Raw genomic sequence first — 72,089 nt, forward strand, 5'->3', positions numbered from 1 at the left:
GCTAGAAAATCAATTTGTTCCTCGAGTTCTTTTAAGATGATTTAGCCTAATGGAATTCTCCGAAATGTATCAGTCCCCATTACAATGTTCCAAAATAAATTAGTTTGGCGAGAAACTCTAAAGTAAACCGATCCAGTAGCACGCTTTAAAATAAATGAATTTAGCTAGGAGCTTTCAAATAAATTAGTCCAATGAGACGCTTTAAAATGAAATAGTCCAATGAGACGCTTCAAACCAAATTAGTCCAACGTGACGCTATAAAATAAATTAATCCAGTGGGATGCTCCAAAACAAATTGGTGCACGTTCCTAAATAAATTTAACCAGCAAGTAGTTCGCAAGCAAATTAGTCCATCGAGGTATTCCAAGACAAATTAATCTAATCGAGCACTCTAGAATTTATCGGTCTAGTACGAAGTAAATTAGTTTAACAGGATGCTGAATAATAAATCAGTCCGGTGACATGCACCGAAATAAATAAATTTAGTTGGAAACTTTTGAATAAATTACTCCAGCTTTAAAAGAAATTAGTCCAGATAGGTAGCCAAAAATTCAATTCAGACTTTTCAAAATGATCGCGTCTACCAAGACCATTCAAATAAAATTCTCTGCGACGGAAACCACCCCCAAGGCAGTCCTGCATCCAACGACAAAAGATTCGTGAAAAATGTTAGAAAAATTCGTGAAAAATTTCGAAAAAATTTTGAAAAATCACCAAAAAATTGTGAGAACCTCGCGATGCTTGTGTTTGGTCGTTGGTGGCAGGATTCATCGGGTCGAAAGAGGCCAGCGTGTTTTGATCCTGTGCGCGTGGGCGTAGGTAGGGGGTTGAGCTGTCGGTGCTGCGTGTCAGGGTGGGGTTGGCCCTGTTTGTCCCCCCACCTGTGTCGTGCTCTGTCTCTCCCCGTCACCGGTCGTTCTGCCCTCACCACGGAGGCTCTCCCCGAGCCGTTGGTCGACCGCGGGCCGAGGTAGGGAACGCCGTTCCTCCAGTCGTCGTCGGCGTTTCTGATAGCGGGACCACGCGACTCTTGCCGTCTTATCGCCACAGCTTTTTATCAATGGAGAGCTCGCGTCGCCGTCTTTCACGTTCACGCACGCACGCCTCGCGATTACGCTCCACGACGCACGCGCGATATCGTGAGGAGAAACGGAACAGAGGCGAGACCGAACTCCCGTGGGAATACGAGCTGCTATCGGCCAGCATCGGCAACGGTCCGCTCGCGATCCCGAACAGGAGGATCAATCGGCCGCGGTTCTGTTCGGTCGACAGTGTCCCCGCTCGTGCAGCCTCTATGGAATAGAGCGGTGTCTCTCGTACACGGCGGCAACCCGCCCGGCTCGATAAATCGATATCGAACCGAGACCTCGAATTCGGAGACCAGGACGATGCGCCGGGACCAGGACTGAGATCCCTTTGTTCCCTCCAGGTGCGGTCGCCAGGCATTTCGCGAACGACCAGCCGCGTCGCGCGGTGCGAAGCCAGTTCGAACCGACCGGGGACGGCTCTCGATGGAGTTGGCCGGACCGACAAGAAAAGTCGGCTCGGGAGCAGGAATCTGAGATCCCGCTCGGTCCCGCTCGCCCGAAAAGGGCCCCGGAGGACGTTGACACACACGGTTGGGTCAGCTGTCTCGGTCACGGTGTTGCGACCGTAGAAACCGTGACGACACCCTGTGCCGTCGGCTCGATTCGATGAATAATTGATAGAGAGCGGCTCGTCTATGCGCAGAGAACGATACCGAGGGCGAGAATTCGGCGGTGCGCGGAGCAGGTATTTTCGCGGAATGATCGCGGAACGGAACCAAAGAGTCTGCCGGGAATAAAATAAACTCCGATCCGATTATCGGTCCTTGAATCCGGCCGACGAAAATAGTCCGCGGGAATCCCGAAACACGCGCGCGTCAGCGCGATCATCCCGAGGCCAGCGTGTGGCCAAGACCCATGCTCTTCCCGGACAAAGGAGAACATTAGCCCTTTGTTCGACGGAAACGAGAGGAGAGGTGGCTCAGATGCGAGGGATCTACGGGACTACGCCGCCACAGGGGAACGGGGGAGCACGTTCGCAGTAGAATAGGACGGCCACGATTCGACCGAAGGAAACACCATCAGGTACCAGAAATATTCTTGTCGCGCTATGGAAACGCTGTTTGCGGAAGCCATGCGTCGTTCCGTAAAAAGACTGTTGCACAGTGGGCAAACAAAAGCCGTCCGGAGAACGGCACGTTTGGAGACGTTTCCTCTCTCTACCTCTTTCTCTCTCTCTCACTCTCTCTCTCTCTCTCTCTCTCTTTCTCGCTCGCTTCGTTTTCGGTCGTTCTCTTTAAATACTCCGAACAGACGAGCCTTGTTGATCGACGCGACGCGATCGTCGCGCTGCAAGGTCGAGCCTCGAACATATGGTCCCGAGAAATCTTTATTGTACAGAACGCGATCGTTTAACGCTAGATTTACGACAGCAGTTTTATATTAGTCCGTCAAAGTACGATAATACGTTTAGGAACAAAAGGCATTTATTCTGATCTTGGAACTCGTGGAACTTGTTGTAATATTCGCAGCAGGCAGAATAAATTCCTCATAAATGTATCTTCACGATCTGAACAATGGAAAATTAGGAACTTAATTACCGGTTCCGTAAACCTAGTGTCAACAATCTTAATAAAAAAATTGAAGATAAAGAGTAATTTTAGTCGTGAAATTATCGATAAGTCTAGACAAACCTCGCAATGGTTGATTTGGTATTATTTTGGTAGCGATTGTCTCGTCCGCCTAGGAATTTGATAATAAAGATTGAAAATAGAGATTAAATCGACGAAATGAGATCTTTTTGGTCTGGAAGCGATATCAAGTTGTCTGCAGAGGGTCGACGTTCGATTGTAAATTCCGTAGGGGTTGGTTCGACGATATTTTCATTTCGATGGGCGATGGGTTCGTAACCGGGTCGATCGGAGTAGATTTTTCAGCAGCGAGAGGTGTTCTTGGAAGCGCTGCCAGCATAAAGAACGTCGAACGTGTGTGGAAGCAAGAAAGCGGGGATAAGGATAGGCCATGTGGCGTTGTTAGCTCAGGGTCGTCTTCGTCATCCAAGACGCCCCGCGCGTTTATTCATCGCGTTGGCAGCGTCGTCACACTCTTATCAATTTCAACGACAAACGGGTTCAAGGTCCTCCATGCCCGAAACATTTTCCGACATTGATTTCGATTTATGCAGCTCGAGACAGTTGTCTGAAACGTAACGTTTTGATTCAGAGCTCGAAAGTATTTCTGATCGAATTTTAACACGCTGGAATATTTCAAACACTGAAATATTTAAAATACTGGAATAATTCAAACACTGGAATATTTCAAACACTCCAGATTTGCAAGTAACCGGAAGCAGGTGAAACGACTGATTTTCTTCGCAGTATAATTTTGGAGTTTACAGGAAGAACCGGTTACTTTCTAACTCGAATTGCAGCGCGCATCGCAGGTTGATTGCACAGGATGCACTCCCAGCTCATCATCGGCTGTTTCATTATAAACCGGTGGGATTATCCTTCTCTCCGCGTTGTTCGAAGCCGCGCTCGTTTCAAATAAATCGTTTCTTTCGCTGCCGCGGCAACGGCGTTCTTCCTTAATGCCTCAAACACCGGCAGAAGTTGAAATTAGGAGTCTCGAGGGCGGGACTGGGACGGCTGTCAGTCCGTATTGGACGTTGCCTTCTTAATGAGAACACCGTTTCCTCCGGTGCCAGCAGAATGGCAGAACTTCCAGAAGAACAAGACAGTCCAACGAGCTTGAAACGTCCGATGTAATTTCGCGAGATTATACACAGGGATCCCCACAAAGTGGCACGAACTGTTTCCCCGGAATCCATTAAAGGCCGAGAGTAAATTCTTCTTTAATGTTACCGAGATTCCCCCGGCTGTCTCTATCGCCGTATAAGATTATACGCGTGGAAACGGACGCGGTATGCCTCGCAGGAATAAAGGAAACCTTGTACGGTATCGTGCCGAACGTTTTGCATTCGGAAACCCGCGACGATGGCGGAAAGAAAATCCAGATGTCTCAGGACATTCGTTATACCTCGCTGCTGGAAGCTGCATTATTCATTCTGCCTAGGCTCTGGCTAGAGATGCAGGCGGGCTTCGTAAAAAACTGTCTTCGATTCGGTGCGCTTATCTTCGACGATGGTCCGTCGATCTGTTAGGATCGAAACTTCAGAGTTTAATCGGTCTGGATATGCTAGGCACGTTTCGAACCCAAACCGGCTTCAGTCACGTTGAAAATTTGTACAAATCCCGAAGAAATCCTCCTCGGATCTTTTTCTCTCTCTTGGTTAACCCTTTGCACTCGGCTGTCGCAGATACGGTGACTTATTCGTTTATTAATAAATATTTATATATCATTTATTTCATTATCTAATTACTTCATTTTGTATTCCTTTTGGCATGTCAAGTAATAGCGTAGTTATAGAAGAGTAATAACGCTTCTATTTATTTTGCTATTATTTGGAATAACAGAGAGAAATAAAAGAACTCTAGTTCTTTAACGTATTTTATATCGACGTTCCAAGTAATAAAATTTAAAATAAATTATTCTAGTCATTATGTAACAGGCTAGTCCTTCTGTCATCTAAAAAGAAATCAACTTGGAATGATCGAAAGGAATAAAAATAACTCTACTTTTCTAACCTATTTATTTCATCTAATTATTCCAAGTAATAGCAAAATTTAAAAAAATATTATACTCATATATAATAAACTAGCTCTTTTTTTCCCTAGAAAGAATTCGAGTCATTTAGCCAATTATAAAATAGCTTATACCGTTTTTAAAGAGATTCACACACACATTTGCCCCAGCTGCTACACACATTCGTCCCATCGGAAAAATCTACCGAGTGCAGAGGGTTCGACATTTCTCCTCGGCGAACAATCGGGATAATTTTTCCGCTTCTGCCGACCCGGTCGCCGTAGCATGGAGACCGTTCGGTCCGAGTCTTTCAACTTCCTCGCGGATAAGAATTTCCCCGAAGCCGGGTTGCAGTCGGTGAGTCCCGGGCAGAGATCCCATCGGCGACTCTCGTTCGCACAAAGGCGGGCCCCGAGGTCGATGCATCGCGCGAAGACAACCGATAACAGATAACGTCCCGGGAACCCGCTCGCTTTCCCTCCGACTCCGCAGCGCGCCTCCTTTTTTTTTTTCGCTGCGCTCGCTGAGGTCAAAGGGCGTCGCAGACGAGCGGAGGCGTAGCTCCGCCGTGCCACGCGTCTCCCGCCGATAATAAAGCCGATGAAATCGCGTCGATCCCGCTCAGTTTATCCGCTCCGCTCCGCGGCGTCTTCAAGAATCCGTCACTCCGACGTTGATAGAGTTCGATCGCTTTCGATATCCCGTCGCTCGATACCGCCTGCCACACGCACACGCACACGCACACATACCACCGCTTCCGATCCGTGATCGAGCGAGGAAAGGCGCGAAGGAACGTGCACGATAGATCCCCACGGTGGAGGAGGAGAAGAGCTGCTGTCGGCAGTGTCGTTCCGTGTTCGCGGTTCTCGAAAAATGAGTCCGTGACGGTCGTTCGTCGACGATCTTGAACGAGTGCTCGATAGTTCGGCAAAGTGGAGGAGAGGTCTGCCAGCGGCGTTCTTCGAGGAGTGTGCCATTTACGGAGGGTGGACGTCGAGAGGACACCTCCGCAGGACCTTATCATCCGCGGCAACGACGGCTCAATATTTGCCTCTGCTCTCAGAATTGTTGCTAAATTGAACTCGAGAACGTTGATATATCGTCCAAGGCTCCGCGAGCTTCGAAGACTCCGAGAGGGATTTCCGCGGGATCAAAGACCCGAAACGGTGCGATATTTTCGTTAGAACGAAAGGTGGAGAGACTAATCATTCGCGAGGCAGCGATCCGGGATAAAAAGAGCTGCGCGCACTCTCTTCTTTCTTTCTATCTGTCTCGCTGGGCTCGAACGATTGATTGGCCGAGATAATAGATCCTTGGCTCGGTAGGATTAGTCGGGTAGTCGCAGACTCGTGATCCACTTGAAGGATCAACTCGAGCGGGTTAATCCGACGGGAAGTTGTTTCCAATAGGTGCCGGAGAAGGGCACGAAGAGAGAGAGACAGAGAGAGACTCGCGGTCGCAATTCGAGGTAAAGACGGATATATAGATCGCGGCGAAACGAGAGAATAGGAGGAAGGATCGCGAAGCGCGGCGAGACGGTGGAGGAGACGAGAGGACAGGAGAGGAGAGGAGAGGCTTTCGGGGAGAGACTCCGCGGAGTCGTTCGAACGCGCGGGCCCACTGATGCTATAGTAGTATTGTTCGAGGAGCAGCGGGAGCTGTGCGATTTTAACGAAAGTGTCGTGCAGGAACGCGTTATGGTGGCATGCGGCAGCTGACAGAGACCGCGGAAACACGACGAATTCGTTTGTAACAGAAGGAGGAGACCGTGAAAGGAGCTTCTCGACGATCCTTCTTCACCATGATACGAATATTCACCGACACCTTCAGGAACCTGATAAGTGAGTGTCACGGTTGATTCACGTCTCGCGCCCGAATTTCACGCGATCATTAGCGCTCACGCCGATCTTAGCCGCGCTGTCCCGAAAGCTCGTCGCCGTTTGAAACTGTTGTGCGGGCGATTTGCAACCCGGATTGCTGGTTAAATTATCACGTTCATTTAAAAAAATAATTGATTACAATGTTGCACGAAGAACTTTTGGGACAGCTCTGGCAAAAAGTGTTCGATGAGAATTTTTCTTTGTTATTTCACACTTGGATCCTCGCTTGAGAAAGTATAATCAAACAATAATTTAAACAATATAGCAGGTATAAATATAAAGATGCGTTACACCGTTTATATTGCACTCTGTTACGTAAAACAATGCGGCTAAATCTCTTGGCCACGCTTTTGAAAAGATACAGGAACGCATCAGAACGCTTGCGGAAGCAATGACATTTTCTTGCTGAAAGACAAGTAAATTGTTTCCGCAACTGTTCGATCGTAATAGCATTCTGTACGCGGAAAAGCTCGCACAGCTATAGCAGATGATTATTTCTGCAACAATTACGCGCGTCGTTGACAATGTTCCGCGTCAAATATCCGTGACTGAAAAGAAGAATACCGCGAGTCACATGTTTTAACATCAGAATTATTCAGTGATATCGTCGCTGAAATTTCTGATCGACGACGCTTCGTTGCAGCGTCTCGAATCGCATAATTTCGTTCAGTCTATGAAATTTAAATCCAACTAGATTCAACAAGCGGGTTAAATGAAATCTTTGGAAAATTGTGACTGTCGCGCCGTTTTTCGTTACAGACCACAGATATACCTGCGAGCATTTTCGTGCGACGCTGGTCTCGATCGAACACTTTCTGCCGGTGGCAATTGCTTCTCGTTTGCCGAGAGTAATGAGACGCTTTCGATGTCGTTTCTTGCTCGAAAGGAACGCTCCGAACACCGCCAATTGCAGTTTACCTCATCAGTTATTCAGATCGCTTGACGTCTCTTCTATTTACAAAGCGCATGGCAGAAATAGCATGGCAAATTCAAGCTATTCGCGGTTAAATAATTCGGTTGCGTTGCCGCATCTGTTTGTCGAGGGAGTTAAATACGTCGCGAAAGTCCTCTGAATGTTAATCAATGTTTTCTTCGATTCATTTAGCTCGTAATCGCTCTGCCATAGTTAACACGTGACTGTTTTAAAGGCTGCGAGCAGGTTTATTTATTTATCATTTACGATTGCAACAGGCTTAAAGGGAGCCCTCCGTGCCTTCAAAGGGAGTCTCCTTTATCCCTCCGTTGCGACTACTTTCACGCTAAATTTGATTTCTCCGATACAATACCTGATGTTATAAAAAGCTTTCTGTCATAAATATTTAGATATACTTTTTCATTCAAGCATACGTTATTATAGAAAACGTACAAAGTTCAAGTGAATGTGATTAATTAAATTTATTTGCGCGGTACGTCTGTAGACTTTAGATTTCTTTCATGTGCTTCTCTGCATGCGCAATTAACAATTGGATGATTCCTTTAAATGAAAATGCGGATCTTTTATTGCACGGTTTCACAGATGCATACAAGATGTTTCGTTTAACCAAGTGATGCTACTAAAAAATACTGTTCACTGTTTTAAATCAAATCATACATTGTCATAGTACGATTGTACTCGGTTAGGCAAAACGTGGGTGCATCAATCTGTGTCAAACGCACAGCAAACAGATATGTTTTTTCGCTCGTGGAAAATGAAGAACAAGAGACAGCTGTAATCAGCGTAATTGTAAAAAATTCGACACGCTCGAGTTAACAATTTCAGTCGGTTTTTAGAGGACGAGAGTTTATATATCAAAAGCCTCGAAACATTGCTGATACAATTAATATTTCTGTATTTCGCAATCAAGTCTGACATGTCGTCGGATACGCTTCCACGTACGCGGCAATGGTATTCCGTGGAAACCGAGAATGACAGCAGTCGACAAAGAGTTCCCTTCGACGGCACGAACGTGCTAGCGCTTCCGACGTGATCCGTGCAGCGGTCATATTAATCGAATTATTTATACTTGCCGCGGAACGTGCAATCAGCGTCGTTGCACAGGATCACGTGTACGAGCGATGCGAATCCGAGCCCGGACGAAAATGTTCTAGCGGCTGGTTACGTCACCGGCGCACGTGCACCGTTCGCGTTATCCGCGAAAATTTGATCGGGAACGCTCCGGTTCACGACGACGATCCTGAATTTCGCGTGTCGCTTCAATCGAACAACCGAAAGCGGCGATCGACTCGAGACTTCCATCGATCGGACTCGTATTCAGCTGACACGGCACGCGTGCACTCAGCAATGGAATTCCCTTCGAACGTTTCTAACAATTGCTACGGTGAACAATTGACAAAAATGGCCAGGTTTAGGTCGAGAACGTGGAACTTTCAGCTGGAATGAGATGGACGATTTTTTGTTCGAATTAAATTGAATTAAAAGGTTTTGTTAAATTTAATATTTTTTATATAAATATTTTTCTATGATATTTTGGTTTATGTTAAAGTTAAGTTTTTCGATAAAATTTTGGTTTATCCATTGTGGCTTGTCATTATTTCTGAGCGATTTTAAATTATATATTCTTAGAATTTAGATAGCGTAGGGTTTTGTATAAATAAATTTTAATATTTTAACTCAATACTTATGAGGTGGTTAAGTATTTAATATTTTTAATTGAAATATTTAGCCGTGAGATTATTTTATAATTATTGAAATCATGAGGCTGCTTATATTAGAAATGGTTTAATATATTTCTTTATTCAGGCAAACTCTATTATAGAGAAAAATTAAAATGAATTCTAAAACTCGATATTATTATTCTTCTATATTACTTAGTTTTAATTGAATAAAATTAAATATGTCGATGAATATAAAATTAATTATGCCTGGTAGCTTTCCAAAAGCACACTAACTGGTCACCTACCCTATTTTGCCGAGGATGGAAAACTACCCTGGGAAATTCGTCGAGGAAAAGGGATACTTGTTCAGCCGAGACTTTGATAAGTTATCCAGAAAATAGCTCGGTAAATCATCGTCTGGGAAGGAGCTCCCTGAAAAATTCGTTGGATAGTTAGAGACTTCGACTTCGCCGAACTAAGTTTCACCGTAGCAGTTTCGGAACTTCGTTGGATTAATAGTTCACCGAGATAAATCGACGAGAAGATGACGCCCCGAACAAATAACTCTCTTCTGTTCAATTGGATGCGCTATTACACGGTTGGACTTCCATTCGAGAATCGAATTCGAGAATATAACGTCGACTTCGGAAATCATTTCCGAACGGTCTTCGCGAAGTTTCGCTCGAGCGATGAACTCGATCTCGTCGATTACAGATCGAGTTTACGTTCGACGATCTCTCTCCGGGCAAATCTTGCTCCGATGAATAGTTGTTCGAGCGAACGAATCAAGTTTACGTTAGATCTTTTGTTATTTTCTGCCTTTGGTTAATTTTAGTTCATTTATCGAGCATAATGCTATAGTTAAATCGTTTTGCAGAGTGATATAAATAACTTGTAAAGCAATTGCGAAATTTTTAATTGATAGCATTTTGAAAATGCGGTGTTTAAATTTCAATTATTCGCTGAATAAAAGTTTGTTCATTTGTGGTACATGGCAATAAATTTTAATTTTCGTAAAATATTGTTCGATGCTAGTTCGGTAAACTGGGGATGCTTTGATATAAAAAAAATTGGTTATTCGGTTCGATGTTTTAAAATTGATGCTATAGTGAAAAGTGTCCGACTATATCTAAAGCGACCCGAAAGTCACCTTCCCAGCCGATAAAATTGTCACTTGTGCGACGTACAGTAAACATGGAGAGGAGAGGTTTATCTCGAACCTATCCCAAAAAATCGATCGCTCGTCCGTAAAATATCCTCGCCTCGCTCACATTTTCCACAGAGACACGTGCCTTTTTTTCCCATGGTCTCTCGATTTCCAGCGATCGCGATGCAACGCGTCATCGACCTTGCAATTTCCAGCGCCGAGAAGTCTTTCTCTCTGCGCGCGGTATACGTGACTGATGCAACGCGGTCGAAGTTCTGCGCGATCCTGCTCCTGATTCCCTTACGATGTTGTAATATCGGCCCTGATCAACAGAGCCGCCCGCTAAAATTAGGCTCTGCGTTTTGTCCGAGTGATGCAATTTTCGGCGTCATTTTCGCCGCTCATAAATCTATTCTTATGAATGGAATCCTCCTCGCGGCTCGCGTCAATTTACACCTTCGATCGCGACGTTCTTTTTGCGTCTCTCGAAACGATGGTCGATCGAATATTCCTGTCCGGATGAATTACCATTCGTAATTATAATTGTAGCTCGGGTTTGCTTGAAGCGCAAAATTTCAATAATCCGCTATGCATCACGAGTTAACGAGATCTACATAACATATTTTTTCAGTTCTCGATCCGAAAGATAAAAACGTTACAAAACGAGTCTCTTATATTTCCTTATCACTCTAACGCTGAACGTATCGGGCAATAATAGTAACTAGCGTGTATTGCTTCACAAAAGTGAGATCGAATTTATCTAGATTTTATACAGTTTTCTTTGTAAAGTTTGCTTCAGTAATGCAATTTATTCAAGTATTTTCCATGCAAGAGTCTCTTTGCAGAATCACAAAATAAGGAAAAGCTTATTTCGATGGTAATAAAATAAAACAAAAGTATTTTAGTTACTGTGCAGTAAAGCAGACCTTTTAATATGTAAAGCAGATTCGAATCATTCAGTCTAAATTTGAAAAAAATGATTCTTCCTTTTACCGAGTTATAAAGCCCCTATAGGGATTATCAGCAACATGCATATTACATGAATGGCATTGAAAAAAGATTCTATCAGCGTAGAATCGTTTCCAAAGATAACTGAAATGTTTGCCGCAGCGGATCGACGCGAATCCGCAAATAGAGTCATATCTGTGGACAATGTCGTTCTTTGCACAACAAATAGAGTCATTGAGTGGCCGCGAACAAGACATCAGCGATTACTATTGCAGTCCGTGGCAACGGTAATCGCCAAGGCTGTTCGCGAGCACAATGCAATTACGAGATCGGCGATTTTCGCACCGTGCTCGGATCGGCGCGATAACACCGGCCGGAAGCGGAGCCCGGGAGTCGCCCGAAACAGGCTCGCTAAGGACTCGAAGGCGAACCGTGCGACAGATACCGGCAATTAGTTCTTGTTTTCTCGTGCTAGAAAGTGCGAAACTAGGTTGAGGAGCCCGCGCGCCGAGCTTCGCCGTTGAGTCGTCGCTTTCACTTCTGCCGCACGAAAATTCATCGATTTTTGAAATTTAAATGTCCGCGTCCCGGCTGTTGCAAGCACGAACGAACGGTCGAAGTCGCAGCTTGAATATTCAACGCTGGAACTATGACGGATCATGCGTCACGAGGACGCGACCACGTCCCGGGAATAAAAGCTCTCGACGTACCTCGCTGCATTTATCTTTCTGCTAGATTTCGCAAATAACGTGATTCCGGAGCGCTCGATTCTGTTTCCGCGAGAATGCGGTCTGAATGATTCTGGCTGGTTAGGGAGAAGGAGTTGCGTCGGGCTAAAAGAGCTGTTGGAGAGATAAAATTCTGGACACTGCATTTTTTCCGCCGATTCGAATTTTGTGGACGTTATTCTAAACCTTTTAGTAATGAGAAAATGTTCTTTTTGTAAAGAAAAGTGGGATTGAAGAACCTTAACCAATTCTCTGTGACATGGTGTACACAAACTGTAGTAAAAATTTCAGTAGCTTCGAGTTTATTCAGTTTAACATAGACTACAGTCGTTTATAGGCCTGACAGGATTTATTTATTATCGAATGAAAATTGATCGAGATGAAAATGTATCCAAATAAATTTAAATAATAAAATAGTTGATTTAAATAATAAAAAAGTTGTCTACTATGGAACACAGTTCTGTTGTCGAAATAATTTACATATAATTCAACTCAGCGTAGAAAAATGCACATTTCATTAATTCCATTGGAAAAATATTGTATTATTAAAAACGAAAGTAAAAAAATAATAACCTTGGTATTCAGCATAGCAACGCTGTTACGATAAGAAGCGCCGATAAGTACCGTGAAAATTAGCGGTAGTTTTTCCGAAAATCAATGAACCGCATAACAATTCCCCTGAGTCATCTAATTGCAGTATGCACAAGTACCTTTCACAGTCGTGTAATTCACGTCCGCGATGAGAGTTACATATTCGAGGATTTGCTGCGCATGTTTTATAAATATTCAGAAGCTATCGACGCATTTTTTATGGAAATAAAAGCCGCCGGTTTGAATAACAAATTTTCGGATTCAGTCGCGTTGTCGGCGACCCCGGAAACCGTGAATTAGAAAGTATCAGAAATATTCGATGGAATCCTGAGTTTCGGTGAAGAATTAGCGATCCCCGGGCCGCGCTGCGCCCCTCGAAACAATTTTGCGTCGCACTCGAGGAGCCGTTCGGCCCTGCAAGTGGCATCTCGACCGTGCGATCGCTCAAGGATTAAAGTGAATTAGAGGGTTACCGACAATTGCGGCTGATTGAACGATGACCAAAGGCCAAAGTGACGCTCGTTCGTGGCGCACACCTTCCGTGCTGCAGACCGGCGACCCTCGCGATAAGAAAATCATTATCTGCGACCGGGTACCATACCAATTATACTGTACTATACATACCCAATTGTTTGTTGTTTTCGAAATTCCCGAATCGGATCCGGCGAGGGAAGAGTTCGCTGGGTCAGGACCGTTCGAAAAACAAGAACGTTCGGCGCAATCCGGCCGCGGCCGTCCCGCGATAAGATTTCATTCAGCCGCGAGAGATCTCGTGTTTTCATTCTGGTCTCACCCGAAATAAGTACCGATAGCGGAGCTGGCAATCTCGAGCGCGCGCCGTCTCGAAATTGCAGCTCCGCTGCTTTCCCACGTTCTTCGAAAACAATGCTCGCGCAACGCCACGCCGTGGAAAACGTTTATCGCGATGATCTCGCAACAGATCGGATCGTTTCACTTGCTGCACAATCGCGCGTTTTATCGGAGCGCAACTCATTTTCTGGCTACCTATCTGCGGCGAGTCCAAAGATCAGCGTGCCGATTGCTCGATAAGTAATATCGATCCGTAATATCTTTATAGAATCGTGTGGTTTTTTCGCGAAAATTATAAAATGCTTCGAATTTTTAAACTGTTCTAAATTACGACTGTCCAACTGTATTATTTTTTAACTGTTACTATCGCTGCTATTGCGTTGAATTTTTCTGGAGAAATTAGAAAGCATTTAACCCGTTGATGCTTGATATATAAACGAAATAAGCTGCGCGTAAGAAATAGAATAAAATAACGGAACGTTATAAGAACGAAGCAAGGCAAAATTATTTATGGAAGTTATCAAAATAAATTATAGGAAGCTTATTCAAACGGTTGTAGAAATTATACAAATATTGGAATAGCGAGCAGAAGCTAATTCTGTAGAGACAATGGCGTTACGAAGCGAGTTGCTCGAAAATCAGCTCGCGACCTTCTTCCGTAGTCTTGGAAGGGTTAACGCGCCGAGCGGTGTGCTCGTTCATGCAAAAAAGGTTGCGGGGCTTCGGTTCCATTGAATGATTTTTCGCGAGCGCGAGCAAGAAGAGCTTTCCTTTTTCCATCCGAGTTGTCCGGGACCGCGAACGGTGGAACGTGAACGGCGCGTGGAGCCGTCGTGAATCGCGCAACGATACAGTTGTAGAACGGAGCAGCGATGCCCGGTGACCCGTGATAGATCAGCATGCCTCATCAAAATCTTCCCACATCCAACCAGCGATAACGGATCGTTCGATTCTCACGCAATCGTGTTTCATTCTTTCTTAGCCTCGCTCTCCCCCGGTATCGGTCATCGAATTGCCGCTGTTATTCAGTTGATAACGGAGGATTTCGCAAGGGTACGCGCTGCTCATGCCTAATGCTCCGATGCGCGAGCGACCATGAGACCGAACGAGAACCGAACGCGCTCCATTGTTTTATCGTAGAGAAGTCTTTAGAGTTGCGAACCAAATCCTTTCTTCTTTTTCTTGCGAAATAGCGAATACTCGTACGACTGTTTTGCTTCTTGAAACGACCCCGATTATCAATGTGTTTCCACCAGCGTATGCTAATTTGTTTCTATAATTTATTCTAGTCTGCGTTTAAATGTTTCTATTCAGTAGTGACGTGCTACAAAGTTTTACAGAGTTTATATAACGAGCAAAATTTTATTGGAAGAATTCATTCGATATATTGGTCGCATTCTATTTTATTGGAAAAATTCATTCGATATATCGTTCGGATTTAATTTTATTTGAAGAATATATTCGATATATTGTTCCTGTTAAATTTTATTTAAGGAATGTGTTCGATATATTGTTCGTATTCAATTATACTTGAAGAATGTGTTCGATATATTGCTCGTATTCAATTTCATTTGAAGAATGTATTCGAAATATTGTTCGAATACAATTTCATTCGATATATTATCTGAATAAAATCTTGGTCAAAGAATTTATTCAATATATTGTTCAAATAAACTTTAATTCGAAGAACTTATTCGATATATTATACTGATTCGAAGAACTTATCCAATATATTATAAGAATAAAATTTGATTCGAATTGTTCGAATAAACTCTTGCTCAAATAATGCTTAACTATGTCGTATCGTGACTATATACAGTCTAATTGTACAGTCTATGTATAATTAACATATAAAACGGTGAAGGAGGTCCGAAATGTTCTGGCAGCAGCGTGCGTCGAAGCGACAAACGAAAATAATAAATTGGCGATGAAATGAACAGACAGGCATTAACCAGTACGCAATGTACAACAACGGGTACCCGCGGTGTCCGCGTATCAACAACGATCTGTCAAGATGTCAGCAATCGCTGTTCAGCAGCTCGGTCCAAAATACGTTCGAAGCCCGTCGAGCGGTGCGAATAAACAGTTTAAACGCGACAGGAGTGCAGCGTGCCATTTACAGATACTTCGATTTGCGTAAATCGCGATCAATCCATTAACAACCCGATAATACGGCGTTTCAATTAGCTGCTGATAAATGCGACGCGGATGTGGGGGGATCGATAGAGGTGCGACGGGAAAATATCGCTCCAAACCGGGTCAATTGCTGTTCGATAGCTCGGAAAAGTTCGATTATCGACAAATTGGCCGGGATAAGGACGGATCGATATCTGCGAAATTAAGGGTAATGGAATCACGGTCGTCGCTGTCGGAGATATTCAAAGAACGAATCATTCGCGTCGCTGTAAACCGTCTATTACAATTATCCGAGTCAGAGAAACCAATTATTGTAAATATTTTTAAATAGTAAATTACAAAGTTCCTTTCGTCGAAATAAATTAAACTATTATATTTATCGGAGTCGGCGAAACCAATTATTGTATCCTCAAAAGTTATCGCTGCTAAACAGTATTTTAACAATTTAAATAACATTGTTTAAGCACTTTTAAACAATAAATTACAAAGTTCCTTTCGTCGAAATAAATTTTCCTAAAAACATAAAATTTCCTTTGAACAACACAAGTCTTTTACATGTTCAATTTTAACGAATCAATTAAATCTAAATAAAAGAACACGATACGTCTTATTCCATAAATATAAAGTTAATTGTGCTCGACCATAAATAAACAGCAATTGGTTCGCCCCACAGTCACCAAGTCCATTACCCTTATTTACAAACAAATGCCGCGTCAGAATTCTCCAACAATCTCGACCGCCTTCTGCAGAAGTAGGATCCCTTCTCTGTTTTACGAGACCAGGGAACAGCGAGCGCTCGTATTTTACTCGTTTTTCCAACGGTACGCATTTAAACTGCGCCGCGAGGAAACGGTAAATACAGCGGCGAGTTTTTTGCAACGGAGCCGCGCACGGTGACCGTTGCACCGCGTTCACCCCTTTCGAAAACACCGGCGCGCGAGCGACGTGCTCGCGGGTGGCTGCGATTCGAAAATCTGTTATCCTTCCCATTTAATTGTTTCTTTTCTTATGTTGGTACCGTTCGCCGAGTCATCGCGGTCGACTTCGCACTTGTACCCTTGCTCCGCCACTTTTCCCGTGCAATTCCACGGAGTGGTTGAATCATGAAACGTACTGATGCGATAACTAATCTAACCGCGCCTTCTTAAGTTTTCTTGGACGAATAAAGGTCGATTAATATTATCTCGCGTAATTAATTACCGCTAGATTCTATGCCTTTACGACAAAAACGCGTTGTTGCAGTACGAAGTATTAGAAAAATCGAAAGAATTATTTTTAATTTACTCGAATAATTTAAAAATAATATCTTGGTATTTTCCAATTCTTCCAATTTTAGTTTGCTATTTAGTTTCTATTTCTAACAATTAATAGCTTTACGGCACAACTCGCTTATAAGCTTAAAATCAAAATTCTTTCACAATTTAAACTCTTTACAATTGTTATTATTAATATTATTATAGATTCTTTGATCCTCCATTTTTACCCTAAATTTTTAACCATACGCTTGAGATATTATTTCCCTATTAACTCCGACGAGACACGACGCTTTCCTCGATTCGTTCCGATTACAGAGGAGTCTCGACAACGAGCCGCGTAGGCCGTCCGAATCCGGTTCGTCCCGTCCATATCTCCTAAAATATTATCTACCGTATTTATGGATCCGATTCCGCCATTATTTCGAACGCAATGCGTCACCGGCCGGCAGAAATTATCATCGCCGCGTGACGGTTTAACGCGCCCAAGTTAGCGATAGCAGCGTAATAAATTTCGGGTTTGCGACGTGTCGCGGGCTCGTAAACTGGTTTGTTTCCGTTTCTGCCTCGGATTCGATAAGAAACGCGCGTCTTCGTGGAAACATCGCGAAGATGGTAACAACAGTCGGCGTCGTTGAATCTCGCTTCGCGGCTCGTTAATTGCCGGCGAGCGTGGACAATCTCGCGCGGTGAGTAAGAACAGTGTTCCTTGAAGTTACTTAATAAATTAGAAATTACTTAATTGATAAAAGAAACTTAGAGGTAATAGAAGAGCAATTATTGTTTACCGTTTAACAACGAGTGATTCTGTGGTCTGAGAAACTTATCTCGCGATTGTGTTACTTGGACAAGTGAGGATTAAAATTGAAAAACTAGTAAAAGTGTCGGTTTTAAATATTTCCGCTTTCCAATCGCTCAAATACCCTTTATTGCATCAGAGGATTCGGCACACATACTTTAAGTAGACCGATAAACACATTAGCGTCGCGGTTTTCGTACGGTTTCGTCTGAACTGCGAGCATTGGCGTCCTCCCAAGCCATTCTTCCGATAGAAAAACTACCGTCGACGTTCCAGATCGCGGATCATTGTTATCAGGACAATGTACCATAAGTTATTCTCAACATTTCACGTCATGCAAAGAAACGAGTAACAGGCGTCGTTGCTCTTGAAGATTTTTAACTCTCTTATTATGCAATCGCGTTAAATAGCCTTTCACGACTCGGAGTTTTTTATTCTTACGAATCCATTAAGAACAAGTTCGATACGCTCGAGGGCGGACACGTAAGCAACGTTCTTATCGCTCGACGATCGGTATTAATAAACTCGGTGACTATCTGCATAAATGATGCGACTACATCGACGGAGTCGTTACCATCGTACGCTGTGTAGAGATCCTAGCATAATTCGCTAAGATCCATTTAAATATAAAATTTATATAAATTTACTTAAATATGTTTTAGATATCGCTGCTTGTATTTAAAATGATTTGTCAATTTCAATTTAGCCAGAGTATTTGAAACGCATTTAACCCTTCGCACTCGAAGCCATTTTAACTGTAAATCTGAAACAATTTTTCCGGTGTACAGTATTTCCATTTTAAGCGACCAATTGCATTTTATATATTCCAAATTAACTCTTGTGATTCGTATCAATAGTTCCATGTTCAACAATTTTTCTAAAATCGATTGTTGATATAAAGATTATTTTAGAAGGTGACAGAATAATTTTAGTGATATCTCAGAGTTGAATACAAGCCATCGTAAAAAACGACTTCTAAGGTCGCCCGAGAAACCCACAGCCGAACGGATCGTAGATTAAATAAATATATTAAATAACGGGCGGCAAGTGAATGTGTTAATTAAAGTGAATGACGTGTTTGCTCGGTCCGAGCTGGCAGGGAGTCAGACGCGCAATTTAAGGGCTCGGCGACTGTGGGAAAGCGGGACAAAGGTAGCATTCAGGGCAATTCAAACATTGAAATGATTCGTGCCTCGGGCAGCCGAGCTTGGGGCTGCTCTCGCCCGTCAGCTCGGGAACAGTCTCCGGTTCGAAACCGTTCGAACTGCTCGTAGATTTCGAAGCTGAAACGGCTCGAGGAGGGCCGTCGTCGGTCGCGTGCTAGCTTCCGGGGAATACGAAACGGCAACCGACGACGGGGATCGTAAACGTATTTTACGAGCGAATTGGTACGGAGATTATCGGAGGGAGCGGCCCTAAAAACAGAAGCCGTTCCGCGGATACGGATCGTTTATTTTATGTGGGACGAGCTCCGGGAACAGTCGTTCGCTGACAAAATCGCGCGACTCGTGTTAGAAATTCGGATAGAACGACGAACGTTTCTTCGTCGCTCGATGAATTTGAAATTCTCGCGGGAGAAACCAAGAGTGGGAAGCTATATCTCGAACGCGAAAACGCTGGGTTATCGTTAACCGTGTTTAGAGATCAAGCGCTGCGATTGATTTATTAATTCGCTGCCGTTCTTTTTTCTCTCTGCACGATTCAATGACGCAATCTTCCCCTGGCTACGCGTAACCACGCACGATGCAATTGTGTGTTCGCGTATAATTCAGTGACTACAAGCCGCGTGTTAGATATTAAAAATTAGTCGTTCATTCTGTGTATAGTTAGAAGACTTTATCGTGGAAATGGGCGAACGCGCGAAAAAAAAATTCAGTTCCGAGTAATTGCAGCACGTCGGTGGAGAGATAAACTGCAACCCGTTTCCCGGCTGTTATTGCAGCTAGGAAGAAATTTGAAAAATACAGGTCCTTTTTCGCCCCGACGGGTTTATGAGTTTTTTGCGGACACCCCGGTGCCGTTCCGAAGTGAGAGACGTTTTTACGCGCTCCGGTGGAACATTACGGCGCGGAACTTTGCGAATATTATTCACGCTCCGCTAATTGTCGGTTTCGCCCGTTTTTCGGTACTTATGCAGTTCCCGGCGTTTCAGGTTTTTACCGTGGATCATTTCGCGTATGACGCTGCCGGCGCGCTCGGTTATTTTAACGTTCCCGGTGATATGCACTCTCCGCGCGCGCGCGCGCGCGCACAGCGCCCTGGGGTACATATTCTGTCGCGAAACTGGGACGCTCCCGTTTTTGTTTTTTTATTTCGCTGCTTGAATAGAGATATTGTCCACGATGCAAATACGTAATTACACGTGTTATATGGGACCTATTGTTTTAGTACACGCGGAGAACTGATAGAAATATCGCTCTTCTAATTCAATACTGCGCAATCACCAAATAGTATTACGTGGATAGTGCAATACCGACATATCTTTGTATATTTTCAGATTTATATAGATTTTGTTTCAGTATATTTCTTTATATTTATTTTATTCTTTCGATATATACTAGTACAAAATTTAAAGGAAATATCTCATCATTTTCGAAAACCAAATTATTGTTGGAAAAATAAAACTTTGAATTTAAAAATAAAAACTTGAATTAAAGTTTCTTTAAACTATAAACTAAACTAAAGTATTGAATGCGTTTCACTCTGAAATATAAAAACACTTCAATAATCACAAGAATTAGATAAATTGCGAGTTCGCAGATCTGCGATCCAGAAAAAAATTTCTTTTACTCTTTTCATTAGCTTAGATCTTGCGTACTCATTTTTGTCGCAAACTCGCGAAATCCCCAGTCCGGTGATTACGAAATCAGTATAAATTTCTACCAATACAGCACGAAATCTTTATCGCAATGATTCGCGTTATCAGCAATCTTTTTTCGTATTCGCCGCCCAGATACGAGCTGTCAATAACACTGTATCGCCGAGAACACTAGCATTTTTATACGAATTACCGATGCCTTGACCTTCGAAATGCATTTCAGCGATAGATAAAGCTTTCACTTATTTCATTCGATATTTCACAAAGTTGATAATTAAAATTTGCAAACAGGAAACGGGATCACGAGACCAGTACTTTATCGTATGCTACGTTAAGAATAACTGCATCGGTCATGCAGTGTTCTTTCCACACTTTCATTCGACCACTTGCCATTTCATTTAACAATCGTAGAAACAAAAACAGATATATAACAAATCTAAATCTTCCAAAGATTTCAAATATAATTGTAACCAAACGCGCGAAATAACTCCTCCAAATCCTTTCTTATTATAAAAGAAATCTGACAATTTCGTTGTAGCTTTTGCAACGTTTGAATCAAAGGGTTGTTCGTGTTTAAAATAAAGAATAAGTGAGCTTGCACGATTAGATCGTATCGAGGAGTAAGCGAAACGTTATCCAGCAGCCAATCGATCCGGCGCGTAAATTGTGTTTATCGGTTCGTTTGCTAACCAGTTTTGTTTCTCGATTTTCCAGCCACGTCGGCGGTGATTCTAAAGACAGAACACGATCACCACCAGCTGGCATCCCTGTCCGGAGACAATATCCTCGGCTCGGGGGTTAGAATCGGGCGAGGCGAGGACGCAGCCGCAACCGGCACCAGGGAGATTATGGATTCGTCGCAATCAGCCATGATGAAGCAATCGGACTACGTCGTAGGTCAGTGAACCTAGCTCTCTGAAAATTTTGTTGTTTATCGAATCGCCGGTCGAACACTTGTTCCTCGATGAGCAATATATTGTTTCCGAGTTTCCTGCCCCACTACAAAGAAGTGTTTTTCTCTGTGCGACGAGATTTTCTTGAATTTTCGTGGCCGTGTTGTTGTTTCGTGCATCCCTCTTCGACGTCGCGTCGCCGTCAACCCTTGTGCCGCAAAACAAACCCACGAGGGCAAATATCCATCGAGTTTAGTTTTTTTAAAAAGATCCCCTATTCAGAAAACTTTTAACACGGAGAAATTGCAGGTGGTAAGAGATCGCTATTGTTGTCGGTTAACACGCCGGTTATTGTATCGCAGGAAGAATTATTTGTCTAAATTCAACAATGAATCTATCGAGATATATAATTAACGTCAGAATTCTGAACTCGACGGTTTTAATTTGTCTGTTGAATAAATTGATTCGATTTAATCTAATCTTTGCGGTTGCTTAGCCGGCGAACGAAACGTGATTTACAAGATATTATCCAGGCAAGAAGCAATGACCACTTTTTAAAGAAAAGTCTCGCTTTATGTATACTTAACTTACGTAATGAATACAACCTTGACATTAACAGATGCCGTGACGCTTTTTTAAAATTTTCACCAAGGACATTGTCACAGGTTGTACAATGCATATAATTTATAAACATTACGGAAAAAAGTCTATCAGTTATTTGAGAAAAAACCGTTGACCCTAGGTAATTAATGCGTGCCGTGTAAATGACACGGACGCGAGAGAGGATCGCTACATAATAATTGCATATATTCTCGAGGAGGTGAATAACAAAAAATGTTTCCGAGCAATGGCCAATTTTCGCCGGTCACCTTGTTGCGACCGTGATAACAGGTGCAATACTTTGACGTTCGAGCATAGAAAAATGTCTGCCAGCATAATTATTATGTAACAATTACAGTCGTCGTTCTTACGTAATGTAATCGCAATTATTATTTTTAATAACGCAATTTGCGTATTGATTTATAAGCTACTCTCAAACGTCATCCACCAATTTAATTTCCGCATTGCTTTTTTCCAAATCTCAATTCAGAATTATAAAATATAAATTACCTTTTTTTTTATATCTGAGTGAATCATTCGTAAAAGCGTTACACAACGTTATTACGTAAAACAACGTAAGAGCATTGAGTTGATGATAAATAAATGATAAAACGATAAAAATGGTAAGACGTGATAAAACGTTGACATTGACACTTTTCCTTGGAATTTTATTGGCCGACTTGCGCGCCCCTTAAATGCTGATTCAACGTAAAACTTTCTATTTGCAATTTTTTAAAATGAAAATCTGCCAATTTAAATATCGATGACATCCTAGCGATATCTTCGAGTTTGTTGCACAATTATCCGCAATTATTCTCACTTGCTGCTCGAACGAATACGAAGAAAGTTAGGGACCGTCGCGATTACGATGCTGCACTTGCCTCTTGATATAACGGAAGAATCATCGATGTTATTACAGTCCATTGGCCTTGCTTTGTTGTATTTAACGCGGCGAGCACCGAGATTGCACATATTAACGGGAGCTCGCGCAAACTTCCCGGTTCCTTATCACTTATCACCCTCTCATTGTTTACATTGTTGCATTGTTTGCTCCCCGGTCAGTCGCACTTGAAGATCATTAACATTACACCTTATCACCGAGGGAAAAATTCAAGCGACACAGAGAAAGATGTTTCTTTCTTTATCGGCCTAAAAATATCGCCCGAACGTTTCACGTTTTCACAATTGAGAATCGCTATTGTATTTTCATTGTTGATTTCTCCGCGAATTGATCTGCAATTACTAATTTCATACGGGCTGAAGGTCACTCTCAATTTACATTTATTAACATCCATGAAAGCTACAAATGGGTCAAGTTCAAGCTCGGCTGCATCGATTCTCCCTGTCCTTGAAACAGATATTCGCTTTATTCTCGCATTTCTTTTCAATGGCTATATTGAAACGCGTTTGAGGTCACGAGGTTCTCCGCGAATTACTAATTCCGGCTGCAACCTCTGAACTTCTGTCCTGAATTGTAACAGTCGACTCCACTGACGATTGACATAAATATTTTTCGGACAATTAGGTAATATTTTTGTGGGAGAAAACGAATTGCCAACTTGTATTGTAGAACACGTGTAGAACGAATCGGTGACCTATTTCATATTTGCCGGATGTTCTCGAAGTTCAAGCAGCCCGGTGACGGTGCAATAGTCATGCACAGAGAGAAACACGATTTCTCTATTAATTACAATTGATATACCCTCGATTGAGGGGAACTCGGCACGGAAATGATCGCGTTAACGGCAAACTTCGACCGATTAGTCAGCGTCCGTTCAAAGTACACTGTGCCACGCTCGAAGGCGTGCACCAAGATGGCCGTGCGCTAACTAACATAAGTGAGGCCGCTGAAAAAGCTGCACATGGTGCGAGATTCTCGCTAATCGTATCTATCTGCTTTTAACCTTACAGATGTCGTACTGCCGACCGTCCTAATTGCACTGCTCTTCGTTGGCAACGCCATTATTGTCTACATCATCTTCCAGTACAGAAAAAGGTGGGTGAAGTGTCTCGCCCCAATTGGGCCAATTAAAACCAACTTCTCGCATCTGACTTTATTGCTTACTCCTCGAAAATGTACAACAAAGTTTATTTGTTAAGTCTGTCTTCCGTTCGAGTATTATTCAGTATTCTTTAACACTTTTAATAAAATTGTTAATATAAAACTATATAAAAATTCGGAATTAAGACGACTATTAATTGTACAACGTTGCTTTGCAGAACGTTTTGTACGATTGGTCTATAAAACAGTAAAATCGACGAATTGATTCGCGGCTAAGAATTTGTATAATTTGATTGACCGTGAACATTTGATTTTCAGGAAAGTTCCACCGCTAGAGCAAGGCGAGCAGATTGCCCTGCAGAATTCGCCGGAGGTGCCGCAGGTGTGATCCCGTCGTGTGATCGACAATTCAAGGTGCCAGCAGAAACGTCAGCGAGGAGGCCTACGTTGCATTTTTCTACGAGGATGATCTCCAAGAATCGACCCCGCGACGGACTTCGGCCGTTCTCTTGCGACTCAGGACCGTTTTAAGTGGCAGGAAAATGTTCGTCGTATAGTCAGGGGGGGATCTTTAAAATTCGTGTCTGTCGTCGCACTCAAAACGTTCTTCGTAGAAACAAGCATGCTCGTCGCGAACGAGAAACAATTATCGCGCGATTTCATTCGGAACCTCTCACAAAGACTATACCCGAATGCGCTCGTAAACGCAGAAATTCGCTGTCAATGTTAGAATTCAGGCGCCTATCTAGTGCTGCCACAATATGATGTACACACACGCTCACAAATACACAACACACACGTCCACGTACCAACACATACACTCGAACACGCAAAACACATTCATTTACGGTTATGTATTATAACGTAAGGAAATAATATATTCTATATTTCGTCCAAATTGTGACTAAGTTAAGAATAAACTGATGTTTTCTTAACCCTTCTGTCATTCATTGTCTTTCATTTCTTGTGCTTCCTCTCATCCAATATTCGTATTTAATCGTCAGTCCACAATCACTCTTTCTCTCATTCAAATAGGAGACTGCGATCCAATAAAAATTGATTTGTTTTATTCAATTATTCTGTATCTATTTCTTGGACACTCTCTCGCGTAAATTATTATAAACGCTAGGACTAGTTTAAAAGTACTTTTGCAACGGTTCCCCTAAAAGCTCCTCCAATGTCCGCACAGCATTTTGTGCACACTTCTCCGTAGCTTCGTCTTCATCCTCCAGCAACTCCGCCAGGAATGGTATAGTCTCCGGTAATAGCGGCATAAAGTCCTCGCCTAGTTTCCTTACGATCTCCACCTGAGTTAAGACAGTTTACGATCCAATTCAGTTAACGCACAGTTCACCCGCGCATTAACATTTTATTATCCGATTAAAATAATCACGGTCCTAAAAGCTATCTTCTCGTCTTCGTTTCACTCAGCCTGCCGTCGAGTCTCGTACAGTAACAAAAGGTTTACTGCGGCGTTCTACTTTAAAATCCCGGCATAAAAAATTATCGGCAGACACACGGAATTGCAAATTAATAGAAAAGTATCCGATAGACAGAGATCCCGATTTTACAATTTTTCAACAAATATTAAATTAAAAAATAAATATTGAAACTTTCAGCGTATAATTTCACCGAATTGCAAATTCCTTTAAAATTATTCGCCGGCCAGAAATCCAAATTATACGATTTTCCAGCAATAATTTCCCGCAGGCTATGATAAATTTGAAATTCTCCTGTCCCGGATAGAAATTCGAGTTTTACAAATTTTTAATAAAATAAATTCCAAGTTGTACCGATCCATAATATATAGAATTTCATAATATTGAATGTTTGACTCACCAAGGCGTTCAATGCGGCGCTCCTGACATAGGGTTTCGCGTGTCGAGTCTTCAGCAATGTTTGGTAGACCAGCTGCTTGTGCAAGGAATCATCGGCGATAGCATTGGCGAACGCTGCGATACAGGGGATCACCAATTCGCTGGCCCTCGTCTCGTATTTCTCTCTGCCTCCCATGGTGTTCTCCAGCTGATCCACGATAGGCTGCGTCAAGATCTCTACCCTCTCCTGGTTCACAAAATTCTGGGCGTCGTAGCTGAAGACTCGGTAAAGCGTCAACAAAATCGCCTCGACGAGCTCGATTTTACTGGTCTCGTCCGGTAATGTCATCTCTTGAGGTTCATCTGTGATGGCTGGATTGTTGCTGCTGAGCAACGTCGCTGCGTGCTTGAGGAAGTGGCCGGCGAACAGCACGAACAGCGATTTTAGGCACTCTGCTATGTTCGCTGATAGTCTGCAAATGAGTAATAGTAGATATTACGAATCCTTGATAAAAAATTAATTCTAAAAACTATAAGATGAAGTATGATCCTACTCAAAATATATGTAATCTCATTCAAAATTGTATCGTGATGCTTGAAGCATCTATACAGAAAATTATGTCATTCATCAGAATATTCATCCCCAGAATTCAATCATATTTTCTACTGCTAATTAATTTGAAGATTTCTAAATCATCTAAAAGGTGTACTGCCCATTAAGAAAATCAAGTTAGCTGCGACACCTTGACCATGTACGGCTGCCCTTGACTGTCTCCGCGACACGTTAAGCGTATGAAAAGCGATATAAAGTTACGGTAAACGATATAGCGTACAAACCTGTAGAACGTGATGCTTCGCTGCTTGTGTTGCGGATTCCTGGCAGCCCAGTCGTACAGTTTGTAATAGAGAGGTCTGAACATGGCCTCGCTCAGTTTCAACACCAAGGTGACCAATGCCTTGCTGGCGCTTTCCTCGATCATCACAACATCTTTCAACGTGAGCTCGTCGTCTGTTTCCATGTCGTCTGTAGAGCTAGGCAAATCCTCTCGAAGCTGCAAGACTTTTAAGAAGAAGGTACCTAGGTCTGGGATGGCTGCGCTGAGTTCACCTGGTTGGACGCTGTTGAAGGACTCTGCTAGGACAGTCATAAGTGCCGGTACACATTCGTAAGACCTTTTACCGAGCAATGTATCGTACGTCCTGTTCACTGCTGGTAGCAGTACCCTTAGCGGTATGCAGCTGGACAGTTTCTGAGTGGTTGCTCTCAGCCTTGAAACCACCACACCGATCTTTGGATGCTCAGTGTCGGTGTACGACGAGTTCAATCTTGCTAATTCGAACAGCAATTGGTCCAGATAGAGGGACAAGAAATTGCCGACGGATTCGACAATCTTCTGCAACGCGCTGACTATGCTGACCAGTATAACGTCAGGCACGTCTTGGTGGCAGTAATTCTCTAACAGTTGTAAAATGGCTGGGACGAACTTGTTTAGGCTGTGAATGGCATGAATTCGCATGGAGCTGCAGAGTTCGGCGACACAGAGCGCCGCACTGCCTAGCACTGGTCCCTCTCTCGTCTTCAACAGCTCGGTGGCCGTCTCGAGGATCGGCTTAAAGACCGCGGCATTATCTGAAGCTAGCAGCTTAGCCAGCAATTTCAGCGTTATCAGAACAGTTTGCTGGACGATCTCCTGTTCCTGGGTCTCAGGCTTCGCTTTGGTCTGAATGATCTTCAGAAGCGGTTCCGTCAAAGTCATCAGATCAGCGTAGTCCTCTTCGCCGAACTTGCGTTGTTGCAGACGGGCGTTCAGAAGCTCCAACGCCTTCCGGTTCACCGTCAGCAGCTCGTGGTCCATCAGACGTCTCACGCTGAACAAGAAAGTTTCGTTCGGTAGCAAATTGTTCACCAGATCCAACACGTCGTACAAATGATGCAGGAGCACCTTCCAGTACTTCGCTATGAGCTTGCCCTGATGTTTGTCAGCGTTCTTCGAAGTGCTCTGAATCAACAGAATCAACTCTACCATCAGCTGATCGTAGTACATCTTGATACTGTCTGCTTCGGTGTAATTCAGCTCTGCGATCCGGTTGATGAAGTCAGTGGATGATAACAAGTTGCTCAGGAACTGGACCAGGGTGTATTTATAATGTCTCAGGCTTTTCGAGGTGGTATTCGCCACGTCGAAGATGTGCCTGTACGGGAAAGACAGGGCTGCCTTGCGATCCTCCACCCCGTCTATATCGATCGGTAGTTCCTTCATGAATTCTGCGAGTTTCACGCAGACCTGGATGAGCCTGGCAGGTGGAAACTCCTGGGACACCTGCAAGGCGAACTCGAGCCTTTGGCTGGCTTTCTTCTGGTTGGTAATGCGCATTGTCTTGGCGACAACGTGGCTCTCGAAGGTGAGGAGATAGTACAGATGGAAGTGATTGTCCAGCAGCTGTAACAGTTTCACGAACAAAGGTGTCCGCCTGTGCTCGGGAATGTCCGGCAGGGACACGATGAACGTCCTCAGAACCTCGCAGGCATGCGTTTCGTTCTCTGCAGCGTTTATTATGGGTAACACAGTTTCGATGGTCTTGGAGATGATCTGTATCGAGTAGGCATCGTCCTGTCGAACGACTGAGCTGCCCATGAAGGTAAATATGGGCATGATGGTGTACAGAGCGCATCGAACGTCGACGATCTTCAACAACTCTACTAGGACCAACAGGGCGTGATGGTGGGTCTGAGGATTCCTCGATGTCCTGATACACTGGGTGATCAGATCGACCTGAAGATGAGCGTCCCTGATGGGCAGATCTTTCACAGCCAACCTGTGGATCGTAGATAGTAAGAGCTGATTGGTGTACTCTATGGGACTCTGTTCCTCGAAGCTGAGACACGTCCGCAATAAATCAAAGAGAATTGGGTACAGCAATTCTTCTTGCTCGATGTTGTCCGCCCTCTGCACGAACTCCAACAACGTGACTCCATGCTTCCATTCCTTCTTGTTGATAATGGTTGGGTTGGGTATATTATGCACGTAACTCAATCGTTTCTTCCGCTTTGCTTTAGGGTCGTTTATCTGCTCATCCTTGAGGTTCTTCATCTTCAGCAACTCATTCACGATCAACTGCGCGTTCACCTGTATCCTTCTGATTGCTCTATTAGCCGTGGAGATGACGTTGCTCATGTCACAATCGGAGAGCACATCTACCAGCTTCGTCAGCATCTTGCTCTGAAGGTCGGACGACACCTTGCCGACACTCTCGAAGAACGGCTTCTGTATTTGTTTCAAAAGGATGACGCTCAACGAATGCTGTACCCCGGTCTCTGTGAACACTTCGATTCTGTTCTCCGTTATGCTGGTCTCGAATAGCTGCCACACTTGCTTTACAGTCAGAGCCTTTGCTGTTGCACTATTGAATCTCTGCAGGATGTTCTTCAATGCGTTCCCGGCGAATTTGTTGTTGCATTCTGCAGCCAAGGTCTCCATCAGCTGGAGTCCTAGGGGCGCCAGTTGCTCGAGAATCGTTGGACCGTTCACGTGGACTAAAATGTCTAGCAGTTGCGATGTAACGTGAATCGGGGTTTCGGGGTCCATGATTACTTGGAAGAGCGATTTTTGTGCTTGCTGGAGCTTCTTCCTCAAGTCAGATTTCAACTGTGAGCACACGTCTGGGTCGGGGGAGAGGAGAACGTACAGAGATAGAGATAATTGGTCAGGGTCGATAGATATCTCCGGGCTGCGTTTGTTCAATTCTTCAAGCAACGCAAAGAACGGTTCGATCGAAAAGGTAACAAAGGTTTGTATAAGCCTCGTCAAGAGGTCTACCGCAGCTCCTCGACATTCGTTGTTCTCCCTGGCGAGCGATACCAGCAAGTTAGTCACGAAGATCTTGTCTTGGAACACCCATTCTATCGACTTACACTGGTTCAGGAGCACCAAAGATATCCTCAGACAGTGATAGGATGTTTGCACCTTCACCGGTTTTATGTACAGCTGGGACAGGAAACGGAGCAGGTCTTTAGCTGTAGCAAAATGTCTTTGGAAAAATATTTGCAAGCACCTATAGTAGTGCTTGCACCAGCGTTTATTAGTTATCCCTTCAAAGAACATCTCCAAAAGTCTTACAATCAAGTTGCTCCGGTGTGGATTATTTTCCAAATCGAACTTGGAATTCAGCTTCAAGTCCAATCGCCTGTGGACCATTTCAAGAACGTATGTACCTACTTGCAGCGGTAGGACTCCCTGCGAGGTCAATTCGATCGCACATTGAATGTTGTCTCCAGTTATATTGTTGCAGTTCTGAATCATCTTGATTTGAGGAAATCTCTTGATTATGTCTGAGGCCATCTCGATTATTTCTGATGCGATTTCGTCCTCCAGAGAGCCAACAGGCACTCTGCACACGGATCCTAGGAGGATCAGCTTGAAGAACATGGAACCTGCATCCCCATGGGGCATCTGCTGCTTCATGGCACTCAGTATGCTTTCAGCACAAGGCAACAGCTCCCAGTTTAATATATTGTGGAAAGCTGCTGATGATATTGCCTCTGCATTAGGTATTCTATCACCTAAGTCTTTCTGAATGCACTGCATGTAGGCATTCTTTTTAGCGAAGTTTGATTGTAGTACTTCCATCGCGATTGACACACCTATATCATCGTTTGGAAACAGATACGGCAAAGCGGTGATAAAGATGCTAGTGTCGTCTCCTATATCGGAGAGTTCTAGGAGGATTTTAAGCGCCGGCTTCGCTAATACTTTTCTATGATTGCTGTGACACGTTGAAAGCAATACTTTTACCTCGTCGACCAACATGTCCACGGGAATGAAACTCGTTAAACGTTCAGTGGGTATGGTCAGCAAGGCCTGTACCACGATAACCTCGCTGTCGTTGAACCTAGTTAGCAGCGTGTTCGTCAGCATTTGCCGGACACTCTCTGGGAAGTTTATATTCTTTCTTGCTAAGGACTCTAACGCCATGACCCTCTGCTCCGGGCTGATGTGGACTAGTCTGTCTAATATTCCCATGGAATCCTGTGTATCTTTGGCTCCAAAGTGCCATGATGTGAGGAACTGCAATGCTAACTTGGAGTCTTTGTCGTTGTCGCCGCGTTTCATAAGACGCTTTAAGTAATCGTCGAATCTTTCTGGATAAGTCTTCTCCAGACATTGGCACAGTTTCATTAAGAAATTCTTGGCTCCAGTTGACGCGCTGTCTGTCAGAAATTCTTTTTCCAAAACATTCCATAATATACTATCCACGCCGTTGTTGTCCAGTTTCACCCTTATCAGGATATCGTTCACCATGCTCTGAACTTTCAATGTTGCCGATGGATTCTCCATGATCATGCTACAACTAGTTTGCACTAGAGGTACAATAAACTTCAGTGTATTTGTATTAGACGACTGAAGCTTTATTGCCAATGGAACGAACCAAGAGAGCTCTGATAATCTAATAGCAAGGCTCTTTGACACTGTAGTCAGTGGGTGAACAGGTGTATTGTACATAAAAAATAACAAGGTCAAAGCTTCTTCCTTCAAATGCGTTTTCTTGAATATTTTCAGAAGCAACTTTTCGATAGTCTCATTGTTTAATTTCATTTTGCTCATTAACATGGATATAATCATGTAAGTGCTAGCTGCAAAATCGCTTATAGAAGTTTCTAAGCCTTTCAAAATGGTTGGTAACATGTGACCCATCTGAACCTCGGATATCGTGGACAATTGATTGACAATACCCAAAATAGAGGTAGTGTAAAACGCGTATAGAGTGCTTAGACAAGTTGCTCTCTCTGAATATATTCTTGTGGCATTGATAACGTGATTACAAATAAGTTTTAAGAGACCGTTATCACTGCCAAGACGATTAATTAGTGTTACAGTTGCTAGAGGAACACCAGGCTTTTGAAGAGGTTCCAGCCAATGCCACTTATCAGCCGCATCTGACAAATTTAGCAGCTGCAATGCCCTCACGAACATTCGAGTTTCATGATAAGGTAATATTAATAATAGAAACTGATCTCTATTGAATTCATGTATACGAAATCTGTATATCAACCATTCGAGTACTTTATGTGTATGATGGAGTAAAAAGTACGGGGATAAGAAAATGAGAAACCTTTCAATTTCTTCATCCAGCTTCTTGTTGACTTTAGAATCTTGCACAGAGCGTTCAAGGCTCACAGAACTTTGTGCAAAGAGTGTCCTCTCGAACTCCAAAAATACATCTGATAGCTTGACTAATTCCTGAAGTCCATTTTGACCTATGCAAATATTATTAAATCATTACTTACATTAGCAAAGGAATTATTACATTGAATTATACAAAAACAGATTAAATTCTTTACCAATATTTAAGACCGTTTCTCTGTCTAAATTGGCAGCCTCCTTAGGATCAAAGAGCAAGCTAGGGCGCTTTGTGTCCTGCAGCAGTATATTAGTCTGAGGTGTCCTCAGTTTTTTCAGTTGTTCCGCAAGAGATGTAGCCATTTTTAATCTTAAATGAAATATATAACACAATTGAAAAGGATTTAGATCAAAATATGATAGAAAAAACTTTTGATATAATCTTACCTTTTGAACTATGACAAACTCTCGTAACAAATTATATATATTTAACAATGCCGTCGACACTCATTAAGTTCGCGCATAAAAATATTTTAAAAATATGCTCACTATCTGTAATATATTAACTACTCACAAACTCAAAATTAACCATGTGCTGACCACTAACAACATGTGCCGCCATGAAATGGCTGGTACTGTGCGCGCGCGGCGATAAACAATAACTTTGCAACCAGACGCCGCCACATGCTAGATTCAATCTTATTTAAAAATATTCTCTGTGTCTGTACTGTGCCGAACACTGAGTATTGCATACTGAACGACTGAAATTTAAATCGAAACTATTCATTGAAGTACAACAACGGGTACTGCGCACTTCCAGGCCGCAGTTCGATCTATTAGCGAGGATTAACACAGAAGTTTTCTTTGCTCTGATTGGTTGGCAATTTACTGATGCGACAGGTAAAATAGTGGGAATGTGCGAGCCAGCTTAGGGAGCATGAACAGTGTGTAGGAATAGGGCCCGTTACTGTACTCTGTGTCATGTGCTCGAAAAGTTGAAGTTTTACCAAAGTTGTTTAAAAACATGGCAGATACATTAGAAAATATTAATCCTAAGTTATACAAAAAAGTTGATGAAAGGATAGTTACTGCAGAAGATGAAGATGAAGATATCGTTGATGAATTTGACGCGCGTGAAATCTTTGGTTCGTACTTCCGAAATTTCTATGAATGTACAAGTGAAACAATGATAATTTATGTTTTTTCTCGTTAAATTCTATTTTCAGATCTTATTCGAAACATCAACGATCCCGAACATCCTTTGACACTGGAGGAATTGAACGTAGTGGAGCAAAATCTGATCGAGGTAACACTAATGTGATGAAACTTTCACTCTTCCTGCAGTTTCCAAGAATGTACCATTACAGATTGATAATAGAGCAAACAAGATTATTGTGCAATTTACACCAACAATACCACACTGCAGTATGGCAACACTTATCGGTTTATCAATCAGGGTTCAACTATTAAGAACTCTGCCGTCAAGGTTTAAAGTGACTGTTGAAATTACACCAGGTACTCATAAATCAGAAAGTGCGCTGAACAAGCAACTCGCCGATAAGGAAAGAATAGCGGCAGCTCTAGAGAATAGTCATCTACTTGAGGTAATTAACCAATGCATTGGAATTAAATGTTGATTATTAAACTATATAACAGATATTATGTGACTATATGAAATATTCTAATAGTCTACTCTATTAGAACTCTATAAGTTACCACATATTCAATGTATTATTTTGTTATTTGTAACTATAAAATGAAGTAAATTTGATTGTTTCTTCAATCATATTTATATCTTTTGACTGGAGTTGCTATCATTTATTCTAAGAATAGGAAACAAGTACAATAAATAGGCCATAAGAAATTAAATAATGCTATTGTATTTACAAAATTTATACAGCTGATCTTATTTTCCCTTTGATAAAATTTGTGCTGCTGTGGGTGGTTTCTTTGTTGGATCATATTTAAATGTCCTCTTTAGAGGTCCTTTTCCTGCTTTGTTAAACTGAATTGCGGCTGCGCGTTCACAGTCCTGTACTTTCCTCGTTATATTCCAGTTAGTCCAACCTGAAAAAATATACGAAATTTAGCATATGGAGTGCTATACATTAAAACTATGATCATTTTTGGAAATTACTATCTGTCAGTCCTTCTCTGAAGCCTTTCTTTTTCATCCCGAAATCCTCAGGCGTATGTTTGATAACAGGTGGCAAATCAAGCCATATTCTCACTGGTTCTATTCTTAGGAAGCCAATTTGACAGAAAGTGACAACATTTGTTGTCAACCAATAACATAACATAGCCTGGAATAATAAATAAATAGTGAAACGCTTAATATATCGAGAGTAAAACAAATTTAAGCCAAAAAGAATATCTTACTCCTGGAAAATGTAATATTATTGGGAATGTAACAATCGGAATCGTTCGCATAACATATTTTGCTAAACCCGCACTCGAAAGATTATTTGACATAATACTAAATTCCATCGTTAAAAACATTGTTAAACAAGTGATTACAGGAAGAGCATAGTATGGATCGTAGGTAGTTAAATCTGTAAACCACCATAATCCTCCATTTTTCATGCTTTCAACTGGTGCATTTGCCATTCGTCTCAAACCAATAATGAACGAGATAAATACTGGAAACTGATTACATGTAGATTAGATGCTATCCTTTAAAAATGAAATGTTTTTTTACATGCAATTAAAGCCATACCTGCAATGCAGCTAAACCAAAAGTTTTCAATGGATTAATATTTTTGGTTTTTATAAACTGCATTAAATCGTAAGAAATTCTAGCAGCTGAAAGTAATAGTATAATTTATTATATTTATTAATAAGTTGGAATATTAATTTTATACCTTCGATTTCATTTCCTTTCCGTCTTGCTTCTGACATTTTTTGTTGCAGTTTTTGCATTTCTGGCGCATATTTATTCATATTTGCACTATTTCTTTGTATTTTAATCACTAGCGGGAACAAAAGAATTCTAACACAGAGTGTTCCTACAGCAATAGCTGCCCACCAAGGCATTTCAAAATAATAATGCATTGCATCTAAAACTTTTTGTACCAAACCAATTGGGTAATATCCGCCCAATCCGATACTTTCCAATGTGGGTTCACCATTTGCTTTTAGTATAATTATAGGTTCTGGTATTTTTGGTAATTCTGTAGGAGGTAATAAAAGCAAAAATTAGAAGTATGATGATTCCCAAGTGTCATTAACATTACTAACACTACGGTGTATCTATTGAAATAAACGAAAAGTTTGTTTTACCTGGTATTTCACTTAATAAAGCATTTTGTGTAACTGTTGCTGCTACATTTTCTGCAACTTGTTGTGCAGCTTGTTCGGAGGTTGTTCCTGTGATTTGACTTGCTACTACTTCTTGAATTTGTGGCTGAGTTAGTGCTACAAAAATACATTCCAACTTGTTACTTGCAAAATTAAACATAGGCCATACGCACATATACCTGTAGCTTTATTCGTTATATTTTCTACCGGAGCCGTCTCAATCGTGCTTTGATGTCGAGCGTAAATAATTCCGACAAATTTAGAGTATGTGGTAGCATCGAAGACACTACGATTCCTCAATGCACTGTTTGTTATATTACAAGCAAGTTGACTGAACCTAGACTTCGTTATCTTCTAAATAAAAATATATTTGCAAGTGATAAAATTTTATTCAACGCATTACGGAATACGAAAACGTAACCTTTAAATTCGATGATAGTTTGTTACCTGAGAACTTGTATTCTTCATTAACATCAACCTTTGGCAGGCGTTTACGGATAATCTTGACAACATCTTTCCGTTTATGTGCTTCAATTCTATTGTTTACTTTTATCTTACAGAAGATAGAACGAAACGTGCATGCAACGCGTGTCTTCGTTGCATGCGCACAGCATAATGTATTTTGGATGCCTCGGTGAACTCGATCTTATGTCTTTTTAAGAGATACGTGTGAACAGCGTGTTGGGCAATAGGTAAAACGAAAATGATGGTTTACATTCTTCGTGACAATATAAGGTAGAGATTTTTAATTAAAAAGATCACGATCGCGGCTTTGTTTTAAAGCATTCAACAATTAAAATTGCTATCAATCCGCCAATAGTCGTGCACGCGAAGTACGATAAAGACTAGACCCAGATGGTGCTGTTATAATTTTATTATTAATCATTTGCCAAAAAACCGAAAGTAATGTTATTGCTAGACTTGTTAATTAACATTGAGTATTCTGTATATAATAAAAATAAAATGTATGCATTAGTTAAATATAGTTGCATTCATATGTGGGATTTCGTTGAGAAAGTAGCGCCATCTGTCACAGATTTTTAGTATCAGACGGGGTAATAGTTTTAGCATTTTGTCATAGATGCTACTAGTGGTACCATTTTCAGATATATATCCACTTATTGATAAGTTGTGTCGCAGAGCAGATATACTTTGTTCGTGCTTATGTCATAAACGAGATGTACTTAATTTATGCTTTTGTCTAATGACTGTCTCGTCGCTACAAAGTATGTACGCTATTATTTTGTTATTTGATGAAGCAAATGATTCTTGTCACTATCTTCACCTATATAAATTTACATCGACAACGAACAAAATAATTTACTGGATACGCAGATCGTATTCTTTCGATTAATCTTTATAAAACAAATATAAACTTCTAATTTATATACTTTTCATTTTACTAGAATTCAATTTAGAGAATAATTATGTATGTTTTATTCGTCGAAATTTTGTCATAGTACATTCGAAGAAGTTAAATATACAAATAATAGTTCGAAATAATCGAACTACGATATACAATTAAATTATTTAAGATTTCAAATTGAGCTATTCTTGATAAAAGGAAAGCTTTGACGTTTGTTACCAAAATTATTTGAAATATGTAAAAAATTAATGATCGTGGATACCGACTGAATATATGCATTGGAATCATTATAGTTCCGTGAGATTGTCACAGATAGTGCCGCAAGTTTGATTTTTAGTAAGGACATACGGATCCTTTTGATCCTTGAAATTTGTTCGCTTAAATCGAACGATAAAGTTATGGATAAAGTTATTAGCCTGGATAAAGTTATCCCTCTGTATATGTAAATTATTCTGGCTAAACTTTTGATGAAAGATAATTCGAATTAACACTAGGTTTACGGAGTAATAAAAGTAGCTGTTTTATATTTGTTTATGAAAGTAACGTTTTATTCTAATCGTTAATGTAATCGATAAATAAATGAATATAAATAATTATAGTAAATATAATCGATAAACAAGCAATAAATGTATCTTTAAAATCTGAATAATAGTACGTTAACAAATCAGTGACCCGTCATTTTGACGGATTCCGTAAATCTAGTGTTACGAATAACAATTAAGTGAAATTTGATGATATATGTTCTTAAAGGATTTCATACATTTTTAGCTCAATAAAAGGAAGGTTAGATATAGTTTAGAAAAGTGACTGAGCATTTTAGAAGTGACTGAGATATTTTAGATCTTCGAATCCAAAGTCTTCATCGCAACGACAATCATTGCTATCCACGACAAAAAATCCAAATAAAAGTCCCAAATTCGTTTCGTACAATCAGAAACCGGTAGAAATCCTGAGTGATCGGTATTCTTGTAATATGTTCACGAAATTCTCGTAAACACTTATGATCCTAGACGGTGCAAGTCCACTGGCGTCATCCGCACGGGCACCGGCGTCATCCGCGCACCCTTACCTTCCCCGAACCGATAGGTTTCCGTACGCCACTGGCGCTACCCCGATAGTGCCGACTCACGTGATCGAATCTACTGCAATGACAATCAGTTTGGGGCCCCGGGACGTGGGTTATTATGCGAGACCTACTATTAAAGTCCCTCTCGTGCCATCTCGCCGGTTTCGGGGGGCCCGTCCATGGCCACGGAACTCCTTTCGGAGCACGCTGGCAACCGACCTTAGGAGCGGCTCTGTTGATTTAAGGCGATAATACAGGGCTGCAAGAGATTTTACGTGAGGAAAAAGAAAGAAAAGGCGGACGGCAGAGCGCGCAGGGGGAGGAAGCGGCGTCGAAGAAGGAGGTGGACGAGGAGGAGGCGAACTGGCAGCCAGAAGACGGCGCGCTTATAATTACAGATTCGCATTGTCCGTGAAGGCCCCTAACCATCGCGCTTTGGTACCGGCTGTCAGTCTCTCCTCGAAATAATTCGGTAACGACTCGCCTTCTGGATGGTGCAACGACGGCCTCGTTGTTATCGTCTTCCCTCCCCTCCCCCCGGTACGGCCGTAACGTTCAATTATACCGGAGTCGAATTATTTACTCGGACGAAGTTCATTCCCGCCGACGGATTCGCAGAATCATCCTCCTGTCCGCTAAGAAATCCGAAAATCGTGTATCTGCCGACGAATCGACGAGGACCGCGGCACGCGATCGGGCCAAAACTGTCGCACATGTCGTCGAGTTAAAATGCAAATGCCTTTCACGTTCCCCGTGCGAGCCGGTTCATTAAATATCAATTCTCGTCCCTCCCTTCCGGCGGTTCGATCGGGAGGCACCTTGTCCGAGTGGACGCGAAATAACTGGAATTATATTCCTTGCCAAGTGACACGATATAATAACGTGTGCTCGTGCGGAGATATTGATTACGTTATCGGAGGCATCCTGGCGCTTTCGGTAATTGTTAAATGGAAAATATGAGTGGGGGCAGTGTTCGGTGTTAAGAAAGAGTGTCTACTAATTTTTTATATAAAATAAAAATTATTTGCAAGCGATTCTGGACGCGGGCAATTTAGAACGATTACATTCTCTCGGTCTTTTAACCGATCGAGATCTCATCGTCCAATTTTATTATTAATCTCATCGTTATTAATTTGTTCAGGTACACGGTCAGAAGAACAATTTCTTATAGAATAAGGAATATCAAATGGAGAGATATCTAACACATGTTTTACATAAGTGGAAGCAACGAAATAAAAAGGAAGATTTCTGCAATCGTAACAGTGGAAGCAAGCTAACTGCAAGACGAGAAGATTAGCGCGAAGGGCGGCCGAGGAATCGGTAACCTTGGAGGCGAATGAAGTGCAGAGCGTCCCGATGAGTTATCTCGTCGGCGGGCATCCCGTTTCCCAGGAACAATCACGGTTTTACTGTACAATAAATTTCGGGCTCAGCGAGCGCCCGTAAATTCCGCGACGCTAGTTCGGGATTACCGGCCGTATTAAAGCGTATTTCATGTTTACTCCGAAACGGGACCAAACGCGAAAGCGGAGAAGCAAAAAGGCCGGCCCCGCGAGGCACTAAAAAGGCGACCGTTTCCCCCGGCACCGTATATATTTCTGCCGCGCCGGCGGCAACCCGATATTCCGCGGGCCGCCGCTTGCGGTATTAGCAACAGTTTTACAGCGGGGCCCGATCGAAAGGCGTCGCAATTAAAAGTTGATTTACAACGGACACCGCCGCGGCGTTCGGCCGCCCGTTCGCATCATCATTAACATTTGAGGCTTGCGGACGGCCGCGGCCGGGGCGAGGCGACACCGCGAGAGAGGCGGCCGAGAGGCGGAGGAGGCGAGGAGGCATGCAAATTTCGCGGTAATTGGCGAACACGCGTGATTCGCGCGCCGGCAATATCGCGATGAAAATCGCGGCGCGAGGAATCGATCAACGAGAGGTTTTACGGCGGACTGCGCGCAGCTTATGCGCAATTTGTCATAGACAAGATCTCGCGAGCTTCTGCCGGAGATCCGCGCCGGCCCTGGGACCTTTATGATCTTATTAGCAGGATCCTGATCGCGCCGAGTTTGCCAGGTGCGCCGCGCCGCTCGGGAACGACGGGATCCGTCGTAGAACAAGCTGCAACGTGTTAATCGGTGCGAATCGGCCGCCGATCGGCACTGCCTGTCTCGTAAAACTATACCGTCTTCTGCTTACCCTTCGCCGATGCGATGCCACCGGTGCTAGCTGGATACAAGGTTTCAGCGGTCGAACGGTGCAGCAGGTCCATTTTGGCCAGCCGTTTCGGAGACCAGCTCTCGGCGGTTCGATTGGTTGATCGTCAAGCGGGAACTTAGATGCGTATAGATCGCTTTAGATTTAACCCTTTGCACTCGAATGGCGACTCCAAGGCACCACTAAAATTGTTCTATTAAGTTCCAAAATAATTTTTATAACAATAAGGTTTGGATTTAAAAAAATGTTGAGTAGTAGAACTGTTGCTGCGAGTTACAAGAAACAATTTCTGGCGTATAAAATACATTTTGTTTTATAAAATGGAAATACTATGAGCCAGAAAGATTATTTCACATTTTCAGTAAAAATGACTTCGAGTGCAAAGGGTTAACCCTTTGAACTGGAATTCCCATTTCAACTGGAAATCTGAAGTCATTTCTCTGGAATGTAGCATTTCCATATTATATAAAAAAGTATAATTTATGTATTTGTAATTGATTCTTGTCATTCGTAATAACGTGACATAACCTTAACAATTTTTTTAAATGTAACCTTTGTTAGTATAGAGATTATATTGCAACGTGATAGAACAATTTTATGGTGCCTAACAGTCACCACTCGAGTGCAAAGGGTTAATTCTTTGGTTGCAAAAGCGATGTGTGAATTGGTACGAATAATTGGCGCAGTAAAATTGATCCAAGAAATGTAGGGTGTCAAGGATGTTTTAGGTAAGAAAGCAGATCGAAAGTAAAGAATAATAATTTTTTAGTCGAGGCTTCGTTGTCATGGAAATCGACTTTGAATATTCAGCGTCTTCCATCATTTTTGTATTAATAAGGTAAGTTAGTAATTAGTAAGTTAGTAGCTAGTAAGTTAGAAGTGGTAAATTAGTCGTAGTAAGTTATTAGCTAGTAAGTTAGAATTCGTAAGTTATTAGCTAGTAAGTTAGAATTCGTAAGTTATTAGCTAGTAAGTTAGTATTCGTAAGTTATTAGCTAGTAAGTTAGTATTCGAAAGTTAGTAGCTAGTAAGTTAGTATTCGTAAGTTAGTAGCTAGTAAGTTAGTCGTAGTTAGTATTCGTAAGTTAGTAGCTAGTAAGTTAGTATTCGTAAGTTAGTAGCTAGTAAGTTAGTAACTAACCCTAGCAGTACAGTTTCTGGGTTACTTTAATACAGAGTATTCAACATTAAGTCTATCAAGCATGAAAAATAACTACAAGAATTTTCTTAGAAAATGTGAATCTCTATTTTCTAATTCCATAAATCAACACGATTTATTACATCGTTTCCCACAGAGATGTTCATGTGGTTTTCAACCCTTCGCACTCGAAGCCATTTTAGGAGTCATTCTTCTAAAATTAGTATTAGATTTATAATATTCTCATTATAGTATAGGCTCAGAATATTTCCATTTTTATATGGCATAGTGCATTTTATGCATATGAAATTGATCCTTGAAAACTCATACCAACAATTGATAGTCGATATAAACATTATCTTCGGACGTGATAGAGCAATTTTAATTAGTACCTCAGAGTCTCCATTCAAATAGAAAGGGTTAATATAATTATTGTGTACAAATTATGAAAAGGACAAGTTCAATATTAAATCGTCCACTTAACTATTCAATTCTCGGCAATTAAATTAAATAAACTTTTACATCAGAATCAACTAAAAGACTAATAAATCTACAAAAATCTACAAAAAATCATCAAAAATATCTTTTGAAAAATTATTGCATCAAAGTGGTTATTTTAGCATCGTGTCGACAGTAGTCTTCTGAAAACAGTTTAACATGAGAAAATTAAGACATTTTGCAACGTGTTCTTTGATTTAGACGTGAACGGTGCCGAACAGATACATTTGTCGAATATTCATTATTAAATCGTAATTAGCGCGAGGGCTTCTTCCCCTAGACACTTCAGGCCCATTGTTCCAAGCGTCCTTCCGGACATCAGATTAGAGGAACCGGGAGAATTTTCCGGCGAGACTTTTATCGGTGCGATCAAAGGGATCCTCCGATACCTTGGTGACACGAGACCCCAGCCCGCTGTCATCTCTTTCCCAGTGACAGCTTCACTATCTTGTTCTCCTCGGGGGACGGTCAATCCCATTATCTAGCCGGTCGACCTGCTAGTCGGGCGTAAAGTGGGCAGTCCTGTCCAGGAAGCAATCTTCGATCTCTGCCTCGTCCGAGGCTTTCTCGTGAAAACTGGCTGGAAACTTTGAACCCGGCTCTCTGTTCTGTCCCATTCAAAACTCTATTTCGAACGATACCGATGCTGATCCGAGCTTGAAACGGATCGCACAGCCGTAGATCGTACGCGATATGGATCGACTACCTTCAAATCGATACTGACGTATTCGATGTATGGATCACCTAATTTCGTTAACAAATAGATCGTGGCTACGACGAATGAGATTATTAAATATTATGATTATAAAGTTCTTATTATAAAATTCTGTCTGTTTTGATATGAAAGAAAATAATCAAATTTATATAGCATTTAATAATGTTTATAGTATGTACTGTATAGTTTCCATCCCTTTATTTATACCTTCTGCCAACGTGATTAATATTTATAAATGTCATTTTTTAAGAATATATAAAAATCGTGAACTTAAAATAACATCGTCGAATATAACTTTGTGGTAGACCTAATATAATGTTCGTTGAACATATAAATTAATATAAATATAACTTAACCCTTTGCCGTATTTTCGACGTGTCTGGCTCGCCATAGAGATTTCTATTAATATCTTATCAACTATAAAAAATATTATTCCGTTCTTTTAAGCCAAAATAAAATGTCCTCTTACCATTGTTATTTAACATTATATTTAATATTTAATATAATTTTATATTTAATATTTAATATAATTTTATATTTAATATTTAATATTATATAATATTATATTAATATTTAACCATTTAAGCAAATGTAGACGAACGCAATAAATATTTTTCCTTTTCCTTCCAAGGAACTATTGCGAATCCTTGTAACTCAGAAGAAAATAGTACGGCAAGGGGTTAATTTTCGTGGATGAGCGTACGTCTAGATTGAATGTTTGAAACAGGAAACATTTGAAAAGAATTTCGGTATACTGTCGCTTCGCGAAGCTCGCTTCTTGATCGCGAGCGAGCGATCGACGACGAGAAAGTTCACTGACCAAAAACCGACAAAAGCGAACCAAGAAGCGATTACCTCAGTTTCGAGAATTGTCCTTGTGCCACGGGAACGTCCCTTCCGGCGACTCCAGGCGGAACGTGGCTCGCGTTCGTTTCCCTTCCTCCCACAGTCCGTTTTACTTCATTATCTTCGGTCTCCGCGGCACGGCAAAGAAAAAAAAAAAGAAGAAAAAAACGCAACATTTCGCTCGTAATGCGTGCAATCTGTTTCGCCGGCGTATCGGAGTCATCAGCCGCAATTTTTCCTGATCGCCCCGACGTCGGCTCGGCGTCGACGTCGGCGGCGGCGGCGGCGGCGATTCTCTTCGTTTTCTTCTTCGCTCGCGTGTCGAGGTAATGGTATGTACAGAAGGATAATCTAGGGGATACGTCGCCGCGCGCACCGTTCTTGTGGGATCATAATGTGTAAAAGGAAATAGCTTTACTTTAAAGTAAATGGTCGGGGAGGCCGAGCGACGTGCGTGCCCAGCCTCGTGTGAACCACCACCGGTTTCCTTTCATTCAGCTAGTTTCTTCATCGCGAATGTCGCACGATTCCTCCGCCCGATTATCGTTGTGCGAGCATCATCGCCGTGGAAAAAAAAGGCCTGCCTTTTCGCGGCGAACGATACCGCCGACGCGGCGCGCGGTTTAACGGGAACCCCGGAAGCCGTTTTCGACGGGAACCCTTCTTCTCTGTTTGTTCCTCTAAATAGCTTGCAAATTTTCGCCGAAGCATCGCGGAAATTCCTGGCATAGTCGCGACCCTACCGACAAACTGCTTCCATTAAATAGACTATAATAATTTTTTTATTATATAATAATTTGGACTATGATCATTTAGGCTATATTGGATATTAGTAATTTTTATATAGTATAATAACTTGGATTATGATTATTTAGGCTATATTGGATATTAGTAATTTTTATATAGTATAATAACTTGGACTACGATAATTTAGGTTATAGTAATTTTTATATAGTATAATAATTTAGACTGTAATTATTTTTATATACTACAATAAATTATACTTGAATAATTTTTATGTACTATAATAATTTAGACTAGAATAATTTTTATGTACTACAATAATTTAGACTAGAATAATTTACATATACTATAATAATTGAGGCTATAATAATTTTTATATACTGTAATAATTTAGACGGTAATAATTTTTATATACTGTAATAATTTAGACTATAATAATTCTTACTTGATTCAGTTAACAGTGCGTTAGAGATAATCGTTCTCGCAACGAATTTTCTTTAACAAATCTAACAAATTTACAACGTATATTTCTGTCTCTTAGGACAATCCTTTTTAGAAGTAAGCTTGTAGAAAATGTACCTGTTACACGGTTCAGTAGTTTTGCGAATTCTGTATTGCACTTTATTTCATTTTCTTCTCTACACTAAAAGAATGAATTTTAGTTTCCCCTACTTCATCTTGCATATTATGTATTACAGTTCATTCAATGTGAAAGTTACGACCATCATGACACCTATGTATGAACTACATACAACCGCAAAGGGTTAAAAGCTCACAACACAGCAATCACTTGGTCCATTCGCCCGTGGCACCCCGAAAAACCAGAAACCAAAACAAACCCTCCACGCGACTGTACACCATCGTTACCCCCTAAAACAACCCCTTACAATCACCATAAGAATCTCGTCGTATATTTATAATAACACTCGTAATGGAGAAATATATTTCCGTCGATTGAATAAATTAAAAATTCGCAAGACCACTGCGAATCACCATTTCACTCAAACAAAACTGTCATTTTTTCCATAGTAATTTCCATAGTAATTTCCACTGTAATTTCCATAGTAAAGGATTGCAGGCGTCTGTCGACCAACCCCTTCGTGATCGTCGGAATCGAAATATTTCGCGACGGTTTCACCGATGCTCAACCGGAGCACAAAATTCGGTCGTTTAGCGACCGTTAAAGTCTCGGAACGCCTCGGCCGGTCCCCGCCCGAGAAATTCATAATTTCCGTGCGGCGTTAGGGTCGTCCCGTAGTATCGTGGAACCGGTCGCCCCATGAGAATCGTTCGGCCGAATATCGGTGAACGGCCTATTCATCGTCGCCGCCTTTTAAAAAGCGTCTGGCGACTCCGTGGAATCGAAGGTAGCCGAGAGAAGAAGAGGCGCTGGTGGAAAAGGAGATGGCCCCGTCTCTTTCTATTAGGCCACTTTAAACGTCTTTATGAGTTTCGGCTGTTAACACGGCCGTGGAACCAGGTACGGTCTCCTCTCCGGCTCTCTGCATCTCTCCCTCTATCTCTATCTCTCTCTTTCTTTGTATCCATCTATCTCTCTCTTTCTCTCTATCTATCTATATCTCTATCTCTCTTGTTCGCTCTCTTTCTCTCTCTCTCTCTCTCTCTTGCTCTTTCTTCGTTTTCTTCTTAGTACCTGGTTTCCACGTATCTGCGGGATCTCAGGTGGCTAGCGCGGCCGGCAAGAGTATTCGTGGGAGACAGATGAAGCTGTGATTGGACAGGAAGCATGCCGGTCCGCGGCGAAAGAGCCCCGGCACACCTTCCCTCTCTAGCCCCCCCTTGTCCCGGTGGTGAACCTGTACGTGTCGCCGTAGACAGGTTCCCCGAGAGGAATTGCTCAATAAAAGTCAAATTTACTGGTTTATCTGTCGAATGCCGTGGGACCTTGTCCGTTTCCCAGAACATCCCGCGATAAGATTAAGCCTAGAGGACCTTCGTCCTCGCGCGGCCCTCCCTCCCCCTCTCCCTCCCGGGGGAGAATGCGAATCGAGCCGCGCTTCCACCGGCTACTTTTTAATTACCTCGTCCCGCGTAACACTTTTTTCTTCGAGAGCCGCTCGATTATCTTGTCGCGGGACCGATTTCGCGGATGACCGCATTATTTCGGTGCTTCGAGGTCGTAATGGATCTTCGTTTTCTCGCTCTCGACGCGGTCGATTTTGATTCGTTCGTGTCCCGAACTTCGGATAGGTGTCCTGGCGAATTTTGACAGTATTAACCCTTTCGGTGCGAGTGCTGGATTTATGCGGCATCCACGCGTAGATCGGTATCGACGAGTGCCGGATATATCCGGCGTATAAGTGTCTTTTAATATAATATAATATATACATAAGTATCTCTTAATATAATATAATATATACATAAGTATCTCTTAGTATAATATAATATATACATAGGTGTCTCTTAATATAATATAATATCTCTTAATATTTCTAATTATATTTCTACTATATTTCTTAATATTCTAATCATAATTATCTCTTAATATTAAAGCTGGGGGCAACAATTTTTGTTTTAGAAAACACTGTTTTATCAAGCACAATTTTTATTTAACGCACAGGAAAATCGTCATGTAAAGGAGGATTGACCATGTGCGAATTTTCAATCATAGATTAAATAAGTTAAATATAAGTTAAATCGTAAGTTGCTTCGTCTGGTTTACGACATTCGGGACGTCTTAACGACGTAAAGATGGGCGCCCTTTCAACGTCTGAAACAAGACGTCTTGAAGCAACCTTTTGAGGGTGTAAAATCAGACCTAAAATGGACGTAAAATGAGCGACTTTAAGACGTCCAGCGTTTATTTGAAACCAGAATTTTAAGCGTCAATATTTCAGATTTATCGCGTTCTATGAAACAATTACAGATAATATAGTAATATAGGCTACAGGTAATACAGTAATAAATTAGAAAATATTTCGAAATTAATCGGTAAATATTGTCTATCGTTATTGACATAACCTTAACATAACCTAGTAATGCTGTGTTATATTATTATCACACATGTCCGCCGATCAATAAATTTCCATCTCAAGATATTATTTGAACAATCTGTATCGCCAAATACCAAAAACGTAGAAACCACGGTTCGAGGAACTCGCGTCAGCGCGGCGATACGATTTCATACCATTCCATCGCGAACCGGGTTAATGCCGCTACGTGATGACTGGAAATGACTCTGTGCCTCTGCTAGTCGTAATTAATCGTGGAATCGGTATTGTCGGCCGTAGAGAAATTTTTCGATTATAATTGTATGAGCTTGAGCGCGCTCTCCTTCTCTCTCTTTCTCTCTCTCTCTCTCTCTCTCTCTTGCACGCGCTGCGATTTATTGTTTGCAAAGCGAGATATGTAGTTCAGGAGACCGGGTCCGTGTGCTCGATTGAGTCGCGAACAATCAGCTGGATCGGAATTTGATGCGATCCAACGATCGCCATTGTCTTTGTCTTGTTTGGCGAATCGACCGTGCTCCCGATGGAACATTGTTTGCGTTTAAACAAACTCACGGCTGGGAGCGCGGAATGGTCATTCCGACCCTATGCAATCACTCGGAATATTCGGATTTTGGTGGCGATCGATATTGCATGGGGTTTTGGTTAACGTGGGTTTCGGAGAAAAATCGCAATTAAAATTCGTTTTAATTAAAGGATAAGGATCGAACTTTGTTTCATTGTATACTGCATCTACGAAATAAATTTGACGAAGTCTGCGCGTTTCGTCGAACTTGGTGATTTTCAGTACGACAAACATGGCGTTATATTTAAATGGTTATAGTGACGGGGATGTAACAAACTTGGAATCGAGAAACGGTATCTTAAAGTAGAGATTTCAGGCTTTAATTTAAAAAAAATATCATCATCCTACGATGATTTTTCGCGGACCTATCGTTAGTTAAATTTACCCAATTTCTATTCAATATTTTCGAATAATTTTTCACTAGAATAATTCGAGAATTTTATAAGCTATGAAAAAACACTGTACATTCTGTCATATTTATTCAAATCAATCATTTTTCATGCGAATTCTTCTTCGAATAAAATTTTCTTCGGATACATAGTTATCTAAATAATTTTTCACTTGATTAAATATTCCTTTTATACCGTCGAATAAAATTTGATTCGTTGCTGTTACTATGTTACTGTTTATCTTGCATGTTTCATCTACTTTCTGACTAAAATGTTGCCCGTCTCCGGCACGAGGAGCCGCGGAAACAGGAGGGCAAGGGTTCGCGTGACGGTTCGCCTGAAATTCGCGCGCGTGGGACAGCCGAGGCCGCGAATTGGCTCGCGAACACGCCACTTATCATAATGCTTGCTTAATGCTGGTCGCGAGGAGGTGCTCCCGCGTGTTACCATCGCCGCGGAGGAGTGCTCGTGGGACCAGCAAGACCTCCCTCTCGCGACTCGAGGATGTGCGAGCCCGCGTTTCCTTGTCCGCCTCCCCCGCGGCAACAATATTCCCACAAATTGGCAGTGGCCTGTGCCGCAACGAAAAACAACGGATAACAGAGCCGAAACGCTCTGCCAAATCAAATTTTCTAAATTCAAATCGATTAGCGACAGCGAATCTGAAAAAGTCTTTAGAGATCGATACCACGTTTCAACAGTTTATAATCCTGTTAATTAAAACATTTCCAATATCGTTGAAAAATTTTTTAATCAATTGAAACATTCAGCCATTTTAAGATCGAAGTCTCCCCTTTGCAACGACTCCTCGAAACTTGATTTTTCTATTTAATTTATATGACAAAAAGGAAGCACAAGTTCGCTCATCTAGAGTCCTCTTAATGAAGCTAACGTTAGTGCAAATACGCGTCCCCTTCAAAAATCGATAACTCGGCTAAAAAAAATCGTTTCTTGAGTTTCATTACGTCACTGTAAAGAGGAAACTCCAATCTTTAATTTCGCGGTAGTTTCAGTTCCAAAGAAAATTTTCCTATCTTTTTACAAACGTTTGAATTTCCATATCGCTGGTGAGATGAAAAGCTAGCTTAGATGTCTCTAGCTTCCTAATCAAGCGATTCTTTTACATAAAAATTGTAACTTTCGTATAAAATTAGAAATTTAGAGCTACAATTGTATAATTATATCAGCTACAATTGTACAATTATAAAAGCTACAATTGTACAATTATAAAAGCTACAATTGTACAATTATAACAGCTACAATTGTACAATTATAACAGCTACAATTCTAGATTACGATGATGAAGTAATATAAAGCTTCTATGCGATCATAGTTTACAATCAAACGCCCCGCGCCGCAGCGCGTACATCCCGGCGCATGCGTGACGCATCCCCACGCCAAGCGTGACTTATTTCCCCGCGAACACCGACACCGGCCGCTCGGGTTTGGACACTAGTTGCATGTCGCTTAGCTGTAAACGTGCGGTCGCCCGCCTTCGATTAACGTCGATCGTCTCAGTGGCTGAGCAAACCGGTGGTTATCTCGCAGCGGATCGATGGCAAAACGCGGCGGGATTGCTTTGCGAAAAGGGGCCGGCGGGGCGCTCGCTGTTTGGCCATTTGCGGTTACAAGGGAGGCGGCGGGCTACCCTCCGTCTTGTTCCGTCAAATTAATGTCCCGTTTTATTTGGTCGCGGACAGACCTAATATTATCAGCCCGAAAGTGGGTTACGCGGAAGCCATTACGGGGCAGATGCGAAAACGTGGCCGATGCGAGGATAGCGCCGTCCTCGTCGCTAATAGGAAGCCTCAATCGCCTAAACTGATTTCGAAAGCTAGCTTAGGATTCGAATCTAGAAGGAATTATTGCTCAGTTCGTAATTGATACAGAATTAACGCGGAGTAAGAAATTGCAAGTAATCGAAGTCAATTGCGAGTAATCAAAGTCAGTCGCAAGTAACCGAAGTCGGTTGCATGTGATCAAAGTCAGTTGCAATTGGAATTAAACAGTCATCATGATGGAAAATGTTGCCATTCCTTCGTGACGAGTGTACTCGTCGGAAACAGCTGACTGGATAAGAGAAATATACAGGGTGTCCCTGTAGCATGTGTAGGACATCGTTTGACTTCGATTTTCAATTACGGCGTGACGCATTAATTATATACCTCCAAATATGACGGTGCATTTAGTGGTTATTGAATACCAGAATATATACTGAATATAGAGAATATACAGTTAAATTCTAGGCCATTATATTTTGATTACAGTAACGCGCACATCTGTCAAATTAATCTTAACAATTTAAAAGCGACGCTTGAATTAATCAGCGTCGCCTTCTGAAATATTTCAGATTGCAGCGGTCGTCTGGCCGAAGCGGCACGTGCGTTGCATTTTACGGAGTCGATTGAATAGATTTACGATTTGTTCCGGCTCGGATCTGCGATCGTTTCGCGATCGATAACAATTGATGTATTCCCTCGCGTTCCAGAACGGATCGTTTATAGGGCCCGGGGGCGTTATTGATTGCGGCGCGGGGAGCATTACGTGGTCGATGCCCTGTGTTTATCAATTAATTAATACCGTGGATAATTAATGCGTGACAGGTACGGGATCGATCGGCGGGCGACGATAAAAACGCTGGTTTGCGCGAACGGATCCTCGGGAAGCGAGGTCAGACGGTTCGTCATTAATTTACAGCTCGGAAAGGGATGATAAAATCGTCCGTTGGCGAAAATGAGCATCCTTGGCCATTTAACTGTCCCTTCTTGGCGACGGTTTTACACGTGTCCGGAACGCATGCCGCTGCCTGATTAATTATTCCTCGCCGTCCAGGATCCCCCTATTAATTAATTCGTCAATGCCCGGGAATTTGTCCGGAGAAACGGATCGGGACATTTCGAGGACCATTAACGCGCGGCAGATTGCGCTTCTCCTCTGGTCTTCGAAAAGAGAGAGAGAGATAGAGAGAGAGAGAGAGGGGAAACGGAGAACAGCCTTTATTTTATCCATATTTAAAAGCCTCGCGGGCATGCATCGCGAGATAAAGAGATCCGTGTTAAATCGTTATTAACGAAATTGTTCAAACTATCGTACACATCGCATCCCGGCCTACACCTTGAAACTTTCTAATTACCCGGTTTGATAACTACGACGCGAGCAGAAAACCTCGCGTCGGTATAAAATCGTGTCCTTATCTGAAAAAAAGAAAAAAATAGAATTCGCGAGTGTGCTCTCCGCGCAAGTGCAAATTAAATATCGCCGGCGATTTCGACGGTAGAACGAGATATAATATAATTAAAATTTTACAGTCTTTTAACCGCGACACGTGTTCGCTGAAAGCATCTAGAACGCGGAAGAAAGTCCCGCCGCCTGCTTAATTACGAAAAATCTCGTCGGCCGATGTAATCTCGCGCGGACAAGGCGAGGGAACAGCGCGCAACAGATTTTGTCCGGTTTTACCGGACGAAATTGTCGTCGGGGCTCGCGACAATTTCTAATTTCGAACGGTCACCGACGGCGGCCCCCGTCGGTCGAGTCTCGTTATCTGGCTTGTCATCGCCTCGTCCACGATTCTTACCAATCGCGGCCGCCTCAGTGTCCTTCGGAAACCAATTTGCTGGAGACTTTGACGTCTAATTGTGTACATCCTGATTTGCATACGTCGCGGCGAGGCTTTAAACGACGATGAAAAATTGTTACTCGTCGGAAATGTAGTGCACGGATTTCTAGAGCTTCTCGCAGGGTTTTCCTATTTATTATTCATTTATTTGGCTCGTTGATTAATCGTACAGGTCTCGACGAGTTTGCTTGTATTTTGTAAATTATTATTTCTGGCTTTTAACAGAGCTGGGCGAAAAGTAATCTGATCAATGATTAGAGATTATTATCATCAATTCGATTACCTTTTACCCAATTATGCTCTCTATCGTATACCGAGTCAATTAAAGTGTATTATTTAAATTTTTATATTCATGTCACGTACCATTTTATTTTTCACAAATTTCCGACTTTTCACTGAGGAAATTCTGTTTGCAATTGACTAAATTTTAACGCGAACAATCGATGGAACATCCACGGTTATTATCATCGGTTTCCGTAATCGAAGTTCAGGTTATGTTCCGACGAAAATTCGTCGAGCTCGCGGGAATTCGTTTTCATTTGCAACAGGACCGGATGAAATGTTAAACGGATTCGCTATCGCAACGAGCCACGGGCTGGCGAAGGAGCTCGTTACACAAGACGTGGCCGATCTAACTACAAGCGGAGCGTTATCGCTCACGTGCCCCCGAGATGTGTGTTATGTTATGAATGCTCGTCCGCGACGATGCGGATGAGCATTATTATTATTATTATCATCATCGCGCCCGAGCATCATGCAGCAGGTGAGGCGAGGAGGCGTGGCGCCGGATGTGTATATATCATAGAAACGTATGCATTTCCGCCGGACAGATCTAGATCGATCCTGCGAGCCGGTTTTCGGTTTCCTTCCTGCGCGGCCCGAAATTACACAGCGATTTTGCCGAGCGATTTAACGATCCACCCCTCCTCTCTCTCTCTCCTTTGTTAATAGTTTCCATTGTTTCGCGGAAGCAATTACAGATAAACAATTTTCATTTATATCTACGCCGATATGAATTTCCCACGATTTACGGGGCGCTCGTAAATCTTCGTTTATTTCAACAGCCGTGAATATATACATCTAAATGAATTTTTTAACCCTTACAGAGGTTGTTAACAATATGCAGTATTATTGTAATATCTATAATCTTATCGAGCACTGTATCTAGAATATTGAAGTTATTGGAATTAATTTTCTGTCATATATTTTTCAATTCATGATAGATTAACGACTTGTATTTCACGTATAATTATTAAATGGATTTTGTGAATATATTTATAACACGTAATATATTTAGAAAAATTGCAGCTTCTCTTTGATGACCCATTTTTATCGTATTTTATAAGAGCATTTACGAAATATATTTAATACAATAAGTATGAACGTGTTAATTTTAATAATTGTCTATTAAAAAGTTAGAAATAAAATGGAATATTTTCGGACAAGTTAAAAGTGACACCTTTTTTGTACAATTTCTTATTCACTCCGATCTCGTATTTATAAATGCGAATGAATTTATTAAAATTGTGTAACCACGTGACTGTCGCAATATTTCTAAAAAGTACCCTGTAACGTGCAGCCATACTTCTACCATTTTATTAATACTTTGCTTGCACACAAAAGCATTCTAAAATATATAATTTAGTAAAGAATATCAAAGTAGAACCTTTGGCATATACGTACAACAAAGTATCACCTTTTATTAGTTGCTGACTATACTATAGGCGAAAGAATGACATTTTGACGAGTACGTTTAACTGGTTGAAAAGGAGCTAGCCGAGACGCAAGAGTTACTCAGCCAATTTCGAGAGCAAAGATTACGGTTCCGCGGCTCGGTGTCCGGCCTATTTATACCAAACGGCTCAGTGTTCAGCCTAACTGGCAAAATATCAATTCCGTGGCTCGTAATCGTCGCGCACGATTTCCTTTGTAACCAGTCGGGTGGGCCGCCCACGCTCGTCGTCTAATTCGCAGAACCGCGTCGCTCTGTTAACTCGTCGAAAATATTGTCGCTTAGCGTTTAACGCGACTCGCGATCCTTCGATTTCGAATGGGATCCGATCGCGATCTGTTCGATCTCGAACGAAATTCAATCGCGACTCGGCATTTCGACGTGGCCGTTAAAAAGTCGTTTCTTTAATTTGCGAACGACTTCGTCCTCTCTCTCTCTCTCTCTCTCTCTCTCCTCGTATCGGCAGACGATTGGCTCTTAAACGAGGCTGTTTTATGCGGAATCCGAATGTCAAATTCCCAATTAATAAGTCGATCCGATTTATTGGCCGGCCGTAAACTAATTAGGCGCGACAAGGAAACAAGACTCTCTTAGCGGGCATCATCCCGATGACGTTTTTAAAGCTTAATATCCTCGTAAAATCTGCGCCGGCCGGCGAAAGGTCCTCGCCGAGGTGGAAGCTCACGGTCCGCGAGCCGCGGCGATTCTTTTCGCCGCCGGTGGAATCCGGTAGCCGCGAGCTTCACGGCACAACCGGAATATCGGTGCCCGTCGTTGCCTAGAAAAATCGTCCCGATGAATTATCGAATACCGACGAGTCGGCGATCTTCGACGGCAATTTATTCGGCGATGGTTTCGCGGCAGACGAGTCCGCGGCGAAATAAAACGCTCCAGAAGCGGGGATCGAGAGATCGAAGATGGAAATGGTGGAGCCACTCGTCCTGTAAATTGCCGATTTTGTATTGGAACCAACGAGTTCTGGTGCGAAAAAAAAATATTGTTGGACCGTGGTTACGGAATACGTTCGATGTGGTCATCGATGATTGATGATTTTATTTTGTTACGGTGAGAACGACGGGTTCGAGAGATTTCGGGCGGCGAAGATATTCGAAGAATGCGAGAGCGTTGTTACTGATATTATCGAGGGAAGAGTTAAATCTTCAGTTAATTGGATGCTTTTTTAGAGCCCACAGACTTTTATAAAGATCGGTAATCTGGTTACGTTCCTTACGTATGTCATAATTGCAATATTTAAAAGAGTTTCTCATAATTGCAATATTGAAACTTTGACTGCAGCGTTACCCAATGTGGATGACAGAATTATTTAAAATCTAATTTTTAAGAATTATTTTTACGCTTATCTCTTACAATTTCTTAGTATTTCTTATTTAATTTCTTAGTCTTTCTTATTTAATTTCTTAGTCTTTCTTATTTAATTTCTCAGTCTTCCTTATTTAATTTCTTAATTTTTGAATCTTAATACAAAATAAAAATCGTCTACATTAATTGTAAAAAGTGCAGGCAGTAAGAAACATCCAACCTCTTTAAACAATTTTAAGCACCCTAAAGCAATGCATCTACGTTGTCATATTTCTACAGTTTTATTAATATCTTAACTGCAAATGCATCAAATCCGCGATCCACATAAAACTTCGCTTTGCAATTTGAATTAAATCTTTTCAATGAAAATACGTTAATAAACTCGAATAAAATACTTTAATTCTAAGAAAATTTTAAGGTGATCGTCGCGACCGACAAACTGTTAAGTAATCTCGTTTTACAATCGTAGACATCGCCGCTGGAAAAAAAGTCGATTTAATCGGCGATCTTATTAGCATAAATACAGATTCCGGTGATGCGATCATGTGGTGGCCGAGGCCGGTCTTGGATCTCGCTGTAGCAAATAATGAAGGTGATCGTGCGGGCTGCGCGCAAGTAATTCGAGCGAGCTAAATTAAGTAACACCGACGAAGAGTCAATAAGATTACGAACAATTAGTAACTAGAACGGAGTCATCGAGCAGTCCTAATCCCCGATCAGGAACCCGAGCGGTTGCTCGTTCCGGTGCTTAAGAATCATTATGCATTCGACGTCTGTCCGTCCGCGATCCAGCGGCGTTTCACGCGATGTTACATAATGCAGCCCATAATGCATAATCTAATCCGCGCCGGGGCTACGGATTCGACGAGTAATTACGTGTAAATTGCAAGTTCCCCGACGCGATCCTCCTAATAGTTTGTATATAAATTATTTATGTAATATCTCAAAAGAGAGAGAGAGAGAGAGGGAGAGAGAGAGGGAGAGAGAGAGAGAGCCCGGCTGCCCCGTTAGCGGTGTTTACTTATTTGCGCGCGCGCGCGCGCCGACTGACACCGGCTTAATTGCCGGAGCCGCTCGGAATCGATCGCCGGTAATTATTCCGGCAAGTTCAGCAGACGAGACGCGGCGAGCGGTCCGCTTCGCTCCCGAGAGCGGTCCGCTTCGCCTTGCGAGCGGTGCCGAGAGCCGAGGCGATACGCTTTCTTGCGATACGCGTGCTGCCGCGCTGTAAAACGCGGCCGGACGATGGTCAAGGATATCCACGGGACTTGGTCGGTTGGTGTATCCACGTCGCAACCGGCCAGACGCGCCACTTTGTCATGGTGTATTACACCTAGGCTGCGGCGCCTATGCCCGTTGCTTCCTCCCAAAGCCACCCATTACTCGGCTTAATGCACCGAGTTCACTCATTTTTATGCGCGCGATACGCGCCCCTCGCGGCCCGCCGTCCGAGCATTACACGGCTTACCGCATCCAACGACACGGGTGCACGCGAAATTTACGAGACAGCACGTCCGACTTTGCTCACCTCGCCACGGCCACGCCGATTCCTCCTCTCTCGTACGCGGGCCCTTCGGGGGCCCCGACGCTCGCCCAAGCTGTTCCTTTCGACGGCCGCTTTTCAACCGTGCGGACGCCTCGGGGCACCCTCGACACCTATCCTGCGGTAATCGACCATTTTTTTTTTCTTCCTTTAGATTTTCGATCCGAGACTATGCGAATAAGAGAGAGATCTCGTTGAGCAAAATGTGGTATAATAAGAGTGTGTAGAGACAAGTGTTTGTCGAATGAGACGAATGAGTATGAATGTGTATATGAGTGTTATTAACCCTCTTAGTACTGGCCGAAAGAGTCTGTATCTGAGCGAAATGTTTAAAACTCGTTTGACGAAGTTTGGTAAAATTTCGGGAAGAAATTGCAAGAATTTTGAAAATCCTGATAAATAACAAATTCAAAAAGGGAGAAGAAATAAGAACTGAAATTGTTGTTTAATAAAAATATTAAGAAAACTATCTTTCCAACAATAGCCAACAGCGATATATCGTTGTTCGGTACTAAGAGGGTTAAAAGAAAGGGAAAAGGATGAATATGTGTAAGAGAGATAGAGAGAGAGACCGGAAGAAGACGAGCGATTTTGCAAAAGAGGAGCGCATTGAATGTTGGACGATCGTAGAGGTTTGACGCTTTAAGAGATTCTGTGTAAATCTCCTGCTTTGGCGAAAGACCTGCTTTAATGTGATAGTTTATATCGCAAAAATAACGCATATTTTACCCAACAGTTGGTGGAAAATATAATAATTAGTCGGAAAGAATTTGTAAACGTCGAGAAGTTAGTGGTAAATTCATCGTTATACTTGTTCTATGTTTTCTGATTATAGAGCCGCACTTTCCCTTCCTCTTTCTTTCATTCCGGTGGCTGCTTTCATTTTTTAAGACACGAATGAAAGTTCATTTCTTTTCAGTCGACGCTGGTAGTTGCATTGAAGATCGCAATACGGTTTACATTTCTGTAGTTTGCGAATTAAAATTACCGAATACGTATAGGGTGGAATTGCATTTAGTGAAGTCGATGGAAGACGATCAGTTCATTTAATCGCTTATTTATATATAATGATTTATTCGATGTGCAGGTTGCTGGTGAATAATGGGTAGAATTGTTTCTCTGTAATAACAAAGAAACAACATTCAATGTTATTATTCACACTATTTTTCTTTATTAACTTTCTCATACTTAATTTCAATTCTTTGTACTTCGGCTTATATTGTCGCACTGACGCCACATGTCTATTCGTTCAATTATCTTAATACTATTGGAGATCTAACTTATCGACCTATTTACGCGGTAAATTTAATATAAGTAAGGATGCTTTCCTTACATATATATTATTTGTTTACTTACTTATTTTCTTATTGACTTATTTATTTATTTACTTACTTATTTGCTTAATTACTCAATTACTTAGTTCCTTACTTACTTAATTAGTTACTTACTTATTTACTTACTTATTTACTTCTTTATTTACTTATATATTCGTTGGATTCAAGGGAAAAGCCGTTTGCCACATAAAACAGAGAAATGAAAATTACCAGCAATATTAAAAAACAAAACTGCCAAAGTTCCTATCATACAAGAATTATTTTATGAAACGCGGTAGACGCTCCACGCCGCTGCATGCGCCAGCCGCTTCCCGCGTAACTTATTCCCCTGTGAACGTAGCTCGCGCGTTCTTCTCAAACCGACGACGCCGATTATTTGGTTGGTTAATAGAGATACGAGGAGATCGAGAAGCGGCCGAGCTTTCACGGTGCGAACGGTTGCCGCAATGCCGGCTTGATTACGGGTTACGGCGCCCTATTCAAGCCGGGGCGGAAGGCGTCCCGTCGGATGGTCGCAATAACCGTCCGCCGGCGCACGGTTGTACACCGTAACAAAAAAAGCGTTTCCTAAGCGGTGCCCGATTCTACCATCTACGGGCATATAAGAGTCTCTCTCTTACCCCTCGGCTTCGTGGACGCACGCGACTTCGACTGCGACTGCGTCGGACCGCAGCCTTTGGCGCCAACCTACCGGGATTTCCATTTTGAACACGCTTTTTCCGCGACGCGCCGGAACGGCGAAAACGGCGCGCGCGCGCGCGCGGATACTACTCGACGCGAGCACGCTTCTGCCGCAACAATACCGCGACATTGCGGCGGTTCTTGCCGGGTTTCTTACCCTGTACTCGTTTCTATATCTGCAACGTTCGCCGCCCGGAGTTTCCGGCAGAACTTCTTGTTGGATTCGCGCGAGCCGATCATGCGAATCAGTTTATTTACGGATCGGTTGCTGTACGAGGTTTCGAGTCTTTGATAGGAACGCGATGGAACATCGTTTATGATGGACTGAACAAAACAATTGTAGCTAAGATACTTGTCTTTTTACGTGCGGGAAGTATTTTATTTGGTTTATTCGGATTATTTATTATTTATTATTCGGATCGTTTCGAAGAAATATTTATCTAAGATAATCATTCGAACGTTTTGTTCGCATTTTTGTTCGAATATTTTGTTCGCATTGTTTATTATTCGTCGAAAATTATTTGATGTATTCGTCATAAAATATTATATTTACTTATTCGAATATTTATTTGAGCATTTACTCGAATATATATTCGAATATTTGAGCATTTACTCGAATATATGTATATTCGAATATTTGAGCATTTACTCGAATATATGTATATTCGAATATTTGAGCATTCACTCGAATATTCGCTGCAACTAGAAATGACGAATTATCTTCCATATTTTTGCTATATTATATGCAACAAGGAGTAGAACCAGCCGCAAAAATCTATGAAACATGATCCAAAACAGACTTTCCTCGACCGATCATCTACAATTCCATTCATCCGTTCGTTAAATGACTTTTCCTCGCGAAGAGATCGCGAAACGTGTTTCCAAGTCCGCGAGGCTTTAATCGTCTGCGAGACAATACACGCCGATAACCTTCGATAGGCGTCCCAGTTTCTTTCTCCATCGATAACCGTCTTAATCATGAACTGGAATGCGCGTTACAATGGCGTTGAAAAAGTTTCCCATTCAGATAGCATTTGAATTTCAAGAAACAGCGCGAACGATCCCGGACAATGATTTAGAAAGAACTAAAAGATGGAACACGCGATTTAATATTCCCCTCGCTGGCTCCCACATCTTATTCCATGTCTATTCAATCATCCCTTCTTTCTTGCCGTACGTTTCAATTCTAGAAACAAACACAGTATAATTAATATATCCTTCTCAGACGTATAATACAGCTGAATCTCAGCGATCGCGGTAGAAAATGCCATAAGAGAGGACGCCACTTTGTTATTCGCACGCGACTGCTCACTGAATAGTTTGAAATTACTAATTTCTGCTTGGAGGAATAGTTTTTTGGATTTTTATTTGAATAATTAGTCGTCAATGACTATTCTACCTATTTTTTTTCTGCTTGGGGGAATAGTCGTCAATGACTATTCTACCTATTTATTATAGAATAATTCTTTATTCTTTCTGTTCGTTGGTTAATAATTTTTTCTTTTATCTATTGTTTTTTGACTAATTCTATCTCTTCATTTATCGAATAATTCTTTATTTTATCTCCTTATTATCGAATAATTCTTTTTTTATTTCTAAATTATTGAACAATTCTTTCTTTTATCTATTCTTTATTCTATTTATTCATTATCGAATAATTTTTTATTCTATCTATTTATTACCAAATAATTCTTTATTCCAGCTATTTGTTACCAAATAATTCTTTAGTCTATCTATTTATTACCAAATAATTTTTTATTCTATCTAATTATTACCAAATAACTCTTTACACTATCTATTTATTACTATATAATTCTCTATTTCATCTATTTAATATCGAATAATTTTTTATTCTATCAATTGCCAAGTTAATTCTGTATTCTACCTATTTATTACCAGACAATTCTTTACTCTATCTATTTACAATAAAACAATTCTCTACTCTATCCCTTTATTATCATACAAATTCTCTCTGATAATAAAATCGCGTCCAGCTAGATTCTCATCCATATAATTTGTCACGCGACAGGAAATCCATTCGACGTCGAATAAACTTTGATTCGTCGATCGGTCGCCCCTTATCCGTCACACGAATAAAATTCTGGCCGTCCGCAGGGCCGGCGCGAGTCCCGCCATAAAATCACGTGAACCACGGCAAGCGTGGTCCCGACAAGATCTTTATAGATCCCGAGATTACGGGGAGTTTGACGACCGTGTACCTCGGGGATCGGCCGGGAAGAGACCGGGGGACTCGCGCGACGCGCACTTTGTTCGCCGTTGCAACGTTATTGAATCCACGGCCGATTACGGGTTTTATCTGCGATAAATAACCGCGACACCGAGGCCGTGCTCCTCCACGAGAATACAAACTGCGGGGCGGGGTGAAATAGTAATTATAAATTTTTGCCGGCGTCCAGGAGGCCGGCGCCGGCGCCGAAACCAAAGGCGAACCCGATGCCGAAGCTGCGTTCGGCCGCGCTGAGAGTGCGTGTAGTGAGAGAGAAAAAGAGAGAGAGTGAGAGAGTAAGAGAGAGAGAGAGAGAGAGAGGGGGAGAGGGCCGCCGCTTTTGTGTCATTATATATTACGCGGGGCCATTTGCACTTCTCAACCAGACCGTAATCTGCGGGACATGCAGCATGAAAGTGCGCTGCGCGAGGAGCCCAGGCCAATCCCGTTGCGCGCCGCTTACATAAATTAGAATATTCTCCGGGGAGAACGCGGCTCTAAGAAATTGCGTTTTCTCGGGCAAGGATATTGAAAGCGTCGCAAAAAAATATCCGTGCGTGTGCACGGTCGCGCGAGCGAGCGCGCAACAGCATTCTGCGAGCGTGTATCCGCGCTATGGGACGCGCTCGCGAGCGCCTTCGTTGTCGCGCGCGCTCATGAATATTTATACAGGCGGCTGTAAGTTTTCCGTCGGCACTGGCGGAACGTTCTCGCGCGTCTCGCACCGAGACGGTGTACAATATCGCGAAATTCTGTTAACAATGCCTCCCGAGCTACCGCAGAGAGAGAGAGAGAGAGAGAGAGAAAGAGAGAGATGGTGTCGATGGGTCCCGACTTAGAGAAGATCTCTGAACTTGACGTGAACGCGCGCGCCCGTCGCGCGCTGCGAGAAGCAAGGCGAGATACGTTATTCCGCTCCGCTTCTGCAGGAATTAAGACGGGGAGGAAGCGACGATGGAAAGCAGCCGCAGATCGTGCCGCGGATAACAGGAAACGATCGGAGGAAGAAGCCTGTGAAACCGTGGTAATGGAACAAACTTCTGAATTTCACTCTCATGAAAAAATCATTGCTTCTATTCCAAGAGCCGCTCAATGAAGAATCGAGAGTGGGGGTGGAATTGATCGACCATTGTTCGCGGCTCGTTTCGAAAATCGGAGAAGACGAGATGTTTCTAATTCTGCTGCCATGGTTTCTATGGTGTTTAAGCATTTTTACAGGCTCCTGTTCAAACGTTGTTCGTTTAATACGTTTTATGGCAGCGTTATGTTTGTATGGCGATGACGATTTTGTATTTCGCGCGGAGAATGACAAATTAATTTTTAGGATATAGTTGTTTAACAATTGCGATACTTTGTGTTATTTTCGGAGAATTTAGAGAGCCTTTCTGACTATATTTTTATCGTATTTTTTAAGATGATTCGATCATTTAATATGATATACATAGTAAATAGAATAAATTTCATATACTCGATAAATCCAATAAATTCAGTAAATTCAGTAAATTTAGTAAATTTAGTAAATTCAATAAATTCAATAAATTCAATAAATTCAATAAATTCAGTAAATTCAGTAAATTCAGTAAATTCAATAAATTCCATCTATTCAATAAATTCAATAAATTCCATCTATTCAATAAATTCAATAAATTCCATCCATTCAATAATTTCAAGGAATCCAATAAATGTAGTAAATGTAATAAATAAAATAGATACTACTCAGTTGAAAATACGATATTCAGAGAAACTAATAAATATAAATAATAAATTCGTATCAATTCATAAATCTCGTGTAAGAAATAAATTATCCAATATTTAATCATATGATATTTGAAAAAGTGTAGAAATTCTGACCTTACAAATCGACTGCTTGAATTTTAAACGTTGCAACTCTACGTCACAGCACTTCAGCGTTACACGAACAAATGCATTCTATAAATGACATTTTTCTACTCGACAACGCAGGCGTTCTAATACGTCAACGCGCGATCTCGCGACGTTCGTTTTCGTGTTTCATGGGAGAAAAAAAAAAGCGTTAAAAAATAATTGCCGCGGGACAGGTATAAATAAAGCGGGGAGGATATGGTCGGCGAGTTAACGAACCGATATTCTAAATTCCACGGTTCTCGATCGGCGGAAAGGTCGGCTGTGTTCCGCAGTACGCGTGTAAAGCGAAAGGAATGCGACTAGCGTTCGCCCTTTACGAAGCTGTTAGTCGGAACTTGAATTTGCATGTTCCAGGATATTATTTACGGAAACCGGGGGGACAGTTTAAAGGCGAACGAGGTAAACGAATGACACGGTGTTTCTTACTTCGTCCTCGGGCACTTGTGAAATGTAGTACCATTAAGAGGTTCCCTTTTGCTTTTTTTCTCCCTCGTCTCCGCGATACACTCCCCTTCGCGACACGGCCAGACGACGACGACGACGACGACGACTGTGGCGGCGACGGCGACGATGGCGACGCGGAGAGAGCGCGCGTGCACGAGCGTTCGAGCGGATAGTCGAAAAGCAACAGGAGAAAAAAAGGAGAAGGTAAAAGATTGCGCTCGTTATTCAGCGTATCCTGGAGGGCCGTGTAGATGATTTCACGCCGTGACACGGCTGCTCGACGAAAGGTGCGTTAAGTGTTGCATTCGATGCAGCCGCGGACCGCGTTGCGCTTTCGAGGCCCCTCCGAACAGGGGCGCGCGCGCGCGTGCGACTACCGCGCCACGGGAACCGTTTCTTAACCGCGGCAGGGGCGGCCGCCACCCCTCCCCGGCCGAATAAAACCGAGGAAACCGTCTTTCGCTTTTTTTTTTTTCATTTCTCGTTCATTTTGCACCCGGCTTGTTAACGGCCGCGCGCGGGCCCCGTTGTTCCGTGTAATCGCTTCAGACCATGGACTGCAACAATGTTGGCGCGCCTGGTCTACGTAAATTGCCCGGATGCTTGCTCTTAATCTATTTAGAATTCTGGAATATGCTCGGTTAAAGGGTTCCAGGGTCTACGGTGTAGCAAAAATATTAAACGGCATGCGTTATAAAAAAGTTATACGTTATATGGTAATTGTACTTACGTAATAGTTACACGTTACAGGTAGAAAAATTGCATATTGTGCAAAAATTATCGATTGTACAAATATTGTGTTTTACGCAAGAATTATGCGTTATACGAAAATTATACATTACACGGAAATTATATATTACACAAAAATAATACATTACACAATAATTATACACTACACAGAAATTATAATCTACATGTAATTTATAATTTCTGTGTAGTGTATAATTATTGTAACACTAAAAATCACATATCGTGCAAAAAGTACACAGAAGTCATTATATCGACGATCCTGGGACAAAATTACAGCAACAAATGCTCCCGAGCGTCGTCGCGTACTAAACACGTTCCCGTACACTATTTTGACTATTTTCGCAAGCATAACTAGCTCGTTAATTGATCGAATCTCGTCTGAAAGAAGCGCCGTCCAGACGTTGAATTTTTTTGCAGCCATAAATGGACGTCTACCGAACCTCAAGATTAATGATTTCAAAACGGAATGGATGAGTACAGCGGACCGTAACCGATTAACACGTTGTCCGCCGGCAGCCGTGAAGCTTCTGCGAAATCAAAGTAATTTATTCGATGAACCAGAAACTGGGCAGTTGAAATCTCGTCGCCAAAGAAATCCTCGGTCCTAAGTCTATGTGACTCGTAAAGGATTAATTTGTCGAACGTTTTGTTCGAAACAATTTTAAAGGAATATTCTCCCGTGGAATATATATTATATAAGATACATATACTAGAATACATTATATAGAATATATGTATAGGATACATATAGATTACAATATGTAGAATATATGTATAGCATATATATATAGATTACAATATATAGAATATATGTATAGCATATAATATAGATTAAAATATATAGAATATATATATAGAATACATATAAGTATATAGTATAGTATATGTATATAGAATATATATAGAATATATATAGAATATATATAGTTGAGCCGAAATAGAAATTTCGTTGCCCTTCGAGCACTACCTTAAATCGCATCGACTCGTTCTCTTCATAAATGCACGGTCCGCGGTCTAACAATAGAACTGCCGTTGCTTCGGACTCGCAACATCGGAGCACAGTGGACAATTGTCACGATCTCGGCCACCTTTCGAAAACCAGATCGCAGTTGGTGATTAGTGACGTACTGCGGTGCCTCGTTTATGCGAGTGCTACCGGGCACAAGCTTCGGGGACGAACGAACCCTTTTCGTTTGTGGTAAAACTATACGTATTATGAAACATCGCCTCAAATGTGCTCCTATCGCGAAACAGTGCCACAGAAAATACAATAAAAAAATACATGAAGCAATAAGAAAATGGATGTAAAAATTCTAGACATATTTCTAAACTTTGCTTTTCATTAATTTATTCATACAAATATTGTAGTCAGCTGGAAAAGAAAATGTTTATTCGAAATGATTGTTTCTATTAGGGAGGGCATGCTGTTCCATATTGTGTATAGTTAGATATACTTTTATTTTAAGGTTTAATTTTATGGTATCTATATTATCTTAAAATTTTTATCGAGTTCTCTATTAGGTGATAATATATTTAAATAGAACAATGATGATAGAACTTGATATTTAGATACTAGAATATTGTAAAAATTAATGTTCATTTAAGGGAGTCTCGACTGTATTTCAATTTTTTAATTATCTGGAATTATGGAACACGTGGATAATATACGAAAGCTGTGTTCCAAATTAGGCACGTGCTAGTACTTTACTATTTAATTCGTATTACTTATTACTTATATAATATTATATATAATATTATATACTTAAATAAATATTATATACTTAAATGAATCTTATATACTCAAATAAATATTTGAAGGTTCATTACGTTATCTATAATCACCAAGCCGCCGAGCACTGGTTAAAATATTCGACAATAACGCTCTTCGCAAGCAATGAAATCGTTGATAATTTGCATACGCGCGCCTCAAACGCGTTTCACGCCAGGTACTTCTACCTTAGACCGTAACGAGGAGAGCGACACCTCTCAGAATAATAGTAAAACGGGGCAGAACAAATTGCAAAAGGCAGCGAATGAACCATCCAGGAATCGACAGGCAGGCAGGCAGCGCGAGCGGTTCGTCATCGTCGTTGGAGAAACGAGAACGACCCGCGGTGGCGGAGGTAGCAGTCGCCGGCGCGGCTGCATCGGTTGCAGCGGCTGCAACGGCGGTTGGGGTGCAACGGCGACGACGAAGGGGGAAGTGTGACGGTAGCCAAGTCCTCATTAGCGCATTCCGCTGCGACGCCCGCGACTCAAAGCGTCGTAAAAACGGTTGAGATGTAGCGAGACAGAAGGAGAGAGAGAGGAGAGAGACAGGACGCCCGGAAAGAGAGCGACAGAACGAGAGAGAGTGAGAGAGAAAGAGAGAGAGAGAGAGAGGGCGAGGGGGTCGCAGCCGCGGAATCGCGCGCCGCTCAAACGCATCCACCCAGCCCCGATAGAAAGGAGACGAGGCGGAGGGTGGCGCAACCTTCTCCTTCACACTCGAAACCACCTCTGTTCCCGTGGTCTATTCCGAGATGAAGCTCTCTCCTCTCCCGGGAGGAGAGAGAGCTTGCGGCCGCGTATCCAACCTCGATTCTTCGGGACCCGATTATTCCTTCGGCGGTTCGCTTTTCGTCGCCTTTGCCGGCTGGCCACGGAAGGCCGCTGCGATGTTCCGCGGCTTCACTGGCTGCTAATTTCTCCGTGGACCAGCGGAGCCAATTACTGTGCCGTCAGCTTATTCTTAAACAGAAAGAATAGAATTTATTTAAATTATTCGCAATTTTCGTGACAACGCGTGACTGAACTATGAAATATATTCGGTAAATTCTAAAAATTCTAATAGAAGCACCTTCCTGGCTAATAATCAATAAAATAATATAATAACATACTAAAAATCTATAACTGTAATATTTAAAATTTATATTAGGTATATATAAATACTAGTTGTTAAAGAAAAATTATGAAACCGCTGTCTCGGCGGTGTAGGGTCAGCGTTAATTCTTCAGCAATCGCGTTCACGATTTCGTACTCATTTAGAACGGCGACTCGGCCGTGGGTAAAAGTCATTTCAATTAAAAGTCTGCCGATCGTGTAAACACGATCGGATCGCAGACATTCTCGATAACCGTAGTTCATCAAAATTCATACACGCCGATCGTTCGCCGGCGAAAAAAACTGAACCGTAGACGCGGCGGCGTCGTTTCACAGGTCGCGTCGAAGCATTACATATTCACCGATCGACTCTTTATCGGAAGAAAGTATGCTATTTTGCGTAAGCCCCGCGTCCCCACCGAAAGCAATATCTCCGTGCTTCCTAAAGTTCCTTGAATTTTCGAGCGCGCTCATAATTAAAGAACGGTAATAAAGTATCATTACCGGCGACTATTTTAAACATTCAAACAGAAGCTACGTATTTATCATGGCTCTTAAATCGTCAATACGGCCTGTTAATTATTGCGATCTCCCCCCCTCTCTCTCTATCTCTCGCTCTCTTTCGTTCTTTCTGCGGCAGCCTTCCGGCTTCATCCGGCGGTCGGCGAAAAAGAGAAGAGAGCGCGCGGTCGGACCTGAACTCGGCAAATCGATACAGAGGCGTATAATTAAATAACCAGTGGCTACGCGTTCGATCGGGCACGCCTGTGGCTCGGTCAAAGTCCCTAATTAATCGGACCGGACTCGTCGCAAATTACGAGTAACGTCTTCATGATACCGGGACAAATGTTCTGCGGCACGGCCGTACGAACTGCCGTTCTACCGCGGGCACAGTCTACTTCGTTCTGAAATAGTATCCCGCTTTCTCGCAGTGCGAAATATTGTCGAGAAATAAGGCGAAAAATGCTGAAATAATTATCTGGAATTTTAGACGCTGTGACATCTAATTGGTCGAACACAGCGACAGAAACGCTTCATTTGCAATTATTCCGCGGAGAGATCGCAGAGTTGCCATTCCAGGATTTAGGGTTATGGTTTCGACGCGTTTTGCTATTCGACGTGTTTTTAATTAGTGCACTTTGTTTCTCTTTGGAAATTCTCCTTCTCGTCTAGACTTTGCACTGCTATCTTAATTTATATTGAAAACTATTATAAATAGTAAATTAATTTTATTAAAATTTCTAGCGCAAGATCTCATTATCCGAGGGAGAGTATACTGTTCAACGAGGAAACATGAATTTTGTTAACACAAAAATTTTATCGTGCTCTCTAAATATTCAATCAGAAGTGTTCAGCCCGAGTTGAACAAACTTTGATTAGAGATAAAGAGCGACGAATAAAGTATTATTCCTTATCAATCGCAAACAGAAATTGGTTCGAACTGTTCGCTTTTATTCTCGTTGCTGTGCTACGGAATCTATATAAACAAATTGAATAAAAATTGAAAGAAAGGGTTGCACCGACGAACGAAAAAGGCGCCGACAGAGAGGGAAAACGGTAGGCGATGAATCGTAGAAAAAGAGGTAATGAACGTCGGATTAGGCTGCCGCGAGCGCGGTCTTCCCACGAGAAAAAGTTTCACGGCGTCGTAGACTTCCTGGATCGCGGAGCATCGCGGGGCAAAGCGGCGAGAAGCGGCGCGCGGAGTTGAGCGCGGAGAGGATCCGTACGATCTCGTAACTAAGACGCGGACGAACCGAAGAGAAATCTGGGTGATTTATGGAGGGAGAGAAAGGGAGACGCATCGCCGGCTCGACGTGGAAAGAGGCTCTCTCGCCCCTTCTTGTCGCTCGGAGACGACGTGCTTCGTCACCGTGTTCTTTCGCGGTGGCTTAAATTCATGTAGCGTGAGAGTGTTTATAAATACGGGAAGCCGAGCGGATTTGTCAAGTCGCGCTCGTTTCACTCTCCGGGCCGAGGAACCGGCCGACACGTGTTCCCCGACAGAAGGAGAAAGTATCGCGACTACTATGCTCCGTTCGACCCCTTCTACACACGGCGATCGTGTGCACCTTTCTTCCTTTTATCTCCATCCTCGATTGATAAGGCGCCTTCTTTGGCGAGCGAACGGCGCGTATAATTGGCCACGGTGGAACGGTATCCTTGAGCTTGTTTACCGATTTTTGGCTTTTGGAGCGCGTGCCCGGCGATCAGGATATTTTTGTGGAAATATTTTCGAGGACTCTTCATTTTATTTTTAGTCGGACACGCGGCGGTAGAGCCGAGTGAAAGCGGGGATCAATTTTCAGCCGGCATTTATCCGACAATACAATTTCGCCGAGTGATTTGGAAGGAACACGCGGCAGAAATGTAGCATTTTTTGTAAGAATACGACGCGTTTTCTTTTGAAAATATTAGACGCAGTGTGACAGCTACGGTTCGCTACACTGCAACCTCTTAATTCTTCTATCTTTTCTATTAATTCTTCTTCGTATACTTCTGCTTTCGTTTCTTATTCTGTACGGCTGATAAAATTCTATTCGTATTTTTAGAAAAAGATTTTATATAGCCATCGCAGGAGCACGAATAAAACGCAAACAGAAAATCGGAATTAATATTTATTTGCACAATTTTTCTTCTGCTTTTTCTATAAAAATATTTGACATTTAATAACTAACCAAATTTTATTAAAAGAAAGGACGAGGAAAAAAGCGTAGTTTTGCCGATATTATATTCCACATAGAATTGTAACACATTATAACAAGAGCGACGACAGAAATGTCAGCAATTTTTAAAGTTTGAACGCGTCTTGCAGACTTTCGAAGATTAGGAACGAAGGGGGTGGTCCCTGCGCCGCGATTGGTGGCCCGACCTAGAACAAACCGTACCTCCGCGTTAACGTCTGCGACGATATTTCGTAAATTAGTCCTGCAACAATTAATAAATTTATAGATCCTGTGTATTAGCATTGCTGTCGGACGAGTCCGTCTTCCTGTTGAGAAATCGCCACGATTTTACTCGTCGCCGGTTTTATTGCCCGCCCGAGGGGACGCCGGGATCATCGCCGGACGGCTGTGTCTAATTGATGGCCGCGCGCCGGTTTTGCATTCTCCGTCGTCGTTTTTAATTGCCGCGATTTAATACGATTTATAGATTTTTGCGTGAATATTCAAGCGACCATAAAGAGGAGCCGGACTCTGGACAGAGAAGAAGAGAGGACACCGACGACGGCCGTGTTACCGTGGATCGGTTCTGGCACAGGCGGCGGATTTAAACCCGCGACACACGGGTAGATCGTCGTTATCGTCGCCTGCTCGCCCCGCCGCTGCAGCCCGTCGTTGATCTACGAAGATTGATCCGCGCTGGGCGGACACCGACGATGACGCGTTCTGTCGCAGAAAACGTTCCGCCTCTCTGTGCTGCTTTTAATACGCGACTTGTCCCCTCGGTTATCTGCCGAGTAGATCAGCCTATAAAAATAGCCTCGCGGAGAGACAGCAGTAAAAAATAATTAGCCCCGCGGATAGACGCGCGGCTATTGTGTTCCGCGTGCGTGCCGTGTAACGCTTTTACGATTAAGCCGGCTGAATAGTTGAAAAATTCTTTTATTGACTCCTTAATTGCCCGGCTCTACTTTGTCGAGGGGGGGAAAACGTCGCTATTAGCGGCCTCTGATCCTTTCGTGCTACTTCGCTCGATCTTCAAAGCACTTTAAACTGTCGTTTAACACGGTGACGAATGTCCCACAAAATCGGAATAATCTGCTCGGCGAACGAGATTCGAGCAGAGTTGAAAGCAGTCGCTTTGATTTCCGGGATTTCGCGATGAATATTTTCGATTTTCATCTCTCTCTATTACTTATCTCGATTTGATTCTTTTTATTGGTTTCCTTTGTTAATTTTGATTTAGTTTTCTTTGTTAGTTTCTTTTATTTAGTTCTGTCTGTTAGTTATACCGATTCAGTCCTTCCTATTGGTTCTTTTTATTTAGTTCTTTGTATTAGTTCTTTATATTTCTTTATTACTATTTATTTATTAGTATTTATCTCTTAGTATAATATTAGCTCTCTCCATGAATTCTTTCTACTTAGTTTTGTTTTAAATTAATTCTACTTACTTTTGCGATGAACCCTTTCAGATCCTGCAGATCTTAAAACCTAGAAATCCTACCGAACTTCTAATTTATTTATTTATTAATGCTGTAAACCAGATGCTATATCTACTAAATACAAAGTTGCTACATGTACATAAAGCTCGATAATTTTTTACCATTAATTTCTACACTCTCACCAAACTTTGTGTTCGCATAGTTCTATCGATACTATATCATCAATATCTAAAAAATAATAGTATCGCAGGGTAGCAACAGCAGGTACTCGATTTTTACGATCCCCGCGCTGCGAACACGCAAATTATCCAACAAGTCACCGCGAACTGTTACAAATAGTTTTATCGCCGCGGCTCGAAGATCCGATCTTCTTACGGCGTAAATATTTATAACTTTACGAGCAGAGAGGCTCTTCGATCCCGTTCCAACTGATCTTGCAACCGTGGCTCAACCCGGCGAATATTTTACTCTTATAAGCAAACGTTCCAATGTCGACCGGCATGATTTAGGTATAACGTTTACGCGCGTTGCTTCGAACCGTAAAATAGGAAAGCGTCCGACGCGATAATATTAAAAGCAAGGCCACCCTTTGAACGTTCCTATATCTTCAAACACGCGAAACGTTAGAAACGCTAGAAACGTGTGAACTGCAAAACTTCATCTTCAGCCTACTTTGAAACTTCTGGCAATGGCTGAGCTGGTACCAAATTGTTTCACTCGTGTTTTCAAGCTGCTCGAGTTAACAATAATACGAGTATATGTTATTTCAGGAAATCTTTGAGTGACAATGTGAATAGATTTTTTTATTAAATAATAAAAGAAGTAAAAGAACAAGGACGAAATGATATGCTAAATTCGTTTTATTCAAATGTAATAAATATCAAAAGTTAGAGAGATCGTTTTATTAAAAAATAAACAAAGTAAAAGAAAGAAAAGATCTTCTTATTCAACGGTATACAAATTAAAAGAATAAAGAGACCTTTTTCTTCGAAGATAAATGAAATAAAGAGATAAAAGACCTCTTCGTTAACCTCTAATTCTATGACTTCTTTCATGCTGCGTTGATCAGAATTATCCTTAATAGGACCAGATAATTTTTATCTCTTGCATTGCCTTTATTTAGTTCCGTTTCTAATATTCATATTTATTAGATCTAGCATTGAATATTTATCACGAGTCACACTCACTATTATAGTGCAAGGGGTTAAAAGATTGACAGAATAAAAGGCTAAAGAAGTTGAATACGTTTTATTCTATAAATATAAAGTCTAACGAAGAACACAGCAGGTGGTCATCCAAGCATAACCAGCACGACTATTTCAACCCTTTGCACTCGAGTGGTGACTCTGAGGCACCACTAAAAATTGTTACATCGCTTGTGAAAATCATTTCTACGTTATCAAATTTATATACACTTGAAGTACTCCCGAAATTGCAATTGTCGTAAGAGTCGCAAGAATCAATTTTAAATACATTCGATGGACCAAATCATATAAAATAAAAATATGGTAGCTCTGGAAAACTATTTTATATTTAGAAATAAAATGACTTCGACTGCAAAGGGTTACTATTTCGAAATATCTATGCTTGCGTTCACGAAGCCGAGAATTTCGTCGAGGAAGAAACTAATAGAAAAGTATCCACCCCTGGCGCAATTAATTTAATTCCCGGTCGCCCTTTCGCAAACTCTTCACTTGTCGGTGCACCGTTCTCTCTCTCTCTCCCTCTCTCTTCTCTCGGTTTGCACTACGATCAGTCATGTGTACCCAAAGATTACAAATTTCAACCTCACCGGTGCGTGACGCGGTGTTACATTCATGACCGACCCTCGAGAGGCAATCCTTTCACCCTCCCCTCCCCCGCCCCCCCTCCCGGCGAGCCGGCCCGTTTAGTTTAGGGACGAAGTTAGTGCTTGCGCACACAAACGTTTGCGGTCGTGTTTGCCTGTAGCCTCTCTGGTAGCCAACGTAAGCCAGTTT

General features: G+C 42.0%; 4 protein-coding genes across 6 annotated transcripts; 2 read left to right on the top strand and 2 right to left on the bottom strand.

Moving 5' to 3' along the window:
• The first annotated feature begins 973 nt into the window (after positions 1-973).
• LOC144475433 (uncharacterized) lies at positions 974-24,805 on the top strand. The gene is made up of 5 exons (XM_078191366.1): positions 974-2,111; positions 6,359-6,511; positions 21,090-21,272; positions 23,780-23,864; positions 24,189-24,805. Exons 2-5 carry the CDS (start codon positions 6,472-6,474, stop codon positions 24,256-24,258), a joined length of 378 nt encoding a protein of 125 aa, XP_078047492.1. The 5' UTR covers positions 974-2,111; positions 6,359-6,471; the 3' UTR covers positions 24,259-24,805.
• Positions 24,806-24,954: 149 nt separating this feature from the next.
• Positions 24,955-32,432, bottom strand: L(2)k09022 (HEAT repeat containing 1 homolog l(2)k09022). 2 transcript variants are annotated; one of them, XM_078191364.1, is made up of 5 exons: positions 32,254-32,432; positions 32,028-32,176; positions 26,525-31,943; positions 25,710-26,160; positions 24,955-25,177 (listed from the first exon to the last, which is right to left on the bottom strand). In XM_078191364.1, the coding sequence occupies exons 2-5, from the start codon at positions 32,167-32,169 to the stop codon at positions 25,007-25,009; spliced, it is 6,183 nt and encodes a 2,060-aa protein (XP_078047490.1). In that variant the 5' UTR covers positions 32,170-32,176; positions 32,254-32,432; the 3' UTR covers positions 24,955-25,006. The 2 variants fall into 2 exon arrangements, with proteins under 2 accessions (XP_078047490.1, XP_078047491.1); XM_078191365.1 differs by lacking the exons at positions 32,028-32,176; positions 32,254-32,432 and having other exon boundaries at positions 26,525-31,046; positions 31,799-31,905.
• A 296-nt stretch (positions 32,433-32,728) lies between these two features.
• Positions 32,729-33,613, top strand: Galla-2 (MIP18 family protein galla-2). The gene is made up of 3 exons (XM_078190675.1): positions 32,729-32,951; positions 33,033-33,112; positions 33,174-33,613. Exons 1-3 carry the CDS (start codon positions 32,831-32,833, stop codon positions 33,441-33,443), a joined length of 471 nt encoding a protein of 156 aa, XP_078046801.1. The 5' UTR covers positions 32,729-32,830; the 3' UTR covers positions 33,444-33,613.
• A 51-nt stretch (positions 33,614-33,664) lies between these two features.
• Oxa1l (OXA1L mitochondrial inner membrane protein) lies at positions 33,665-35,943 on the bottom strand. 2 transcript variants are annotated; one of them, XM_078190674.1, is made up of 8 exons: positions 35,551-35,943; positions 35,283-35,454; positions 35,086-35,220; positions 34,668-34,976; positions 34,523-34,608; positions 34,186-34,452; positions 33,944-34,109; positions 33,665-33,873 (listed from the first exon to the last, which is right to left on the bottom strand). In XM_078190674.1, the coding sequence occupies exons 1-8, from the start codon at positions 35,614-35,616 to the stop codon at positions 33,713-33,715; spliced, it is 1,362 nt and encodes a 453-aa protein (XP_078046800.1). In that variant the 5' UTR covers positions 35,617-35,943; the 3' UTR covers positions 33,665-33,712. The 2 variants fall into 2 exon arrangements, with proteins under 2 accessions (XP_078046800.1, XP_078046799.1); XM_078190673.1 differs by having other exon boundaries at positions 35,283-35,457; positions 35,551-35,942.
• Positions 35,944-72,089: the final 36,146 nt, after the last annotated feature.

This window comes from Augochlora pura, chromosome 9, assembly GCF_028453695.1.
Source record: "Augochlora pura isolate Apur16 chromosome 9, APUR_v2.2.1, whole genome shotgun sequence".
Lineage (NCBI taxonomy): Eukaryota > Metazoa > Arthropoda > Insecta > Hymenoptera > Halictidae > Augochlora > Augochlora pura.

Bases quoted from the DNA above. Each gene is read 5' to 3' on its own strand.
- LOC144475433 (XM_078191366.1), top strand. From the start codon at position 6,472: ATGATACGAATATTCACCGACACCTTCAGGAACCTGATAA. The intron at 21,273-23,779 runs GTCAGTGAACCT...TTAACCTTACAG, and splicing joins GCAATCGGACTACGTCGTAG to ATGTCGTACTGCCGACCGTC. The intron at 23,865-24,188 runs GTGGGTGAAGTG...TTTGATTTTCAG, and splicing joins ATCTTCCAGTACAGAAAAAG to GAAAGTTCCACCGCTAGAGC.
- Galla-2 (XM_078190675.1), top strand. From the start codon at position 32,831: ATGGCAGATACATTAGAAAATATTAATCCTAAGTTATACAAAAAAGTT. The intron at 32,952-33,032 runs GTTCGTACTTCC...TTCTATTTTCAG, and splicing joins TGACGCGCGTGAAATCTTTG to ATCTTATTCGAAACATCAAC. The intron at 33,113-33,173 runs GTAACACTAATG...GTACCATTACAG, and splicing joins TGGAGCAAAATCTGATCGAG to ATTGATAATAGAGCAAACAA.
- Oxa1l (XM_078190673.1), bottom strand. From the start codon at position 35,616: ATGTTGTCAAGATTATCCGTAAACGCCTGCCAAAGGTTGATGTTAATG. The intron at 34,609-34,667 runs GTATAAAATTAA...TATTACTTTCAG, and splicing joins GAAAGGAAATGAAATCGAAG to CTGCTAGAATTTCTTACGAT. The intron at 33,874-33,943 runs GTAATTTCCAAA...ATATTTTTTCAG, and splicing joins CAGAGAAGGACTGACAGATA to GTTGGACTAACTGGAATATA.